At 37.0% G+C, this 72,089-nt stretch overlaps 1 protein-coding gene and 1 long non-coding RNA gene across 3 annotated transcripts; one reads left to right on the top strand and one right to left on the bottom strand.

Annotated features, from left to right (window-relative positions):
* Positions 1 to 14,674: 14,674 nt before the first annotated feature.
* On the bottom strand, positions 14,675 to 41,313 carry CXXC4 (CXXC finger protein 4). Its single transcript, XM_045998538.1, has 4 exons — positions 41,086 to 41,313; positions 40,890 to 40,965; positions 37,050 to 38,395; positions 14,675 to 18,769 (listed from the first exon to the last, which is right to left on the bottom strand). Exons 3-4 carry the CDS (start codon positions 38,136 to 38,138, stop codon positions 18,725 to 18,727), a joined length of 1,134 nt encoding a protein of 377 aa, XP_045854494.1. The 5' UTR covers positions 38,139 to 38,395; positions 40,890 to 40,965; positions 41,086 to 41,313; the 3' UTR covers positions 14,675 to 18,724.
* Positions 37,315 to 68,481, top strand: LOC123937583. 2 transcript variants are annotated; one of them, XR_006817497.1, is made up of 4 exons: positions 37,315 to 37,366; positions 48,790 to 48,960; positions 66,965 to 67,190; positions 67,528 to 68,481. It is a non-coding gene; the product is annotated as an uncharacterized LOC123937583 (long non-coding RNA). The 2 variants fall into 2 exon arrangements; XR_006817496.1 differs by lacking the exon at positions 66,965 to 67,190 and adding an exon at positions 50,934 to 50,992.
* Positions 68,482 to 72,089: the final 3,608 nt, after the last annotated feature.

The following is a 72,089-nucleotide window of genomic DNA, read 5'->3' as shown; positions in this document are numbered from 1 at the left end:
GTGGGTGGGTGAGGTAATTATATTAAAATGCTTGGCTAAGAAGAAGACAATAATAGGAGATCAGTAGGTCCCTTTTTCATTTTGCCTTGGAGCGATCCTAGAAACCCAAAGCCTGGGTTAAAAGGCTCTGTCATAACCATAAATGACTCTTAATCTCACAAAACAAACTGGGGGTTGCTGGGGGGAGGTGGGATTGGGAGAGGGGGAGCGGCCTATGGACATTGGGGAGGGGAGGCGAACCATAAGAGACTATGGACTCTGAAAAACAACCTGAGGGTTTTGAAGGGTCAGGGGTGGGAGGTTGGGGGAACAGGTGGTGGGTGATGGGGAGGGCACGTTTTGCATGGAGCACTGGGTGTCGTGCAAAAAGAATGAATACTGTTACGCTGAAAAAAAAAATAAATAAATAAAGCAAATTTAAAAAAAAAAAAAAAAAAAAAAAAAAAAAAAAAAAGGCTCTGTCATTCACCCTTAGCAGATCTCTGGTAAAATAAGAGATGGGACAGGTCCATTTAAGAAAGTGTTACCTGATTAAATATGAAAGGTTACTATATTTACAAATGAATGCCTTTTATTTAGAAATGAATCATCACACACGTGTTGACATCTGATTAAAAAAAATCAATACATTATCATTAAAAAGAATTCTGTCACCAGATGAAAGACTGTTTCCAGGACTTAGGTGGGAGAGGAGGGAGACCTCCACAGAGTAGCCTTCTGCAAAAGTTGCTCAAAATTGTTTAGTTTTATTTTGTTCTCAGTATTTTCCACTTTTTGAAATATTTTCTTGCTTAGAAAATAATTTATAAAGATATCAACCATTCCTTCAAAAAAAGCAAAGAGAACTAAAATAAATGTCATGCTGAGACAGCATCTAATATAGGTGAGCCTTATTAAAATGTATGTTTGTTTGGAGCCTACTTTATTTTTTAATTTTTTTAAAGATTATTTATTTATTTATTTGACAGAGAGAGAGAGAGATTACAAGTAGGCAGAGAGAGAGGGAGAAACAGACTCCCCGCTGAGGAGAGAGGCCAATGTGGGGCTCCATCCCAGGACCCTGGGATCATGACCTGAGCTGAAGGCAGAGGCTTAACCCACTGAGCCACCCAAGCGCCCCTGTTTGGAGCCTACTTTAATTGTATACTTTTTTTCAGTTGAAAGCTTTTAATAAATGTAATATTTTATGTAATTACATACATTTGTGAGTGATCGATGGCGTTAACTCTAAGGAGTTACCTTTTTACAAATAAATCGAGCAGAGGATCCACTTAGAGAAGTTGACTTTCTCACCTTGAAGAAGAGACATGAAAATAAGTGACTGAACATAAACATATGGTAAATATTACAGAACAATAAAAATAGTAGCAGTTATATTTGAACTATCCCCTGTCAAATGACATAAGAATCCTTCCGACTAATCAGTTAGATTTTGAAATATATGAACTTACCAATGCTATCCATGTTGTAAACATAAATGTCTTGTTTTAAGGATGAATACCGCCACTTAAAAAAAAATCAGTGTTTATATCTGAGTATGTATTCTACTAATGACTCAAGAATAATAAATAATTTGAAAATTCATAAATATGGATATAGACTCATTATTAAGCCTAACCATTTATTTTAAATAATATGTTCCAATTGGATTGAAAGCATTCATTGTCATAAATAAAAGAAAGCATAATTAAATTTCCTACAAGCATATTTAAATATCACACTTCTTAGATTTTACAGCAGCATTCCTGGATCAAACTTTTCAATAAAGATTTTTTTTCAAAATAAATATCAGGTTTTTGGTCTAAAAAAAGAAAACCCTAATTCAGAATTTTATAAATTATTCATTATATTCTTTAACATTTTATAAATTATTCTTTCATTATATTCTTTCACATTACCTATTTTAGGTTTTTGATATTTATACATCTATATTTTAATTCCTACATGTTTATAGCAACATAGAAGGCCAAATTATCTAAAATTTCACAATTCTTTTCTTCTATTTCAGATTGGAGAGCAAGAAGAAAAACATATATGTATAAGAAATATAGGCTATATAAAGCAAACATATATTTAATTACTTGAAGTTTTTTTTCCATGTTGAATGTTTCATGTTTCCCTGTTAATGAATAATGATTATATGATTACATAATAATATAATATAATATTATATAATCATATTATATAATGATTATAACTAAAAACCCAGTAATGGGCATAGTTGAATTTGTGTGTTTAGGAGATCTTGTTAGATGTCTTTTTCTCTGTCTCTAATATAGGCTTGAATCTGTTTAGCTTCACTTTCAGGAAGATTCCCACTCTTGGGAACGAGCAACATGGTCACCAGCAGTTCCCATCATACCATATCCCATTTTGGCAACCTTAGCAGAAAAAAAAAAAAAAAAAGTTTCACTTTCTGCAGTGGTTTCTGAAAGAGAGAAAGAGAGGCTGAGAGAGAATCCTGGCTTAACTAGACATGTATCATGTACCTATCCCTGAATCACTGGTCCATATGTTTATTAATCAGACAGGCTCATGTACCTCCTCCCTCACCCGCAAAGCTACCAGTGTGAAGCCAGTCCACCTGAACTGCAGGGACAGAGAAGAGAGGAGGATTTCTCACATGTTGGCAACAAAGAAAGTATGGATTCGAATACTTAGGAATACTGCCTGTTTCTCTCATAAGATAATAGGCCCCACTTACTGTGTACTTTTTCCTTCTCTAGCTAAGAGATTTAAGAGCAGGTAATGCAAGTTTCCATTTCTCCATGTAGTGGACAGCTATTCTGTTTACCTGCCCTGCATTTACTCCCCCATCTTGTGGGTTTGACTCCACTTTTCCTCTGACACGGATCCTCCTCTCCTCTCAGTAACATTTAGAGTGATACGTTTCCTAGTTCTCTGTATTCCTAAGTGAAAATCGAAGTCCTATATGCAGGATTTACACTTTCCTTTTCAACAAAGACAAACACATTAACCTGTCACTACCACCCATGGTACAGTTTCTTTGGATGTGCCGTCTTCATTTTCATACCAGGGTTGTTACAATCATGTAAGTGTTTTATGACATATGGTTTTATTATTTGTTAAAATAATAGCACAAAATGGGAAATGTGACTCTGCTGTTCCTAGGAACAGCAAATATGGCTTTTCTTATGAGCATAAAGTAATTGAGTCCAAGATGAAAAACATCTAGTGTGCTGAAACTAGTACACCTTTGGTTTCAATCATACTCATTGGGTCAAATCTAGTGAGATGTAGCTTTAGTGATGAGGCAGCAAATATCATTAAGGAATCTGTGAAATGCATGTTAAAGTTGGTGGCTAAAATCTGATCTGTATTTTGAGATTTGTGATCTTGTCTGGCTTCTCTGAAACAAATAATCTCATACATAAGCCTATAGCTAATCAATATTTGTACACATTTCTGTAAAGTAATGGGGTGACTCACGTAGACCCACAGACATAATGGTGTCGTGTGTGCCTATGTGTTGTATATGTGTGTTTATGCATATACATGACTAATTAATAAAAACAGATCTTTCAAGTTAACCAAATAGAGTTATCACACAATTATACAGAAATTAATTATCCTATTAGGATTCCAGTGAACATCTCGGTTTCTCTGCCTCTTCCCTCCTGCTGCTTCCTTGTCCATTAACCCTTCGATAAAACATGATTTAGCAGACACTAGTCATCATTTCCTTTTCTTTTCCCTCTCCTTTCTTCTCTTTCTCTTACCTTCTCTTCCTTCTCTTTCCCCTTCTTCAGTCCTTCCTTGCTACTCTTCTTTCATTCGTTTTTTTTTTCCTTGTCAAACGTCAATTTACCTTTTTGTTTATGACAGTCTTACTCTGATCTTCCCTGGAGAACTAGTATTCTCCTATTCTGAGTAAATATACTTGGAAAAGGCTTATCTCCATTCAATTCAGATTTATAGCCTATGGTTAAGCAAACCTTGCATATTGCATTTGCATAAGATTAACCAAAACTTCTCTGTTTAATAGTGACTTGTTCAGTGTGGGACACATAATCTAACTTAGGCCAACTGGATCTGCCAAGAATTAATTTTGGTATTTTTCCTGGACTTGTCTGAAAAGTTTTCCCTATGAAAGAATTCCTAGCAATGAAAAATAAACATTTAGAGGTAGAAGAGGCCACAAAAACAGATGAGGCCTCAGAAGAAAGCTGACCAGGAGTAATAAAGAGGCAGAGAGGATAAGATAAAATAGTGTGATCTTGCTGTAGTCTTTTCAGGACCCTAAGATCATGTATTCCTTCTTTATTATTTAAGCCATTGTGAGTGGTTACATTTTCTACTTTCTTTAAGGAGTAGATTATTATGAAATAAAAGATTATGAATAGTGCTGTTATCAGAAACTGGAACTTCATTTACCCTTCTAGAAAACAGAAAGGCTAATTACATTGAATTTAATCACCTGATTTGGTGGTTTTAACTTAGCAACTCAAGAAAAGATTAAGAAATTTAGGGGGGTGCCTGGGTGGCTCAGTGGGTTAAAGCCTCTGCCTTCGGCTCAGGTCATGATCCCAGGGTCCTGGGATCGAGCCCCGCATCGGGCTCTCTGCTCAGTGGGGAGCCTGCTTCCTCCCTTCTTTCTCCCTGCCTACCTCTCTGCCTACTTGTGATCTGTCTGTCAAATAAATAAATAAAATCTTAAAAAAAAAAGAAGAAAAGAAATTTAGGAATAAGGTTACGAAGACATGCATACATTACTTTTGTTATATTATCTGCTACTTATTCGTCTCTCCTTTTCCTATACAGATCTGCTCGAACTATAATCTGACTGTGAGCATAAAGCAAGAAGTGACACAGTTCACTTCCTCTTAATGCCTTCAGACTACTGGCGAAATGTCCTTTTAAACTATAAGCCATTATTTAAAAGCCTATCTACTCACTAGTCTCTGAATATACCAGTAAGTAGTATAGAAGTCATTTTTTACTTACTTTTCTTTTTATAAGTAAGTAGATAAGACAATCACCTACTATACGAGAATCAGAATGATCAAAAAGGGCTATTCAGGGACACTGCAATGGTGCCAAAGAGCTTCCCTGCCTTAAAGTTCACCAAGTAAGACATAGTAACTTCGTGCCATGATATAAAATGCAAATTTATCTTCCAATTACAATTGATATTCTAGAGTTTACTATTGGTGGCAGCTGCAGGGACAATTAAGGAATTCTAATTAAAGTTAGTTGAAGTAGATGAAGCCTATACCAGATTCCTCCATTTGATGCAGTTTCTAACTCTTAAAGACAGAAAAGGATCAACAGTCATTTTAAATCTAAATCAGGAGCAGGTTTATTTACTTATTACATGCCACTTCCACTAATAACATAAGGAATGCATACATAGATTATGTAATAGAGGATATAAGCGTACAACATTGGCAGCATGTGTGATGATTACCAACAAGAATTAATCAGCATTCCTCATGCCATACACAATGCAGTTAGAATAGAAACAGCAAATCTGTTCAAGTAATGCAAACAAGCTGCATAAAAGGCTAAACAAGTAAAAGTATATCATCAGCCATGACTCAAATTACATCTTTAAATTGTGTGCCAGCTTCCTTCAAATTGGCCACTTAAGAACTCGGTCTCTGACAGACTTTATAAACTGGGAAGCATTACATCTTCTCAGGTCCACAGTTTTGTTATGGTGTGGGAATACATTTAATAACTCAGCCTGTAAATTAACCTATACTTGATACAACAGATAGAGTGCTGTGGATCCTTATGTGATGTTTTTCTTAGTGATGGAATCGGTTGGTCAATCTCAGAAATCCTACATCCTCGGTGACAATGTTCTCCAAGCTCCTCAAGAAAGTTTAAATTGTGGTCGTATTGCTGGATTATTTTCAACTCAATTTTTTTTTAATTCATGACATTGCATAAGAGCCAAACTGTGAAATCAAGCACTTCAATTTTTGTTGTAGTCATTGCTCATTTCTTTTCTGGTCCTGGATGTATTGAGGTTCCTCAGGACTCTAATGGACTGAAATAATTACCATTCAGTTCTTTCAGATTTGGAGCTACTCATTGTTTAGTCCTCAGAACTCTGATGGAAAGGATTCAATGGAAAATTTTTGATATGTTGAAATTTCTGTCAAATGGCAGGTTTGAAACTAAAACTCTAGTCTAAGGATATTCTGGTACAAAATGCTTTCTCTTGCATAAAAAAATATAAAGATGCACTTCTCTCTTAACCACTCTCCCTACAATTCATTTAGGCTGTTAAAGAAAATATGCATGACTAACTCTGTGAAGAATCAATGGTAAATAACAAAAACAGTAGGTATTTGAAATATCAATTCTAATATTTTTTTAATTAATGAGTCAACTTCTTCCCTTGGAAAGAAAGTTTGGGCAAATTTGAAAATCTTATTTCTGTCTCATGACTATGAGTCAACCAAACAATTTCAATTCTTGGTTTGTGGTTTTAACATCTATCAACTTCCTGCTCAAACGTTTTGGTCCCTGAGATGTTAAGTAAGAGATACTAATTTCATCTCCTTTAATGGAATTGTTAACAAAAATTTAAGAACAGAAAGATTAATTATGTTAGGCGAAGTACAATAAAATTGTTGGGATAAATTGAGGGGGATGAAGGCTAAAGATTGGGCTAACTAAAGGTTAAAAAAATATGGGTCACTGGGAAGAGGGGGAAATGGAAGGACGCACCTGCAGAATTTTTCCTCAGGATTCCATTTCTTCCCTACCTTCGTCATTGCGGGACATTGACGCCAATCCAATAATGATTATAGTAAATGAGGAAGTACAGCTGTGATAGATGAGACCAAGATCTCAGTCCTTATCCTTCCTGTCCCTTATCTATCTGTAGTCACTCCTTTGATAATCTCATTCAGTCTCATTATTTTCTTATAAAAATTTATTTATTTATTTATTTATTTATTTATTTGAGAGAGTGTGCACACATGGGAAGGGGTAGAGGGAGAGGGAGAGAATCAGCAAGCTTCTTGCTGAGTGTGGAGTCTGAAGGAGGTCTCAATCCCAGGACATTGAGATCATGACCTGAGCCTAAATCAAGGGTCAGATGCTTAAGCAATGGAGCCACCTAGTTGTCCCTAGAGTCATTATTTTTAAATACCAGTCTATAAGCCCATCCTATAACTCTACCTTGAACTCCAAACCCATACCAGTCATATGTTTGACATCTTTATTTGAATGTCTGAGAAACAGCTTAAACTTAATATGTCCAAAACCAAAATTCAGTCTTCTCCATCTCAGTAAATTGCAACTTCATTTTTCCAGTTATTCACATAAAAAACCCTGGCATTATTATTAATTTTTCTCTTACTTACATATCATCTGTGTCTATAAATCCCATTTCCTATATTTCAAGCTACATGCTGAATTCAACCACTTTTGACAACCTCCACTGCTAACACTCCAGTGCTACCATCTTCTTGCACTTGGGTTATGGCAATGCCTGCCCCCCAAACTGGTTTTCCTTCCTCCATTCTTGATCTATGGTCTACTGTCAACACCGTAGTCAAAGCAGTCCTTTTATAAGTTGGATCATGTGTCCTTCCAATCCAGTGCTCCCAAGATTTCCTTTCTCTTTTTGAGTAATAGTTAAAGTCCTTAACCTGACTCCATATAATCTTGTCACTCTTACTTCTCTAACCGTAGTTCCTACTATTCTCTCTCTTACCCACTGCATTCAAGACACAATGGATTTCTTGCTGGCCCTTGAAAGCTCTAGTCCCATTCCTGTCACAAGATCTTTGTACTTCCCATTCTCTTTGTTGGGTAGACTGTTTCTAGGAGGTCCCTATGGTGTACTTACTTACTTGCCTCCTTCAGGTTTTACCTCAAATGTTGCCTTCTCAGTTCAGCTTTCTCTGATCATCCATTTAAAATTCCAACTCTGCTTCATCCTCTCACACTACTGCATTCCTAATCTCATTCCCACTCCTTAATTCTACCCATAGTGCATTTTACCATGTGAAATTGATATTTGTTCACTTCTTTGTTTTGACCTCTTTCTTTGCACTAGAATGTAAATAAATTCTAAGAGAACAGGGATTTTGTCTAATTTGTGTATGCACATATTCTAGTCTGAATGAGTGAGGAGCACATGGTAAATATGTAATACATATTTATTGAATTAACTCATTAATTCCTAGGAAGAGGTAAGGGTACTTTAAGGACCTATAATAGGTGAATTTGACATAGTCACAAAAATTAGAAAGAATTTCCTTTATAAAAGTAAAGCTTTAGCTGAGTTCTGAATAATGAAGTATAAAGAAGAAAAAAATCTAAGTATTAAAAACAATGTGAACAAAATGTCCTGAGGTGGGAAGAAAAACCCATCTTGCAAGTATAAAGTTAAAAAAAAAAAAGTCAAAGCAGCTGGAGTGTAAAGAGATAAAAGGATGACAAGAGATTGCAGAGCCGTATCACAAGATCCTCACAGATGACATCTAGGTTTTTATTCTAAGAGCAATGAGAAATCAGTGACAATAATATGGAATCACATGAACTCTGTGTGTGATTTGCTCACTCCATGTTTCTATGTCATATTCTGGTAATTCCCAGAATATTTCAGACTTTTCTATTATTATATTTGCTCTGGTGGTCAGTGATCTTTGTTGTTACTAGTGCAATTGCTTTGGGCGCCACGAGCCACACCCATATATGACATTGAACTTAATAGATGAATGTTGAGTGTGTTCTGACCACTCCATTTACCACCCATTCCCCCATCTCTCTCCCTCTCCTTGGGTCCCCCTATTCCTTGAGACACAACAGTATCTAAATTAGGCCAATCAACAACCCTACAATGGCCTCTAAGTGTTCAACTGAAAGGAAGAGTCACATGTCTCTCACTTTAAATCAAAAACTAGACATGAGGAAGGTCTGTCAAAAACGGATACAGGCTATTGCTGGGTCATAGGGTAGTTCTATTTTCAACATTTTGAGGAACCTCCATGCTGTTTTCCAGAGTGGTTGCACCAGCTTGCATTCCCACCAACAGTGGAGGAGGGTTCCCCTTTCTCCACATCCTCGCCAGCATCTGTCATTTCCTGACTTGTTAATTTTAGCCATTCTGACTGGTGTGAGGTGATATCTCATTGTGGTTTTGATTTGTATTTCCCTGATGCCGAGTGACGTGGAGCACGAAAGTTAGGTCTCTTGCACCAAACAACCAAATGAGTTAGTAAAGCCAAAGGAAGTATTCTTGAAGAAAATTAAAAGTGCTACTCTACTGAACACATGAATGCCAAGAAGGTGGACCAGCCTTATTGTTGTGGAGAAAGTCTGGGTGGTCTGCATAGAAGATCAAACTAGCTACAATGTTCCTTTAAGCAGAAGCCTAATCCAGAGCAAGGCTCTCACTCTCTTCAATTCTGTGAAGACTGAGATACATGAGGAAGCTGCAGAACAAAAGCTGGAAGCTAGCAGAGGTTGGTTCATGGGATTTAAAGGAAGAAGCCATCTCTTTAGCATCAAAGTGCTAAGTAAAGCAACAAGGGCTGATGTAGAAGCTGCAGCAAGTTATCCAGAAGATCTAACTAAGATCATTAATGAAGGTGATTACACTAAACAACAGATTTTCAATGTAGATGAAACAGTCTTCTGATGGAAGAAGATGCCATCTAGAACTTTCATAGCTAGAGAGGAGAAGTCAATGCCTGACTTCAAAGGACAGATTAACTTCCCTATTAGGGTCTAACGTGACTGGTTACTACAGGTTGAAGCCAATGCTCATTTACCATCCCCCAAATCCTTGGGCCCTTAAAAATTATGCTAAATCTACTCCATCTGTGTTCTATAAATGGAACAATAAAGCCTGGAGAAAGCACATCTGTTTACAACATTATTATAAGCCTACACTTACTGAGGAAAAAAAGTTTCCTTTAAAAATATTGCTACTCAGTGACAATATACCTTGTTACCCAAAAGTTCTGATGGAGTTGTATGATGAAATTCATGTTGTTTGCATGCCTTTTAACACAATATGCATCCTAAAGCCCAGGGACCAAGGAGTAATTTCAACTTTCCAGTCTTTTTAACTGAAGAAATAGTTTGTAAGGGCATTGATAGGTAGTGATTTCTCTGATGGAATGGGGCAAAGCAAAGTGAAAATCTTCTGGAAAGGATCCAGCATTCTAGATGCCGTTAAGAACAGTTGTGATTTATGGGAAGAGGTTAAATATTAACATAAACAGGAGCTTGGAAGAAGTTGATTCTAACCTCAGTTAGATGACTTTAAGGGGTTCAAGACTTCAGCAGAGGAAGTAACTGCAGATGTGGCAACAGCGAGAGAACTAGAGTTAGAAGGAGAGCCTGAAGATGGAACTAAATTTCTGCAATCTCACAATAAAAATGGATGGGTTGCTTAAGTATGAACAAAAACTGTGGTCTCTTGAGATGGATTCTATTCCTGAGAATAGAAGATTCTGAAGATTATTAAAATGACAACAAAGGTTTCAGAATAGTATGCAAATCTTGCTGATAAAGCAGCAGCAGGATTTCAGAGAACTGTCTCCAATTTTGAAAGAAGTCTGCTATAGGTAAAATACTTTAAACACTGTTGTTTGCTACAGAGAACCCATTCATGAAAAGAAGAATCAATCAATTCAGCAAACGTCATCATTGTCTTATTTTAAGAAATTGCCACAGCCACCCATCCTTTGGCAACCACCACCCTGATCAATCAGCAGCCATCAGTATCAAGGCAAGACCCTCCATTATAACTCATTGAAAGCTCAGATGATGGTTAGCATATTTCAGCAATAGAGTATTTTTAATTAAGGAATGAACATTGTTTTGTTTTGTTTTTGATGTAATGCTATCCCACACTTAATAGACCACGGCACAGTCTAAACATCTTTTAAATGCACTGAGAAACCAAATTCATTTGGCTTGCTTTATTGCAATATTTACTTTATGATGGTCTGGAACTAAACCCACAATATCTTCAAAGCATTCCTGCCATCCCCATGAGAAATGACAGCAACTTGGACTAGGATGGTAGTATCTCTCAGGTCTTTTGAACTTCGTCCTATTTTTCCTGCAATTCCAGTCTCTTTGGCTCACTATTGTACCCTCAGGTTTTACATCCCAGGAGTGCTCAAGACTTGCCCTTTTTTTTCAACAGGGAAGAATGTGAAATTCAAAAACCTCACTCTATCTCTTCTTGCCACTCCTCCACATGATGCTTGCTCCATTCACATTTTCCACTGTTTTTATTTATTTGTGTATTTATTTCAACCATTTGATCGATTCCATGGTGATGGTAAATGTGTCAGGAATCATGTTTTATTCATCTTGATATTCCCAGTAGCTGGCACATTGATGATACACAATAATACTTGTTGAATAAATGAGGAATTAAATCAATTGCTGGTTTGCCAACACAAAAAAATATTCACAATGTTCTTCTTACTGCTGCTCTGTAGACATCATGAATTTGGGGGTGGATAAAGGCATTTCCATATGGTCAAAATATATAAGCTATGGGTTAAGTCATCTATTAGTGGGTTGGATGTGCACTTGACACTCAAATATACATTCATATAAGTAACTGAATAGTATATAAATATAACTATAATATTAAAATTCTATAAAGATAAATAATGCATTTGGGGAGCAAATTGTATACATAATTTTCAATATAGTCCCTTAAATGGGCACCTGGGTGGCTCAGTGGGTTAAGCTGCTGCCTTTGGCTCAGGTCATGATCTCAGGGTCCTGGGATGGATCCCCGCATCGGGCTCTCTGCTCAGCGGGGAGCCTGCTTCCCTCTCTCTCTCTCTCTGCCTGCCTCTCTACTTGTGATCTCTCTCTGTCAAATAAATAAATAAAATATTAAAAAAAAATTTTAAAAAAATATATAGTCCCTTAAATGGCTGAAAGTAGGACGTAGTGAACTGAAGGAAGAACACCTAAAAAGTCCAAAAGATTCCATGTAGGTTCCCCAAATTTTCTGATTCCCTGACAACAGGTTAAGTATTATAAGATGCTCAGTCATCAAATTCAATTGCAATGGCACAACAGTGACCAAGTATTAGCCATAAAAAATGTTTAATAACCTACACTGATTCTTACTTATTATGGGACATGTAAACTCTGCTGACTAAATACACACACACACACACACACACACACATACACAGAGATTGGTCTAGTTCCACTCATACACACGTTAATTCAATATTAACAAATAAAATTATAAATTATAAATGTTTATCAATAAAGGTTTTAAATAAAATCTTAAGGCAATTCATGTAAACATGAGAAAAGTTCTTGAAGGATACAATGGGTATTTTGAATTTTCAGCTACATGTGTTTTATGATGGTATCAAAAGTAAAACTGTATCATTTAAGTGTATGCTTTTCTACCCTCCCTTCCACTTGTGCAGTTTTTCTGAAGCCATAGAATTTTAGATAGAAGATCACTTTTTAGAAAAGTCATAAGCAGGAGATTATAATTCAAACCAGACAATCAGATTCGCCTACCATCTAACTCCTGAAGAGGTCATGTAATTCTGTCCTGTATAAAAATGCTTTACATACAGGATTTATACAGGATTAAGAATAGTTTTTAAAAAGTACTCTTCTTGTTTCATTTATTCTTCTCCTATCCCCCTAACCCCCCATGTTGCTTCTCCATGTCCTCATACCAGGGAGATCATATGATAGTTGTCTTTCTCCGATTGACTTATTTCACTAAGCATGATACGCTCTAGTTCCATCCACGTCGTCGCAAATGGCAAGATTTCATTTCTTTTGATGGCTGCATAGTATTCCATTGTGTATATATACCACATCTTCTTTATTCATTGGGGAGGGGAGGTGAACCATAAGAGACTATGGACTCTGAAAAACAACCTGAGGGTTTTGAAGGGTCAGGGGTGGGAGGTTGGGGGAACAGGTGGTGGGTAATAGGGAGGGCACGTTTTGCATGGAGCACTGGGTGTTGTGCAAAAACAATGAATACTGTTATGCTGAAAAAAATAAATAAAATGGGGAAAAAAAAATACTCTTCTTGGAAAGAGGTCTGAACACTGCTTCTAATTTATGAAACTATAACACCTGTTAACTGGAATGATTTTTGTCATAAGTAACGCATCATCAAGAAAGCATTGACTTAGACTAAAAAGATAGTTTGGTTGACATTTAAATATACATATACCTTAAAAATAAGAAATATTGCCTCAAAAATTGGCCCAAAAACTGAATTGCAAAGGAAACAAGACAGATCTTAAGCCAAGATATTAGAAGATTAGAAATAAAATTTCCAAATAAGAATAAATTTCTTAGGTAACCATTCTACTTATGTAGCATACACAAATTTAAATTTGTGTTCATCGTGTTTACTTCAAACAACATTTTTTCACAACTAAAAAGAGACAAAAGAAAGACAAGAGTAGAAATAAAATGGAGAAGAGCTTCTGTATAAAACATGCAAATCAAAACTTTTACCAATAAACAAGTTGAAAAAATACAATATTTTTGCAGAAACCATATGAAATTATCAGGCTCAAAGTCTAAATAAGGTATAGAATTTCTCCCCTCTCCCTCCTTGGTTCAAAGTACTTCGAATTATTCTCTTATCATCACAGGTGAAACTCCAAGTATTGGTATCCTTAAAGATTTCAAGTAGAAATAGGAAGCTATTTTCTATGAAAATCCAATTCTATATTTTTACCCTATTGTTGTTTATACCACAATATAATAAAGAAACATAGCAACTCACCTGAAAAAATTGCTGAGGATCCAGGAACTCCCATAATTCAAGTTACCTAATTCTTCTTTCTCAGACTATATAATCTAATTCTGTTGTCATGGCCAAGACATTTTATATTTGTGACATTATACTCAGAGAACACATCCTGAAATTTCTAAAATGTATAAAAATCTTCTAATGTGGTATGTTTTTCTGTGGGCATGGACTCTCTCAATTGTTTGAAGTTCCAGGTTTGCAATCATGTTAAAGATTTCCAATATACAAAATTGTGTTCTACATTTTTTGTAGGTTATGAAGCATCAAAAAAAAAAAAAAAATGAGAGCCTTGCTCTGAGAAGCAGTGAAGTAAGTAAGGGTTAAGCACATTCACCACCAAATAAGAAGCAACATGGTTGGAACACAGTATTCCATAATAAAAAGAGTAACACGATAAAAATTAAATATCATAGTATTGCTGGGGGGAGGGGGAGACTGAAGACAGAATTCCAGTGTTGCTCATTTCTTCAGGCACTTGAAGTCTTTCAAGCATTACCACCGGATGTTTCATTCATGGCACTGTGGGATGCTTTCTCATGGCACACTTAGGATGGAGAAGAAAGGAGAAAAGTTTGGATACATTCATTTCTTCCTCTATTTAGATGACTTTTTAAAGCTTTCAACAAAGAATATATCCTTTAGAAATGTGAAAATAACCATGTTCTTCTTTTTTCTTTTTTCTTTAAAGATATGAGAAAGACAAAATCTATGAGGAAAAACAAAATGAACAAAACTGGCATATTTTATGAAAGATTTATATACAGTATTCATTCTGCTGACATAAGGGCAAGTGTAGAATTATAAACTTTTTTATCATAAACAAAATTAGATTTTCAGGATCATATGTTCATCACTTCAATTCCCACAAATAAAAATTTCTTCATGGAAAAATAGAGATATTTTGAATACTAAAGTCCTTTATTCAACAACACAGAAATTTCACAAAAACAACTTTACTGGGCAAATTGAATGTGGTTTTTTTTAAGTTTTTTTTTTTTACAGTTTTGTACATGCCCCATAAGTAATTTTCTTTAATAAATACACTGTTTTCCAAAACTGCTTTTTTTAATAATTGCACAAGCATACATACACCTTACACAAATATCTATTAGAAAATTTAATAGATGACTGCACAGTTCAGAATAGGAGAACGCTGTGAAAGGAGTACATTTTGTGGCCCATGTTCCTGAAATATCTGACTTCCTTGCCATTGTGAAAATGGAATCCCTCCTCACATGGTAGCTGTCTTTTATTCACTAGGAATACAGATCTCAGTGTGAAACTGCCAAATTTAATAAAAACAAAATCTGAAACATTTAGCTGTTACATGAGAACCAACTGTTTGATATCACTGTGAATCTAACCATGATCAAAGACCCACTACAGCTTTTTGCTGAACACGTTTGACCCTGAATAGTGTGCTCATTTAACTGATTTCCTTTTTTTCATTATTTGATTACAGATACTATCAGCTTAAAGACTTTCTATGCTTTAGCATTAATTGTACAACTTACATGCCAGGCGTTCTAAATGAAAGGAAGGGAATATTCTTTTCTGTTAGTGATTGCTTCACACTAATTCATGGGAACCCACCATCTCTTGCTCCCTATAAATGTGTTTAGAAGTCAGAAGTTGGGTGTTGGGGATTAAGCAACCAGAGATGTTTTTATATACTCTTACACTGGAGAAAGACTTTCACTATTTTCTCTCCTAAGGGTGGGTATGTTTCTCATTTGCAAAAATGTCTCTGCTTGTACACAGGTGGGCAAAATCTATCAGAAAGCCACTTTGGTCTGAAGGCCTCAAGAGAGGGAGGTTTGCATTATGAGGTTCTTATAACATTTGGGTGCTGAGTGACAGCTGACAAGAAAAATGGTTCTTGGCTCTTCATACCAACACCCTGCATACTTTCCAGCTCTCCCCAACTGCTGGAAGAATGTGGCATCTCCTTGTCTACACCTAGAGAAGGTTAAGAGTCCTGTGCATGTTTGAACCTCTCTTACAAAGTTTTTAATTTGACTTCTCTGATATGTAATTTTTAAATTGTACAGTCCGCCACAATCTATATTCTGATTGCTATCTTCTGAATTTTCTTGGTCCGAATATGAAATGTACACTGAACAATTTCCAAAAGTTACATTCATTGGTATTTTAGAACCGTGGAAATTGTAAACCTTTAAATCACTCCCTTGGGGTTATAATGATATGCTTTACAAGTTCTCAGTATATGGACTTACGGAGAAGAGAACCAAAAGGAGGACAGAAGAGTAACATCTTTTTTCAACATCACCAACGAGAACTTTTTATGTACCCTACATTATATAAACAGAGTTTTACCAAAAATATAAAAACTGGGTGGTGTAAAAGAACAATGTCAAGAATAAAGACATTTAAGAGAATTAAAGAAAAGCTGCACTTTTCCATTTCAATCATCAACAGATTTTCTTTCATTAAAAAACTGAATTGACATGTAAAACAACACATTTTACAATATACAGATTCATTAGTTTTTTAAGAAAACAAATAAAAACACATCAAGACATGCAATACTAGCATGTATTTTAGACTCTCAGTACATTGTCATGAGATCTTTACATGTTACTGTATGCCTAATGCAGCCTGCATAGACGTTTGCTTCAATTCTGTTGTAACAATCACCATTTTCCAAAAAGCAAGGCAAACTTACCATTCAAGTGTAAGAGTAAGTTTTCACTTACTTGTAATTAATTAGCACACTGGCTTAAAAAACGGAAGTAAAATCAAATAAAAGTGGATGAGAAAGAACTCAAATAGTTCTCATTGGTCCCACAGCAGAAACAGAAATTCTAACTAGAAACCCTCAAAGGAATATACATCAAGCAGAAAGCTATGTCAGAATTAACATACAGCACATTTTAGCTTACGAAGATTTAATGATCTTCTTGAAACAGGGACAGGTGTAAAACATGAAGTAAGTTTTCCTTAAAAAGCGCATTGGACCGAAACTGGAGGCCTTGCGATCCCCCTCTAGCCAGGTTCAGTCACTTGCTCTTCGCACTGGCGTTTGCAGGTAACTTCTCCACCCTCCCTCCCAGACTCTGATGATGAAGTGCTTTCTTCTGGTTTTCTTAAAATCTCCTGTCATATTATTTCCCATTCACAACTACAACTAGCCTTTCAAAATTATTAATCTGCTAGTTTTTCTAAAACTTTACAGCCCTTTTCATCACCCTTTCTCTTCTTAAGTTATTTTTCTTTGCATGATCCATCTTGCTAACATTTTTCAGCAGACTAGTGGCTGTCACAGGCTAAAATAGCTGGCTGGTGGATAAAGAACAAAAGTTACAGTAACATGGCAACTTCGATGCTCCATGTATTTTTACTAAATTCTATTTTATTCCTCAAGATGAAAACTGTCTTTATAATCTGGCAAGAAAAAGAAAATGAAATAAACTTCCTAGATATCATGGCATCACAACTAATATCTGTCCTATCGGGACAGCCTTAGGAACCTTGATGGCCATAAGAACACCAAATCCTACGTGAAAGGACAGCACAGATCCTATGAAGCATTAGCTCCTTTGTGTTTGGGGCTGTTTGTACTATGGAATTCCACAGAATGTGGACCCGGCTGCTCAGGAATGAAAGCATCAAGGGACAAAAATGGAAATGGGAGCAATGGAACATTCCACTGAGGGCCTAGGGGAAGGCCACGGGTCCACCTGGGAGGCTATGGGAAAGGAAGATAAAAAGAAATTTAAAAGCCTCACTTTTACGAATGTGTTCAATTTTTTTAACTTAAAGAATATATCTAGTCGTGCCTCAATGCAAGAATCTTTATGTATTCAAATTTTAAAACAAACTACCCATTTCATATCATACATGGAATTAAAACATCTGGGTACATTTTATTAAGTGTTTCTTTTTCCTACCAAAAAAAAAAAAAAAAAAGAAAGAACAAAATATGAACAAAAAAAAAAAAATACATACAACCCATGTTGGGCTGAGAAAAAAAAGTCCATCATGGATTTCTCCCCCTAAGATATGATACTTTTCTCTGTATCCTAGAAAACACTGTTTTTTTTTCTTTTTAAATTTATACAACTGATTCTGCATGTTCCAACTACTCTGAGTACTCCGCCTTACAGTGCAACCCAAGACAAGTCAACTACACTAAGTATTTGGGAGGTATACCCTTCTGTACAGCTCGTTTGTAAGCAATGCAAGTGCATAACCACTACTCTAATATAGTGCTCAAAAGATTAATTGAAACTTTCATAACATCTTCCCCTCTTATAACAACACAACTGAAGGTAATTGCTGGATGCATCATAATCTTTTCGTCTTGTAAAACTTGGCATCAAGTCTCTACGGAAAGATGCATGGCAAAACATGCCACTGCTGTTGCTGCTTCTAGAAACAACTGGCAAAAAATATTTAAAGCTAAAATTTATTGCTCCAGATTTAACTCGCAGAACCATACTGTTGTGTACAAACTGTTAATCTCCATAGATGCTCAGACATGATTGTCTCCTTGTGTCTAAACACACAAAATACAAGCTGCTATCTGTACAGTTTACAGTACTGAAACACATATATTTGAAAATGAAGTATAGATATGTACTTTGCAAAGATACATGATTTTACAGCAGGGGTTTACCCAAACTTATTTTTTACAGCCACTTTCAAAATAGACAACAACTTCACTAGTATAGCTAAATTACATCAAAGAAAGAATCAGTGTATTGAAAGTAAATAGACTGGCCAATTCCCCAAGCTCCCAGATTATTTTTATATGTCTTTTTTTCTTTTCTTTTCCTTTTTTTTTTTTTTGGAAGAAACCCCTATACATGAAATGAAAATAATATCTGGATATTTTCTTCAGTGGTGAACTAAGCAGTTTCTTAAAACAAGACATTAGTTTGCCCTTCACTTCCAAATGCCTTGAAAATAAGATATACTACTGCTTTAAAAGAACCATCGGAATGCTTCAGCGCTGGGAACAGGTGTTCTCTATAAAAAAAGAGCAAGAAAACAAGTTAAGCTTCCTTTCTATGCCAATATAAAATTAGATTTTTCTCCTTTACACTTCAGCAATATTTTTAGTCAGCAATACACAACATAATGACTTGTATATTTCAACATTTAATAAAAAAAAAGAAATGTTCAGTCTTGGAACATTACAAAAATTAGGATGTTGACTTTAACGCTAATTTACTGAATATAATATTTAAAACACATTAGTCTAAAAAATACAGGGAATACAGCCTAGAACATGGACAACCATCGGAATAAAGGGGGAGGTTCAAACTATTAGCCAATAGTAGGACGTCCAGCCAGAAAGTCTGTATCTGCTGCATACATACGCATCCTACGTAAGGTTGATATTTAGAGAATTCAGGGAAGTAATTTTTTTATTCTGGGGAATTTTGTTTACCACAGACAACAACAAATATTACAATGATATTAATTCTATCATTTAACAACTGCTAATGCTAAACATTCCTACAAATAATCTAATGAGAACTATACTGACAACATATGCCACTATTTTAAAGTCTGCATTTTCAACAAATTAATGTTATATGTATGAAACAAACTTATACTAGCCAATGACACTCAGTGGAGCATAACTATCCTTTTTCACCATAAAAAGAGTATAGTTTCCAAAGGAGTATTAAGTTAGCAACAAAAGTATGAACAATCATTTTAACAAAATGCTTAAAGTTATGCTGTTGTGTTGTGGGTTTTTTTTTTTGTCAGAAGAACAGTAAAGTATTGAATTTTCTATATTACTTTTTGAACTTTCTATATTACTATTACAGTAATTCATTATACTATACTCGTATTCTTTAAAAACACAGAATCACATGAGAACATACTGAAGGTACATAAGAAACAATAAGTTAAATTTTCCTATAGGGGCAAATGAAAGAGGGCTGATTTTATTCCTTAGACCTGTCCAACAGTCCTGTGCAGAATACAAGATGGCTGCCAAGAATAAGTAGGTATATAAGTTGGTTTGCTGAATGCTACCAAATTATTGGGTAAGACAGAACACGCACACACACACACACACACGAATGCACGCACACGCGCACCTCTTAAAAACACATCTTAAGACTGTGTTAATAGCACTTGAATTTCATATTTCAGAAAATACACAAAAAATTCAACTCTAAGTACTCTTTAATAATTGAGGCTAGCTTTTATTTACTTTCTCACATTTGACTTATTTGGTTGACACAGTGCTGCTGTAACAATGTCATCTAAAAATAAAAGTATATTAGTTGGTTAAGATGTCCACTGAAATTCAAATGAAAAAAAAAAACTGTTTTGAAAGCAAAGCCACTTTTCACTATCTGCACTAGAAAGAATTTTTAAAAACTTGTCCTCACAGTCAACACAATAGATTTCCAAAGAAAGTATAAGAACTAATGATTTTTTTAAAAGTAAACTCTACTCCCGATGTGAATCTCGAAATCATGACCCCAATATCAGAATCTCCTGCTCTCCCAAATGAGGCAGCCAGGCACCCAAAAGTAATGATTGTAATGCAAGTTTGTATAATGTACATGCAAATATATTTAATTTGTGAAGTATTCTCTAAAAATGCAAGCAAGAAAGTCCATTTTTCCCATATAAGTAGTACTCATTAATATTTTACTCTTTACTCCTCATGGTATAATGTTTTTTTCTCTTCAGCTCGCTATGAGTATCTGAATCCCCGTCATTTGATTTGGTTGATGAGAAAAACCCCTTTACCACTTTTGAAAACAAACTTTTGAATGATAAATGTAATTGTATGTGTTCATTACATTTATTTAGTCATTATTAAAGGAAGTATATGAAGCAATAAGGAACATACTCATTCTAATATTCATACTTTACACACACACACACACACACACACACACAAGCAGTAAATGAAAACTTAGACGTTCATACCAGATGCTAAGCTTGCTGCCTGATGCCAACTAAGAATAAATTTTATATAAGTATGCATACTTATATAAATGTAGTCATTTTTAACAAGATAAGTCAGATCCAAACATATCCATGCAATTAAAGATTCACATATGAAAAATAAACATGTGCATATATATTCATATATATTCACATTTACATGTATAGAATATGACATAGAGATGCCAATTTACTTTCAGATGCCAACTGGAAACAAGACTGTAAGTATATATACTTAGATAATCTTGTATCTTGATAAACATATATGTTCATGAAGACAAACAGAAAAATGTATGGAGTACATTTTTTTAAATGAGGTGAACTCCTTATGTCTTGGATACATTTTGAAAATTCTTTTCCAACCCTTTGCTCTTCCTGTGCCCCTTTTCATTACTAAATTTTATTTGCATTATTTAGAGAAAGCAAGCTTCATAAAATGCCACCTGAGATCAAAGGTCATGGTTGTGAGGAGAAAGATAATCAGTCTTCAGTGCTTGTTAGCACCAAAAATTAATTAGATAATGCAAATATGAGAAAAGCAGAGAGCTGGTTTCCTTTACTAATACAACCTGTCACAAAATAAAGAACTGTGTTGTTTGCATATTAGTATGCGTACATTGAGGCCAGTATGTATCTCCATATATAAAGATATAGTCCACTGCTTCAGGGGAAGGATGAAGATAAGCAGAGAAGCATCTTTTAAAAAATATTTCTCCCTTATATTAAGATTTTTGAGATCATGAAGCCTAAATATGATTTGCTGGGAAATCACTTAAAATGTGTGAGAAAGCAGGAAATCTACTAGTGCAGTAATTAGAACAAATTATCAAGGCATTCACCACAAGCTTGAAGTGAGGTTTCTCTAAATTTTATTTCAGGGTTAAAAAAGTAACACAACTCCTTAGTGTCCCATAGGCCACACAGAGCAGAAGATGTATGCCCAAACCTCCTGCCCAATTTTCACTGGGCTCATGAAAATTCACTGGAAATTTACTTTGCACCTGGACTGAGTTCTTTTTGGTCACGATGGGGAAAGCAACATTGTTTGATTTCATACATAAAATATTGGTTAAATTATAGGTTTTTGATGAAGTCTGCACTAATCTGGGGACCTACCTTCTCTAATTCTGTCAACTAACGAGGTCATCTTTGTTACAGGAATTTTATTTCAAATGGAATTTTATTTCAAATGGGGCTCAACACACCAGCCGGGAGGATTAAGAACCCTGACCAGCTATCTTCGGGTTATATAAATTCAACAGTCCCAGCTGGGAAATCACACTCTTGATGAGATTACAGTGACTTTCTGGATCTTGGTGATGCTTGCAGGAAATCGTTATCCTGAGTGACAGGAAAGCCAGATTCCCTAGGAAGAGAAGGGGGCGGGGAGGTAAAGAATAGAATGGAGTGGATCAGCATTGTTTAAGGCAGCCTTCACTGCTCATGCAGGTGCGAATGCTGACACACAGCAGCCTCTGCTCCCAGGAGGCCTGTGCAGAAACCCGCAGCCCTCCTTTCTCCTGCCCGTAGTGCTGTAAAGCCTCGTGTTGCAGAGCATTCCTACCACGAAAGAAAGCCAGAGCCACATACGGAAGACCTTAAACTAATGAGCTTAAAGGCAAGACTTCCGTTTCCTTCCTAAATGACTTAGCCCAAGTACAGTTAACACATACTTAAAAAAATGAAAACGGAAGTTATCAATATATCTTCAGCAGAGGTATATTTAAATTTAATTTTTGTTAAATCAGCAATGAAGAAATATTTAAACACCCTAAAATAAATTTTAAAATCTCCCAAGCTGCCACCTAAAGAATTTGAGAATTTTTCTTCTTTGGTGTCTGCAGAGTAGGGGTATCTTCAGGCTGGGCAAGCATCTACACACCCTTGTGTAAACTTGGCGAGTCGAATAAAAATTCACCTCCCGGAAGCTGTAAAAGGGATATCTACACTTCTTTCCATATGAAAGTAGGTGGGATTGGCTATTCATATTTAGCTACAATATGTAAAGCATGGCACTAAACAAAACTCATTTTAATAAAACCCAACATGAACTTTCGAAGGGCAAATTAAAGACAACTCTACGCCAAAATCTTCTTCAGAATGCATAAAGCTATGTAAATTGAGGTAATTATTATGACATTAGAAAATTCTGTAACTAAAGTTCAATATATCTTTCCAATGTTTCTTCATATACTTTTTTTTTAAAAGATTTTATTTATTTTAATTGATAGAGATCACAAGTAGGCAGAGAGGCAGACAGAGAGAGAGGAAGGGAAGCAGGCTCCCTGCTGAGCAGAGAGCCCGATGCGGGACTCGATCCCAGGACCCTGAGATCATGACCTGAGCCGAAGGCAGCGGCTTAACCCACTGAGCCACCCAGGCACCCCTCTTCATATACTTTCTAATCCAAAAATCGTGGTGATTCCCCTAGGCCTTCAGAATTCTACTGTGAAATAGGATGCTTCTAATACAATGATTTCCAAGCTGCAGTCAGTATTTTGGGTCACCACTGCTCTTAAGCTAATCAAAAATAATTTCTTGTTTTCTCATTTGTTATTAAAGAAATAGGAGTCATCCAATCATTTTCTGATTCTCCTGTAATGATGTGAAGTATGCTTTTTCCAGTCAAAACCAAAGCAATATCAAACTGCAGTTTGCCACTCTTCTGAAATAGTGTATTCCTGTGAGGAGTCGCCTGTAAGTTTCTTAGGCTCCAACCATCTAAGACCTTGAAATTGGAGCACCTCACAGCATTTGATTGACCTCTTCACGCTAGAACTTGAAAACCTCAACAAAGCACTGAAATTTCACAATAGAGAGTACATATTACAAAAGGTAAGAGTAGGTACCATTGTTTGCCTTTAGATATTTGATTATATTTTGTTTTAGCTTCATATGAAACATTAAAACTTTGTAGTATTTTGCATAAACAACAACAACAAAAGATTCCTGATGATGAAAAAAAACTACTTTTTTTCCTGATTTGATTCACAAAGAATGCTAAAACATCAAGTTATATGAAGTCTCAAATTTTTCTACTAACAACATTTCAAAACCTACTTGGAGAAGTGGAAAATTGTATTATGTATACAATATTGTGAATGTGAATACACACACATGCACATTAATACAAGTCTTTGGAAAATTAATAATTATAATTATAATATTGTTATAATTATGATAGTAAAAATTATGATCTAAAATGATACTTAGGAAATGTTAGAGATACTCCAAAATGTCTTTAGCAGAAATATTTTCTATATCGTATTTATAATTAATATTTTAAAAATCATAGACCAGTAATCCACTAACTTTACTAGAATTAATAGCAAACACAAGTATAGAATAGGTCAGTAAATCGAGAGAACAATTAATTTATGATATACGATAATCTCACAGTCCAATAACTTATTGTTATTATAATAAAAAACAACTTTATATTTTAATAATACCTCAATTAAAATAAACACTTTCTACTTTTTAGATTACACCTTTCTTTTTCTGTCCTTTTATAATATATATGTCATTTATATTATGTAATATATATCATATGTATGATAGAGGTCACATATGTGATATATATTGCACATACGTCACATATGAGATATGTATCGGATTAATTCTTCTCCTAATTCAAGTTAATTTATCATATGACTGTATAAGTAGTAGTATACCTACATTTTATTTTGGCCATTATCCAGATGTAAACTAAAAATGTCTACCAAAATTATCACTAACTGGAATATTAGATCCCTCTCTAAAAGAGAGAAAGCACCAAATAGGTTAACTACATTACTTTTGTGACCCAATTTTTTTGGAGGCATTAAATATGATTATAAGGAGAACTCTACTTTTTTGGTTTTCAACTTGACATGTATGGGGCCAGGATTTCTCTAATTAATGGTGGAAAACTGGCAATGACTTTTTCATTAGGATCCATTCTCTGCAGGCCATTGCTCCTGCTACTCTTCCCACTTTGCAAATATTGACAGCTCCTCCTCTTCCCTACTCCCCCACCATGAACACCTCCACACTCACCATCACCATTGTGATGGCATGATTTTAGGCGATGATAGCATGACTTGAGAAGATAAACCTAGCCAACTTTTGCGGATGGAAAGATGAATTTTTATATTACATTGTACAGATGTTAAGTCAGATCAGTGTGCTGGTAGAGCAGGTAGGGAAACAACTGTCTGAATGTGTGTGTCTAAAGGGTGGGGATGGGTTGGTAGGAAGGAAAGTAATAGCTTTCCACCGTGATTTACATGCATCCAAAAGTGACCAAAAAGGTGCCCACCTTTGGCCCCAGTATCTAATGCAACTACTTTATTTAGGCAAGTCTCATGATTAATGCTAAGCAGGATTATATTTTAACTGACTTTGGTAAAAACACTTCAAATCACAGCATTCTAACAAATAAATAAATTTATTGTCTGATAAATGAGTTGTTTAGTGATTAAAATGTTCTTGGAAATATAAAAGTAAACTATAATAGAATGATATCAGGGTAAGCAAAAAGAGGAAAGTTGGTCAATGATTCACCAACTAAAAGGGTGATTTTGAAAAAATTATTTTATGCAGTATTTGTAACTCTATGCTAAAGGTTCTTACAGGGAGTGTGAAAGGAAATTAAAAGTAAAGTTGAGATTAAAAAGCAAAAATTAGAATAATAACATCAATACTGTCAAGAAGGATTAATACAGTTTTTATATGCTCCATATGTTTATATTTAATTTATGAATATATACACAAATATATGTGGTTATGTGATAAATGAATCTTAATCTATCTACCTACCTACCTATCACCTATCTACCTGGCAGAGACAAAAGTAGGATAATTCTACCTCCCCTCAAAGTCACTCTACTAATTCTGTTTAATGCAACAATGCCTTTAGGTGAGATCACTGCTAATCAGCTACTGAAAAACCACCAGCATTCTTTTTGTGATAAAGTTGTTGGACAATTTTGAAAATTTTGGTTAATTTTAAAGCAGACAGTGAACTGTCTTTTTTTTTTACTGAAGAGAAGAAGAAATATTCTTGTAAAATATGAGAAAATGGGAGGTCACAAAAAAATTAAGAGGTGAAATTTTAAAATGATCAAAGCTATGATTTGGACAGTCTCTAACATGTATTCAAATTAAATACAATAGTTACACCAAACTTCTATAAGAAATTCAAATTATAGTGCTTCTCTTTGAATTATTATAGATAGAAGAATTTGAGAACTATTCATTTTTTATATTATATAAAAAGTGAAAATAACTTTAATAATTTTTCCCCCCTTAGGCTAAGCCCTTAGCATCTTGGATGTAGTCACTGGATTTCGTTTGGTTTAGAATCCTCTATGACAAAATTGCAACCACTTCAATAGACCTAGCCCAGAAACCAAAGTATGTTTTATGTCCATGAATTACTTAGAGGAATTTAGAGTAAATTCCAAATATTTCAGTCATTAAGATGTTATCATCAAAATAATGCACTTGGTTAAAACTGTACTTCTGAGAATAACATGTAGCTTTTACAGTATTTCTTTTAAAAAAAGTGCCTTTTAAATAATTGTCATTCAATTATAACTGCCATCCACCAAATACTCAAATTGACAATCACTCTGAGTTTTTGGTCTTTCTCATTTTTTTTCCTTTTAAATAATGAAATTAAAAGGTATACAATCAACAATTATTATAATTTAACTTTATCAAGTTATTCCGTGTTACCTACTCTTTAGAAATACATTTTGGCTAATTTTGCTCATTAAGAGGATATATACTCTAAGCATTCTACACTACCATGATATCAGCATATCTTGTGCTAAAGCAAGTTCTCAAATCTTTAGATTCGAATTTCACCTCAGAGAATTTCCATATACTACTTCTTTTTTATGAGTATCTTGTGCCCCGTCTTTGTGCAAACATAGCTACCTTCCCAAAGTTAACTAGCAGAGTCAACTGATAAGCCCAACTTTTTTCAAGCATAGAATTTATAAGATGTAGTGATTAATCATCTTTCTTCCATTTTTTCTGGAGTCTTTTCCATATGTGCATTCTGTATTTTCCAGGAAATTCTCTACATAACACTTAAAAATTACAGATATTTTGGAAGAATTAGTTGTTTATAGGATGACCTCTATCTCCCTAAACACCATGGCTAATTTGGAGCATGTTTTCTCACTTTGGCTTTTCTATGTTTCTAACAGAAGACCTGAGTGAATTACTCTTTAAGAGAAATGAGAAGGGGTTGGGGTGGAAACTAGTTTCAGTGAAACTACTTTTTCCACTGTGGTAAATGAAAAGAAAAAATGTTGAAGGGTTCTAGTGGGCCTAAGCCCAGACAGACTCATGGTGTCTTGCCAAAATTTTTGAGACTTTGTTTCTATTAATTTCTTATTTAAACCAGACTCAAGAAGATGACCTTGGGCATGACAATACATTCTACCAGTATGCACCTTTCTCTTTCTCTTGGGTCTGTAACACTACATCTGCCTGCCCTTCCTCCTTCCCTCCCTCCCTCCTTTCTTATTCAGGGCAAACAAGGATTTCCACCAGTCTGCAAGATATACTTGAATTAAAAGTCATACTCTATATTCTCAGTATGTTCAAATGTTCAAGGCAAGTATTTTTTTTTTTCTTCCTTATACCTTGAAAAATTCTACTAATAGCAAATGTAATACAATACCACATAATCACATGGGGTAACCAGGTAGAGATCATCAAATGGCAACCTGTATTTCTTATTTAGGTCTGGGGAAGAACTAAGCCAAGGACGCATCAAGGAATCCCAAGGCTTTTAAGTAGGTATGAGACGTTTCCTGAGAAATTATATCATTTTAATTCAATTATGTCATTTTTCATTTGTCCATTTCTTGGGACTGAAAGAATGTAAGTAGGGAACTAAGCATCTTGGAGGAAACTAAGATGTAGAGTTAGGCATTTAGATGGGTATTGCAAAAGGCAGAAATAAAGGAAGTGTAAGTTCCTTAAATGTGTGTGTGTGTGTGTGTGTGTGTGTGTAAACATAATTGTATGTATATAACCATAGCACTTATCACAAATCTTAAAAAATAGCAGTTCCTACCTAAAGATTTGTCCAATTGAATGGAATCTATCAAGGGCTGACTATATGCTTAGTAACACACCATGTATTCATGAATATACAGCATAGGTACAGGCCTGCCTAGGAGAAGTAAAGACACACTATTTATAGAAATACGTTTAAATTTTACTCTTTTTCTTGTTAACATTGTTCCATTTACAAATGTAATTTATTTCCTCACTACAGTCTCATTCAATAGTGTTGTTGCTGTCACTAAACTAGTGTTTTTCAAACTTTTTTACTGCAACCAACACTCAGAAATACATTTTACATAGCAGCCTAGTACATGCATACGCATACATTTATGTGTACATACAAACTGAAACAGAAGTTTCACAATATGTACTCTTACTATATGTGCTGCACTCATATATTTTATGTTCCACTCTCTTCTATTCTAGTTTCTGAAAATCCTCGTGGTGAACCAACACATGGACCACTAATGTTCTGTCACCAGCAGTTTGAAAAACACAGCTCCACGCCACACAAATAACATACTCGTGTGAAGAGAATCACATGAGGAAAATCCAAAACCACTCCACTTCACAATGAACTTAACTCTATAGAGCAGCCTTATATTGCAAGATCCAATCTGTATTTCCTTTGGGACAGAAAAGGCCGGTGTTCTCTATTTTGTTTTTCATGGATGAAAATTAGAGCACACAAAGTATTTAATGTTTACTAGAGGATTCCACACCTTCTCACTTCTCATCTATCTACATACAACTGAGAATTTTAGCTCTTTCCTTATTCTTGACTCCATTAAAACCATCACTGGTCTCATTTAACCTACACACAAGAACACTTTCCATAGACAAGTCTTTCCCCAGCACAGTTACATTCCTGTCACTGATTCACCAGTACCTGTAATCGTAATCATCATTTCCACACAGTGAAATTGAAATAGTCTGTTTTTCCTTTAAAATGTATTTTATCTCTTTCCACTCTGAAAGGTTTTGGAAAAAATATATCTTCTCTGGAATTTACCAGATTTGCTGAAATACACAGAAATGGCCATGAGTCTTCGTGATCTATAAACATATGCCCCCTTCCCCTCTGGTCCTCCTAGATCTCTATCCTTTTGATTCTATCAATCATCCAGGACTTCTCTCCCCGCCCCCCACCAAGTCTTTGGGCAAGAAACAACACTTTCAGTAGAGTTTTCCCCAGTTTGACACTTGTTCACATTTTCAAGAATGTCCTCTAAACTATGAATTTAGATGCAGAGGAGATCCAAATGGGATCCCATTTTCCACCCATTTTGGAAGCATTCTCTTTTAGTTACACTTTGGAATTACTCTACCAAATGTTTCAAAGACATAAGTAAAAAATAATAACATCAGCTATAACACAATCTGTTTTCCCTGTCTCTGATTCAGCTGCCACTCCACTGAACTTGAGCTTTAGCTCTGACTCCCAAACCAAATATACTGAATGAAGTCATAAAAATATTATCTTTCCTCTTTTTATAGTTTCCACTCTCTGCAAAACTTCTATAACTGCTAAAGGAAATCAGGCATCCATATCCTGTCTTGACAAAGTTCCTTCTAGATACTGCATTACTTGAATGTTCCTTTCTCCTGGATTTTTAGTGCTTTCTGGATTAGTATTCCACATTTTTTAGGGCTTATCACTGTTTTCTCCAAAAAAACCATTAGCCTTTTCTATTATTGCTCACCAACTTTCTTTATTTCATAAATACCTTCTCCTTATTAATAAAAGAAAGCACTGCATAGTTACTTTGCTTTTTATCCCAAAATGTGTATCTACCTGTTTTATCTCCTATACTCTTATCTTTCAAAATAAAAGTAACTGTAAAACTTTCCAATATTTATTAAATGTTTTCCAACTAGAATTTATATGCATTTAACCATTTCTTTCTTACAATGATTTTCTTAAACTAATTCCCTTTTAGACTAACTCCTCTTGTCTATCCAAATAAAGAAAATAGTAGCCAAAGGAAGGTGCTGTGTTAAAGTCAATCAATCTCTCTCTCTCTCTCTCTGTCTCAGGTGTTACAGAAATTAATGGCAATGGTGTGCCTTTGGTGAGGAAGGAGGAAGAGCACTAATTTGTTTAAGGCTCACCACACTGACTGACTTGACCAGGCAATTCGTGCACTTTTCCTGGTATTTGACAGTGCAAGTACAAGAACAAGGAAAACTGGTTTATCAGGTTTATCTCTTTCCAAGTGAACTCAAGCCAGATATTTGGTGAACTTGATGATTAAAGCAAAAATTCAGAAAACACAAACCATAATGTAGTCTGCCTGTGCTTTAATTTCTGAAAACTATAAGAAACCTGTGGTGGATGGGTTTTTCCGTAAACATAATTGTCTTATTCTCTACTTTTCATTGAGGACTTATAGGAATGAGAAATTGCATAGCATCTTTCATTATACAAAGTACACTAACTGACATACAGTATCAGAAAGTTGTAAGCTAATCGACACTATTATCCCCATTCTATAGATGGGGAAACAAAGTTCAGAGAAGTTATGCTGATGTGCCTAATTTCAGCTGTAAGTTACTTAATACTGCTAGCACTTCTCATAACCCATCATCAAAATGTGGTCATATGGCCCAAATATAATTTTTAATTAAAAAAGAAATAAAAAACCAAGAAACTAGTAGTATGCTTTCCTAATACAATTTCTATCTGGTTTTATATCAGCCAAAGAACTACATCTTCAGTCTACTTTTTTGAAAAAGTGATTTTTGCTTTGCCATTTTCTTTTGAATAAGAAATGTAATGTGAAATCAATGTCTTAAATATTAAGAAAAAGTAAAACAGGACAAATTTAACAGGCTCACTCTCATACCTGGTTTTGGATTCTTATGCTGTTAAAATAAAGAGAAAGACCCGAAGTTTCACAGAGGGGAAAAAAAAAATATTTCTCATAATGTTTTAGAGTAGAAGTTAACAAGCCTGCTGGGATCCTTTTAGCCCCTGCAGAGCTAAGTCTTCAACATTATTAAATGGCTGTCGCATCTGAAGTATGGTGCAACATAACTCAATAAACAACAGGAAACATACGATGCTGAATGGAGGCAGGCTTTCCTATTACCGTGCAGAATAATTCACCATCAGGACAGGTGTTTGTATGTGATGGAACAAGATATGACTGAAGGATAAGCCACCCCTGTGCCCCTCCCCCAAGTATTCTGAAACTCTTAAGGATAATAGCATAATGCCAGATGAAAAACTATGTTAAGAATGAGCAGAAACACTGCAGCACAAGGAACAAAATTAATGTCTATGCACGATCTTCAAATTTTACACTGATTACTATAATAAAAAATCCTTGAAAACAAATTTTTGTAAAAAATGATATTTTCTAGAGTGTTCTACAGACCCTAGACTACATTTTAATTGGTGACTGAAATCATACATAAAAACAAAAAAAATTTTACCATTATTTTGGGTTCTTTTTTGTTTTTTAAAGATTAACTTTAAAATAAAGGAAAACTAAGAGAGATGTAGTCCTTTATCCAACTTATATATTTACATGGGCAAATGTTGAATTTAACCTATTAATTTGATTACATATTTTTCTGCAATGAATAAATTAGATTAACATTTTGTATAATGTGAGGAAAAATACATGTAAAAAAATTGGAAGCATATCCACTCTTGTGAAACTTATTGGAAAGTGGGGGACATTTTGTTACACTTTTTCAAAGCAAAATTAAAGGTGAGTTGTTTTCTGGTAAAAATGAACTATATATTCAGATAATCTAACCAGCTGAGTTCAAACAGTTCTAAGCACCAACTACTTCAAAAGCGTTTTTAAAAACACATTTCTACAGACTCAAATAATTTCATGTCTTAGTCTTAGTTAGTCTTAGAATATTCCACAAGGTTGTCAGGATCACCCTCCCCATAGATCTTCAGTCTCCAACCTGGCAAACTAGAGCCAATGTGGATGAAATGCCCACTCTTCTTCCACTACTCCTTTCCAGTTTTAGTCGTATAGACTAGTTTATTAATTTGTTTTGTATCTGCCAATCTATAAGTCAAAACTCCTAACTGTTCACCCAGGGAAATGAGGGATTAACCAAAATAGGTAGCTTCAGTCATCATCAGCAAAAAGTCTAAAAATCAAGTAACCCTTGTGTTCCTAATCACTAGATACTCTTTTCATTCTTATTTAATAGGTACAATATTTTTATCTTATTAGTCTAAAGTTGTTATTGTTGATTTGTTCTGATTGGCTTTCTGATTGCTTATTTATTTGTATTTTGTTTGATGACAGTTGAACACACATTCTTAGAAGATAACTTACATATGGATTTTAATTACTTTTATTTTACTATTCCTAATTGCCATGCAAAAGATTGCTTAGAATTTATATGCTATTTGAATGGGTGGGGTATTATTTTCATTTAGGAATTATTAAAAAGGCATGGTTCTTTAAAAAAAAAAAAACTTTGACTACCTTGTATTAAATGTAGCGATAGAAGGAAAATCTCACTGAACTTGTATTACAGTTTGATGACTTGACTACAAATCTACTTGTCTTTAGTTAAAGCTAAACTTTTCTGAACTTTTTTCTTACCATTTATGAAACTCAGGATCTTTTTTCCTACATGAGTTCTGTATTACACTCTAGTTTGAATTAATTGTTTGAATTAATTGACAACGTTCCTCTTTCCCTTTGATAGTTACATACTTGCATTTTGATAATAAAACAAAAATTTACATTTTTATACTAGTACGTTTTTGGTTTTTGAAACTAAAAATTGAGAACTCGTTTTTAAATTGTGATACAAAAATGACAAACTGATGAATGTTTCAATTTAAGATATGAAACGCCGGTGTTTACCTATATATTTTTTTTAATGTCACCAAACTTCAAAAACTTATAACATGTTCAATTATTGGCTGTTTTCATTATTTAACTATACATGTTATGGGTTTGAAGGACACACAAATTTTACATATGGTCTATAAATAAATTTCTTTAGGAAACAGGTACCATCTTCCTTGTAGACAATGTTGTGTCCAGAATTTTATGACTGCCTTTTGTGTGGTGGAACTTAATGGCATATATAAAGAAATGTGTCCTCTTACCCTAAAATACTCCTTAAAAAAATCAAGTTATCAGGGTGCCTGGATGGCTCAGTCGGTAAGCATCTGTCTTCAGTTCAGGTCATGATCCCAGGGTACTCAGATGGAGCCCTGCATTAGGCTCCCTGCTCAGGGGGAAGCCTGCTTCTCCCTCTCCCATTCCCTCTGCTTGTGTTCCCTCTCTCGCTGTGTCTCTCTCTGTCAAATAATAAATAACATCTTAATAAAATAAAATAAAATAAAATAAAATAAAAAATCAAGTTACCAAGTTTGGGACAATATTTGGGTGTTTTCCACCAAACCCCTTAGTAGCTCAACCTAACTTGTTGGCCTGTATATTCAGTAGATATATGTTTTAATGAGAGAAAGATTTTAAGAAAAGAGATTGAAATTGTCCCTTTTTCTTGAAGTTCCGTTTTCTCTTCACTATAGTCTCTTTACTATAATGATTTCTTCTAACTTATGGTGGCAGCGTGTAACTTACAGCTAAGAGCCAAGGGTGGGGGCAGGGAAATCTCCTGAGGTGTTGCTTACTAATGTAATTCCATAAATCAGCTAATGGGAGAGAAACCAGATCTGTGTGGTCTCTAATGCTGTCCCACAGAGATCAATCATGTCACCTGAACAATGTTCAGGCACTAAGAGGCTGGCGTTGCCCATGGGACAATCCTATCCCTTGAGCCATATCGAGTTGGGATATTTTAAAAAGTTAGATCTTCATATCAGAAATGTAACTGCAGCAAATATGAAAACTGAAGGATTTGTTACTTTTGCATGAGACAAAGTGCTATTATGTAACTTATTATCATAATGCATAATCACATGTTTATTAAAATCTCTCAACTTGATATTGATCATTTAGGATGCAAGTTTTTAAGATAAGTTTTGTTGCAGAAGGGGCATACGGTATTTGTAATAACTGCTTTGAATAATTAATGATAGTTTTTTAATGTAATAATTGACTAAATGAACAGTGTTCTATGCAAATATACAGTGCACAGTATCACAGAAAAACTGAATTTGTTATATGTGTATTATTATCTTATGGAATATTATCAAGGATGTTATTTTATAAACATATTTCCAAGGCAGTAAGATGTTCTTAACATGAGACTAAGCAGGAAAATGTGAAAATAAGTAAGGCTGTTTTAAAAGGAATGCCAGAGGGCAGGCTTCAAAAAAATGTGGGCAAGACTCCCAACACTTCCATGTGTCTGTCTTAATTTCAATTTACTCACCCTGAAAATCTGATTAAGCCTCCAGCCTTTGGGATGAGAATAAGTCAAAGGAAAGAAGGACGCATGAGGTTTGAAATGATAAATCAGAATATAACTAATGATTATGATGCAACTATTAATTGGTGTCCATAATTTAAAGCCAACAAATACAAACTACTGAACTTAAGCCTGAGGTCCACAGGTGATATCCATAATGAATCCCCAAATCACTGTCCTCATCTAGGGAGTCTAACCAATCTCTAAAACATCTCCACAGATGATGATAACTTACAGGAACCAAATTAGAGAGGGAAGCAGGTCAGCAGGGGACTTTTCACCAACCAGCAAACACTGCTCCAGCTTTGGTTCAGTCATGTAAACCCTGTCACTCTGACATGCATCCAGCTGCTTCCCTACAGCCATAACTGTGTGGTTACACATATGCTTATGTCTGCCATTGCCTTTTTAAAATAACTTAGAGAGAATCTTAGCCAATTAAAAAAATGAAACAAAACAACCCCTCCCCCACCAAACTTTTTCTTTCTACCAAATATCACTCTGCTAACAAACTTAGCCTTGAACCATGACCCCATTCTCTGGTAGGAAGGGGTATGTAGTTAGGAAAACATCTTCAGAGAGCTCTACAAAGCCAGGGATGTGTTTCCTTTCTCACCCACACCCCATTTTCTGAAGATCAACAGAACTGTTGTGAACTTGGATTAAAAAAGAAGGAGAAGAAGGAGAAGAGGAGGAGGAGGAAGGAGGAGGAGGAGGAGGAGGAAGAAGAAGAAGAAGAAAATGTACTACTATGGGATCAAAATGTCTAAGGAATTTAAGCATCACAACCAGTTTGTGGGAAAACTACACAAAGGAGAAAAAAAGGGGGGGGGGATTTATGAAGTTTGTCTAGAATGATACATCAGCATAGAAACTTGTGCAGAAAACCTATTGGTACCTACACTAAGCTCCTGCAGAGCAGTTATTTACTAAATAAATCAGAGTTATTCAGTGGTCTTACCCACTGCATACTCTAAATCAAGACAAGGCAGTGCCATGGGTGTAGCTGAAGATGTGGCCTACTAGCAACATGAAATCTGTAATTCTAGATACTATACAATTCAAGTGGAAAAATAAAAACCATCTAGTCCTTATCAAGTGGGCATTAACAGGAAATTTAGTATGAATTGAATTTTAACTTCCATGGGCCTTAGAGACCTAGAGGTAAGTTACAACAAACTAACCCAGAAAACGGAATTCAAAAATTAAAAAGGAATTTTTGCCACCAGCAAAATACAGGGACCTGCATTTTTATAATTGTTATTATCTTTGTTTAAGCAGTGTTGCCAAAGGAAATGTAATAAACCACCCTGGAGTAAAGTCAAACTTTCGACAAAGAGATGGGTTTTCTTATAAAGAGTACATGTAACATTTGGATGGAACTGATCACAATCAATAACGATATCAATATAATACTGGTTTTTTTTTAATCTCAAAATGTTATTTGCCTTGCATATTCATAAAACTTGAAAAAAACTATACCTTATTTGTGTTCTAGCCTCCAAAAAAATTCTTTAACTTTCCTTTTTAAAAAATCCTTTTAAAGACCAGTCCTTCATGGAGAAAACTCCTTTAAGCAGTGCTCATAATTTTTAAAAAGAATGTGCAAGTGCCCCTCTGATGATAATTTGTGAGAGCCAATCTCACTCTATAATCCAGACCATAGAATATTCCCAAATGCTAAATCTACCACCTATATTCTCAAGTATATATGAACATCCTGCCACCTACTCTGTAAATGATATCAAGGGGCTAAATACGATTACTTGTTCATACATCTTGCTAAACCTGCCACTAAAATCATTTCGTTTACCTATGATTGTATATTTTTTCCCTTTTTGTTTTGATCATGTTACCATATGAAATTCCCACCAAACACATCACTCTTTGTATTTAACATAATTAAAAGCCTAATTTAACAATTACTTTAGTGACAATCGGTACATATAGGAAAAAAACCCAAAAACTATTGTTGACTACCTAGGGTATCAATCAAAACTGTGCTTCATTTATAGAACAGTTTTGTGACCACAAAATGGTTACTTTGTCAAATGCAGAGCCCAAAGGAAATATTCTTTGGTAACCAACTTTTAGTAATCATTTGTTTGTGAGACTATGTAAAACAATTCTTAAATAAAATTACCATCACCTGTCTGAAATGAACTCATTCTGTCCCTTGATTTTTAAGACACACCCCCTTAAAAATTGCAGGTGATGTCCAGCTTTCTATATTATTTCTGCTTTCTCAAAAAATACCAGATATGCAGAAAATGGGAAACAGAAACATTTTTATCATGGTGAAGAGAAAAATTATTCTGGAAGGGGTTAGAACACCCTTTTGAATCCATGTTATTTCAGCTTCCAAGATTCCTCTGTGTGTGTGTCTTAATGCAAACATAGGCTTGTGTGCCACAAATGGTGTCCTTACTGTAATAACTGGGCCACTAATAAGTCTCTCTTAGCCAATAAAAGTATATGAAATGTGGTATGTCCAATCCTTTGGGCAGAGATGTTTTTAAAACTAATACTAAGAGGGAGGGGGCATATTAAACCGCCAAGAGGCATTTTTGAGCATACTGAATGTGAAACTTCTGATTTTTTAAACCAATTACATTACTTTACCACCGCAGATTAAAAAAAAAAAAAAAAAGGAGGGGCGCACCCCCCCCCCCCATCTGGAGGCCAGTTCCACGCGAAGTGCATCTGGGGAGGGTGGTGAAGAGGCCGTGCCCTCACAACCACCTGCAACTGTATCTTACAGCCTGAATGAAGATTCAGGAAAGGGGTACTGCATCTTCAAGCCAGACAAGAAGCCCTGAAGGGGAGAAGAGAGGGGAGTGAGGAGGGAAGGGGGGAGACTGGGAAACAAGAAATCATCTCCTCTGACCTCTAGCGAAGTGCCAGGTTTTTTCTTTAGCTCTTCACATTTTCTAAATTTGCAGATCTGGTGTCCCGTTTTGCGGTTCCTGCAACTGCTGCAGACGCCACAGTTGATGAGCCTCTTGCAGGGCACGCAGACCCCACACCTTTTCCTCTTCTTCTTGGCCGGGTTGGCTCCGCTAGCTCCCCCTGAGGAGGACGAGGAGGAGGAGGAATGATTCTGCGGGCAGTCTGCCAGATTGGCAATTTGAAACGCACTGTCTGTGACGGCTGCTGAGGCTGCTGCGGGGGAGTGAAGGGCTGTCATGACGATGACCCCTGGAGGTAATGAGATGCCCCCTAAAGCCGGGATAGCGGAAAAAGTCCCCACGCGCTCGGGGAGATTCATTATCTCTGCTTCAGCAGCGCCGCATTTGAGCTTGTTCATGCATTCCCCCGCCAAAGGTCTGCAGTGTTCAGGGGATAAGGTGGAGAGGAAATTAGTATTTGCCATTTGCAACGACGGCTCTGGCGGGCAGCCAGCTTTCCCCAGCCTCTGGGAGTCGTTTCGGTGGTGCATGCTGGTCCTGCTGCCGCCGCCGCCGCCGCCGCCACCGCCGCCGCCACCGCCGCCGCCGCCGCCGCCGCCGCCACCGCCGGCGGGGAGGATTGCCGAAGAGGAGGCGGAGGAGGAGGCGGCGGCGGAGGAGGATTTCCTGCCGCCCCCGCCGCCCCCGCCACCGCCCCCGCCGCCCCCGCCGCCGCTGCCGCCCCCGCCGCCGCCCCCGCCCCCGCCGCTGCCCCAGAGCATGGCGGTGGCGGCGGCGGCGGTGGCCGCGTTGTCGCAGTTCCAGGGGGACATGCCGATGCGCGCGGCGGCCGCGGCGGCGGCGGCGCTGCTGGGGAAGATGGGGGTGGTGATGCGCGCGATCTTGGCCGCCTGCGGGAAGGCGCCCCCGTTGGTCTTGTAGAAGGAGGTGGCAAAGGAGCGGTAGCGCTCCATCTCCGAGTTGTAATCCACAAGGCTGTTCAGGGCCCCCTCGGGCAGGTGGCTTTCCTTGGGCAAGCCCGGGGCCTCCGGGCTCGGCCCGGGCTCCACGCAGACATTGGTGTTCATGGTGCAGGGGGGGAAGAAGGGGTGCAGGGTGGAAGTGGGGACCGCCTGGTCCGGCACCTGGGTGGGAAAGGGGGGGAGGTGGGGGGGAGGGAAGGGGGTGATGGTGGTGTTGGGGTGGGGGCCGAGGCGGGAGGGGAAAGTAGGTCCGGATGGGGAAAGCAAGGTGAGGACTGCTTTATTCCTCTCTGGGGCGCATTTCCACAGACGGTGAATTCCCAGGCAGCGTCTTCCTTAGCATTATCCTCCAACTGTTACAACTAAAATAAAGAAAGTCATTCCAACGAGCTGCACGAGGAAAAAGATTAAAAATAAATAAACAGCTTCCCTCGCTACCCCACCGCAGACACTGAGAACTCCCACATTCTTCGTCAGGTCGTTTGCATGACAATCATCAAGACGCGACCCCCCCCACCCCGCCATTCCCCCCACCCCCCTCACACCCTCCCAACCCACTCCCTCCCTCCCCACAGCACACCACAGCTCCTCCTCCCTATTCTCATAACCCTCCAGAGAAAATGTATTAATAGCCAGGATACCCAGGGAAAGAGGAAAGACGGGGGTGACAAATGCCGAGGGAAAAGGGCAATTGGAGTGCTAAAGACATGCAAATCAGGGGTGGGAGGGCGATACTACCTATAAGCAGAGGGCATTTAAACATTATGAAATGTGTGAACAAGTGCTGCCTGGGCATGCAAATGCTGTAAAGTAGAAAACAGCAATGGCCCTATGAGGAAAATGAACAGGAAATTAGCAAATGAAGTACTGAGAAAGTCTACAATACATCCGAGTATAAACTGTAAGCAAACACAATACAACTGAGAGCTAAGAGACTGCCCACATACAATCTGAACTAAAGAGGCAGGGAAAAAAGAACTACCAGCTGCCACAGTGTCCTTCTGTGTCTGCGGTCATTAGTTTGAATCCCAGCACAGCTGGCTCTGTTAGGGTCTTAATTCAATGGACCAAGGACAGGTCTCAATTGTACAAGCCATTTGGTGGTGGGGCTTGGTGGGGGTAAGAGGGTGGTGTTCTACTTGTTTAAAAGAAATAAAGAAAAGAAAGATGGACCAGATACAATTTTTTTTTTAATAATACAAACAATGTCACCCGTTTTAAACCAAGTGCCTGCAGCCTCTTTAAGAATATTCCCAATAATTCCTAATGGAGACTCCTGTCTCTTCCCAAGACAAGAGGAAAGCATGGGACTTTTTTTTTTCCTTTTTTTTCTTTTTAAGGATCTCTAATAGTCACTGGTTTTTACATTGAGTAAAAAGGTGGTGGGATGGGGAGGGAGATCCTTTAAGGTGTTGTTTACTTGAAGAAATAACCATAAAAAAGATTTTCTTTCTTTTGCTCTTTTTAAGAGGAAAGTTTAATGTTAACTGGATATTTGCATTCATACCTTTGCTTACAGGCCATTATTATGCTTTAGGAAGAGGTATTTTAGTTGTTTATCACAGAGGAAGAGGCACATCTCAGCCTTTTAAGAAGTAACGCAAAGACATAAAGTGTATATTAACCTAAAAAACCCAGTTTCTTTGTTTCCAGATTTTTTGGGGGGGGGGAGCAGAATATCTTTCTGTGACATCTTTTGAAGCCCACATGTTGGTCTGGAATGTGGAGTTCAGGGAATTCTAAATGGGGGCCCAGTAGTCTCAGTCTCAAATATTCAGTTCGAAATGGATATCAATTATAGTAATTATGCTTATAATTAGATTAATGAACCATTTATGCCCAAACTCCAAGTGCAAAAACTTCAAGACCTGCTGATGAGGTGCCCTAAAAAGAGAGCTTTATGTAAACAAATCCCTATTAGGCAAAGTAAATCAAGATAAGGAACCTCACCCCAGGCTGGATTAGAAGCTAGCAGGCATCTTTCAATCACAGCAAGTCCCTAATCACTCAGGAACCACCTCTGAGGTTTCGCATTAGGGAAAACTGCTCCCTTCAGAGGTCTGATGGCAATACAAAGGGTGCCCCCAAAATGCTCCTGGCTAAATATTCTTGATGCTTGGAAGGGGGTAGGGGAAGACACAGCAAGAATATGCATATAGCTTCAGTTTCTGCGAATCACATTGTAACTGCAAGACCATAACTGCTACTCAGTAAAAACTAGTTATGCCAACCATGCATTAGCTATCACATTGAGTGCAGAGAAAAAAATTCAGTATTTTAGTCTTCTGACCTTGTTCCAAATAAAGAAATAATTTAATGTCCCCTTTCCAGAGTATTAGAGTGCTGTTTGCAAACAGAAGCTTTCCTTGCTTTTCTTATTGCCATCACCTCCCCCTTCCTCCCTCAAGGTTTAATGCCACCAGAAACTGTACAAAATGATTGTGCCCAGTATCCAGGTCATTATTGTTTAATCAATGCATCTCTGGAGCATGAAAAAGGTACCTAAGTCACAGCTATTGTTTGGATTTTCTTTAAAAAACAAAATAAAACACACACAAATAACTATAGTCCTATTCCAAAGCTAAATTAGACAACCATACTTCATGATCCTGTTTTGCCTTTAAACAATGTGACTGTACATGCCTAATATTGTATGTCTGGTCTACCAGAGACATAAAGATCAAAGGTCATATTTAACATTCAGGAGGAGGGGCGGGTGCAGATTAATTAATAAATTAATACAGCAACACCTTTTATTGCTGGAGTCCAGCATTAATAATCTACTTTTACAATCCCAACGGACAGCAAACATTTAAGAGAAAAAAAGCCAGAGAAAGAGAAAGAACAATCACTTACCAGTCTCTTTTTATTTGGGGAGCCTTAGAATTTGCAGACGCTGCTAGTCTGCCTTTAATTAGTTGCACATCACCCCCTAACACAAAGAAACACAAATCCAGATGTGTCTTGGCAGCTCCCAATTACAACTTTAATACTTGTAAACAAACTGTTGGGGGGGGGATAAATAAATATGCGGATCAAAAAAAAAAAATACCTGTAAATGGCTTTTTTTTTCTTGTTGCAGAGAGAAGGAGGAGGAGATGGTGTAAGTGGTGGGGGTGGAAGGAGGAGGAGGTGGGGGGAGAGGAAAGAGCCGAGTGTGAGTGTATGTGTGAGAGCGCGGGGCTGTTCTCGGTGGTCTCTCCTCTCCCAGCGCGTTGCTCTCCGTCCGTCTCCAGTCGCTGTGTGCAAGGGAGGGAGGGAGCCGGGGAGTCTCTCTCTCTCTCTCTCCCCTCTCTCTCTCTCTCACCCTCCCCCCCCTTCCCTCTCTGTTTGTGTGTGTGTGCGTGTGTGTGGTTGCTGGGGGAGGGGAGCGCGAGAGAAAGGCGAGGGAGGAGGTGGGGAGGCTGGGGGCGGGGGCGGGGGGGTGATTGGCGCCGAGGTGAGGAGGACGCAGGGACGTGGACACCTACTGATGATTGGCTGCAAATTACACGGGGAACAAGAGGCGCACGCGGGCCAGCGCTCCCCTTCACAAATCCTCTCCTCGGCGGAGGAGCCACGTTTCCCTGCTTGCCTGCGGTTCGCCCTCCCTCCCGGCGCCCGGCTCTCCTGCTCAGCCGCCCAGCACAGAGGGCCGTTGATTATTTTCTTTTGCTCTCAGAGATAATTGTTTGGAAGGGATGGAAAGAGGGCGTTTCCGCTACTCTCTCTCTGCGTGTGTGTGTGGGTGTGTGTGTGTGTGCGTGTGCGGGTGTGTGTGTAAATAAACTTGTCTGGGATTTCTGGCTGGGTTGAGAAAAGGAGTACAAGAAACAGAAAAGGTCGCGTTTGTTTGAAGAATGCTCTTAGTTCGCACCCTACCGCATGGCTTTTGAATAATTTTCCTGGTGTACCCAGTGAGACTTAAAAAAAAAAAATCTTTTCACTTATGTCTTTAAAGTAAGGAAAAACGGATCAGGGTTCTGGTTGTCCGGATCTTTTAAATATTTTTATGCCAGAATGTAAAAAAAAAAAAAAAAAAAAGGATGTGATGCTTGACCGATCTCAAAATCAATCTCAATCCCTCTCTCCCTCACTTCTCCCCTCCCTCTCTCCTCTTCTCTTCATTTCTCCCCCCTCTCTCTCTCTCTCTCTTCCAATCCCCTTCTTTTCTGTTCCATCTGGGAGTTTCAAGTATTCACTCAGATTTTTAACATACTGCCCTATTTTTAATTGCAAACTTTACTTAAACAAAAACTTCTATATCTGCATTAATTGATTTTATACTAGTATGCATTCTTGACACTTGAGAAAAAATAGTTTACTAATTGACAGATAAATCTTTTACCACAGGTTACGTATAAATAAAACTCATAAATGCGACTGGGAATTAACTTTTTCACTGCTGCCTTCAAGAGAATGAGATATTCCTGGATTCATGCTATCCTACTCTTGACATATGCTCTAAAGGAAATGGTTATGAAATAATATATAAAAATGTAAATCTTTTTTGATAATTTCCTGAGAGTGGCTAACAAGCTACAGAAGTAGAAAAGGAATTAGACTGTTTAAATTGGTGCTATAACGTTTTGTATTAAAATTAAAACTATATTCTCGAATAATGCAGTAGTTTTAGAGAAGGAGGAAAAGAATAATGAGTTGTTTCTTTAAAATAATAAAATGATGAAAAGACATTTCAAATAATTTTGTATTTGAATTTTCCAATAGATTGACCTTGACCATATCAAGATTCTGTTAACTATGGAAATTGGCTATTGATAAGATGTTAAGAACTGTGGGGTGCATAAATGAAGGTGCTATTCCAAGAGTGGGTGACTACTGAAATAAGGGGCAGATTGTTTCATGACTCATTGATTAATACGCATATTTTGTTGTTTTTTAAACATAGAATAAGTTTGGTTATAAAATTGATCAAACTGGTTTTTGGGCATTCACAGACAAAATGGGTGTAAATAGTTAAGTTCATTGATAAGGTATTTTCATAATTTCAGTAATTCATTTTAAAAGTGAAGGGAGTTTTCCTTTTTTTTTCTTTTTTGAGCTGAGATCATAGGGAATTGATTAGCAAAATGTAGGTGCTTTTTAATGGGTGAAAACATATTGTAAAGCTGATAGAGTCTTAAACATCTTTTCAAGGTATTTATAATACCAGCCCAAAGATAGAAGATTTAAAGTTTGTAAATGAACAATTTTAAAAATCAAAACACTATGCTTTCTCATGCCAAATTTGCTTTGCTTTTCAGACTACACCAAGCTTACCTTCAAAATGAAAACCTAAGCAAATGAGAGGAAACAAGCTCCAAATTCTAAAGAAATTGATTTTCTAATTTATAAAGGAAAAACACCAGAATATTTAGTCTTAATTAATAAGAGATACTATGAATGACTCATCTGTATCAGATCTGTACTGATGTGCAGATATTTTATTTTGTCCTTGCAGTGACTGTATGAGGTAATTACTTCCATTTTTACAAATAAGTAAATTGAGGCCCTAGAAATTAGACAACCTAGATTGAGTCATAAAGCTGATATGCAATAAGGCTAAAATTTGTACCCAGTCCTGTCTATCTCCAAAGCCTTATGCTTCTAACCTCCATCCTAGTTTCATGATCGGTAATTATTTAATCAATAAACCCTCTCTGCATACCTTAACTTTAATTATGAGCATAGGCCTCTTATTAATATGACATTAATTGACATATAAAACAAATGATAAAATGTACCTCATGGCCCTTATATCATTTTCCTTCCATTAGGGAAGTGATTACATCCTTAACCAAATGTGATAAATAGAAATATCTCTTTTCTGGTCTACCTCTTTTCTATTATTATTATTATTAATTATTATTATTAATACTAGTTTTACCACTTGTATAACTGCCATTTTCACACTACTCCCTGTCCTATCTTGTCTGCTCCAGGATGATGTGTTAGGGGTTTTGTAATAATTGCTGAGAACACTTGATTCTCTGTTAACTCTCCTTCAGAATCCACAGTTCTATAAGTACTAAAACTTAAGGTTTGTTCCCCCTGCAAAATGTCTGTTACAGCTTGCAATTACCTGGAAGTGGTTTGTGCCTTTACTCTGCTTTATGAGTTTTGTGATCTGAAGTAGTAGTAGAGAAACTTCATGGATATCTTCCTGGGAAAATGCAAAATTCCAACTGGAGTATCACCTGAAAAAGTATCCTCTACTCTGCAAGCATTTTGTAATGTGCTATGAAATGTCTTTAAAGCATTGCTGCTCTCCATCATGCTCATGATCAGTATCATTGTCATGATCCCAGAATCTCTAAAAAGATAGCTTATCTGTTGTAACAACTAGACTCCAAAATGTAGCAGCACAAAAACCAGAGGAGTCAATTTTTTGCTCATGAAACAGCCCAAGTTGGGAATTTCAGATCAGAAGACCACTCTTCTTTATGAGTGATTCATGGTTCCGATTTCCTTCCATCCTGGGACTTTTTGATCCCCAAAGGACCGCTACCTACATCAAGCAAGCAGAAGGGCATTGGAAAAGGCACAGATATCTGATCCCTTCTTAAAGCCCATGGTCTTGAAGTGACTCACAGAGCTCTGGTTCACAGGCAATTGTCAAGAATTGTCACATGCCATAGCTAGCTGCAAAAATTGCTGGGCAGTCACTTCCCAAGTGTAACTCTATTACGGTGAGTAAACAGTTTTGGTGGACAGCTGGCAGTTTCCCCCACAGAGTAACATTGGACAGAGAATAACCCGCTGGAGAGGTTAAATAGACCACACAGCCCTGAACTGACCTTAAGATTCCTCTTCCCCTAAGAGCATTTTTGCTGATTACCACCCTTAGAGATTATCATTAAGAGCAGTCTTAATGACTTCGGGGAAAGTTTGACAACTATGAACAAATTATGTTGCTTAAATACCTGTAGGACAGCCAAGCCATGGTTAGAATATTCAAACAAGAATTCACTAAAGAATAAAGAAAGCTTAAGTAACGCAAGCAGAAGAAATACCATAAATGTGAAATAAACTGACTTAGAGATAAATCTGAGGCATTAGCTGTTCACTTGCTGGTGTTTTCAAAATCTGGGGGGAATATTTAACCCCCCAACCAGTAAGGTGTTCCCCATGAACCACAAAAAATACCCACCATCCAGGTTAGGAAAGCTATGTGAAGCTCTCACCTAACATTCTAGAACCCACCTTCCCAATTTGTGTTAACAGTCCCTGACAACTGCCTCTTTCCATAGTAATTCATGCTGTAAATAATAATAATACAATAGCCACATCCTTCATAGAAGGAATATACCAATAACACAAATAGGGAATTTTTTTTTAACTCTTCTTTGGAGCTACCGAGGAATTTTATTTATCTGTCTTCTTTATCAAAATATGAGATTCTTGGTATCAGGAACTGTGTCTGGTTCAATTTTATGCCCCAGCTCATACAAGCTTGGCACATGGTAGGTACCTAACATTCTATGCCATGCACTTTGAAGGAAAGCAGCATATAGAAAACACGGAAGTAAGTTCCCCATTGTTCGTAGGACAAAAATGCAAGTTTCATACAACGTCATTCAGAGCCTTTCTCTGATTCACCCCATCTTTTGGATCTCATCTCTTATTATACCTTGCAAAAACTCTCTCCCGCAGCACCTCCACTTTTCCCAGACAATGTTGTTCACTTTACCATGATCTTATAAAAATCAAAACCCAAAGCAGAAACCTTTACTCATAAGCTAAGAAGAAGTACTTCTATTTATATAAAAAAAAAACTTTTCCTTGTAGTGAATTACTATATTGTAATGAAATAACATTTTTAAATCCCATAAGTGAAGATTTTCCAGAAAATTTTTAAAGATGTTCTTGGTAACTCAACAAGTGGAATTTGATAAAATTAGCTCTTAAAATCAATATTCTGCACACCTGTTATTTTCTTTCACATTTAATTAAATATCGATACATCATTATCACAATGCTGACCTTCATATTCGAAGCTGGTACTCTTAACCTGCCAACAGCAGGTCATGTGCTTTGAGCTGTTTTCCAGCAATAATAAATTTGTCTTAAGCTATCTACACTCTCTGGCCTTGTCTTTCTAATGACTAACAGGATGAATTTATGAAATGGCTGGCCACCGTTAAGGATAAAGTCTGTGACTGTTGAGGGTAATGAAAATAATGGGTTCACAGGGTTAAACCCATTACCTTGGCCTCATTAGCACCATATTCAAATCACCTATACTAATCAAGGACACCCATTCACCTATTTTTACATACAGTCTGGACACTAGACAGATATTCACCAAATACTATTCTGGACGTTCATTTTTAGAATTGTTATTCACAAGGCCTAATTTGGTCTAGGCCCATTCTTATTTCTTCATGGCACTCCTTCTCGTTATATAAATTCTCATTTCTATAAAATTACAACTTTGGTATACCCCTGCAGTATAATAGTTGTCCACACACACAGAATCCTGTAAAATTGAAATAATAATAGGCTATGAAGGGAAGGCTCCAGAAGAACACTTCTTCCGTAGTCTCCCTGACTGGCTTGGTTTTGCCAAGATATGGGCTTCCTTGTACTTTACCATGACTATTTGGTGTGTTTTGTTCATTGGAATATTAAAAAACACAAGCAATAATATCACAGACATTTCTTCAAAATATTCACTTATGAAGGAAATAATGGATCAATTTTGGTACAAAACACCAAGTCCTGGTGAGTAGCTTCTGGATGCTAACAGATCTAAATGTAGATTTACAATTTGAGCCCCAGGTTGCCCTGTAGGGTCTCTCTTTTTCTCTGCCTGGAGTCTCAAGGCCCCTTCCATTGGACTTTCTCCCAGGAAAATTTTCTTTAGACATGGAGCTCTGTGCATTCTTGAAAGCGTATTTCTCCAGATAGATAAATAATGATAAAGTCACATGAAGTTTGGAAATCTTGTGAAATTGGCAAGTGTGAGCTGACCAGAAAACACTTCTTGCACCTCTGTCAACAAGCACTCAGTGTCACAGCAGTCCCTGCATCCTGAAGGCCCTCAGCAATGTGGTAGCCTGGGCTCTCTCTGCTTTCAGTCATTCTCTTCTGTGCCCAAGGCTCACTTGCCAGGATTTACAGGACATTGGAAAGCAAGTAACAGAGTCCCCACTCTCATTCCCTCTCCTTACTCTCACTCAAAACCTCAAACCCAGTAACTCCCATAACCAATGTTCTCCATAGCTCACAGACAAGAGGTGGGCTTTTTTTTTTTTTTTTTTTTGAGATTTTATTTATTTGACAGACAGAGATCACAAGCAGGCAGAGAGGCAGGCAGAGAGAGGAGGAAGCAGGCTCCCCACAGAGCAGAGAGCCAGATGCAGGGCTCCATCCCAGGACCCTGAGATCATGACCGGAGCTGAAGGCAGAGGCTTTAACCCACTGAGCCACCCAGGAGCCCCAAGAGGTGGGCTTTTGTTTAAAATGAATTTATATGCAGAAACGGGACATGTCTTAAATTGGCTTGTGAATCTTCAAATTACCAGACAGGACTTGACCAATTATTTAAAACAAACAAAAAAATCTCCAAGAATTTTAATAATAAAGCTATGTCGAAAATTAACTTTTTAGAGACATACAATTAGGCTTAGGACAGTCATGCTTTTTAAGTTCTATCGCATCTTGAAATTAAATTTATTTTAAACCATTTTCTATTAAACAATGTTCCTTGAAATCACCATTTTTGAATGTGACATTTTAAAATAAAATAAAGACATTTTTCATAGCATGTTTGTGTTTTTTTTTTCTCCTGAGTTCAGAGATTTTGACTTCCAGTGTAACTTTGATATCCCTACTTGCAACAGCATAGGTATCTGATATTGCTGTCAATATTATACTTTAAATTAAAATCATTTTTTATGCTTGATTTTTAAAAATGTCTGTCTCCATTGTTTAGTTTATCTCCAATTAACCCTTTTCAAAATAAAAGGTTATTATCTTCCTTTGTCCAGAGGAAGAATTCAGGATAATGTCCCTGAGTTGTTAATGTTCAGTTCAGGAAGGGTTTTTTTGTTGTTGTTGTTTTGTATTTTGTTTTTTCCAGTGCTGACCTTTGTTATGCCGTAGTTATAGCAACAAGAAGAGTTCCTTCTGTCTGTCTGTGGTGTTCTCTTTCCAAACTAATGGCAGTCTTTCTATGCTATTGTATAGTATGGACAATGCTTTATGTGCATGGATTTCTTGATTTATCGATGTATTTAGGGAAATCAACAATTCAAATGGCAATATTTTAAATAAATGAAATTAATTGAAATGGAATTTGCATATTATATGTATTTGTGGGATTTGGCTCATTCATTTAGATATATTTCCGTCTTGTCTTTAAGCTTCCCTCATCAGCTTGCAGTTTAACTTCTCAAAGATCAAGTTATTGATCCTATCAGTATATCCTTAATCTAAACATGGAGAGAGAGAAAGAGAGATTGGAAGAGAGAGCTAGGGAAGCCCTCCTTAGGGGAGTAATGTATTGTGAGAACATGTGGTTTTTCTGCCAAACTGGGCCACACAATCTCACTATGACCTTGGGCATTCTAAGTCTCATTTTACTGATCTGAAATATCAGTTTAATTATAGTAATTACCTATCTCACAGGGTTTGTGAGGTTTAATTAATGTTAGCAGAGTGTTGGAGCTATTTAGTAGAACAGTACTATAAAAGGAAAACTACCTGAAAATCACAACTCCCTCCTCCCCACATGGTACTTAATTTTCTATACTCCTTTTTCTTTTTTCTTCAGGCTTAATATCACATTTTTCCACCTCCCTTCCTTATCTCTATTGATGGTCTTTCCTACTTGGGACTTGCCTTGGATGAAGCACATGGCCTCTGCTCCACTTCTCTCAGTTGTCCGTCTCCTCCAGGAGATGAGACATCCCTGAACCCAACAGGATCAGGAGAACTGCACCAGGTAGGTCAGCAGCTGCAACTGCCGGTCGACAATGTGGTTTTGGGCCTCAAACACCCTTTGCTTGGATTCATGGTGTTATCTGAGTTAAAACTCCAGTCTTTTTCCCAAAGATTGGGAGATCTGAACACCCCGTGTTTACATTTCCCTCTGTAGATAGTATCTGGAGCTGTGCTTGGAGATGGGGTCTCCAGTTTGCCTGCATTCTTAGCACTCTGTGTTATCTAATACTTGCCCACCTAAACACTGGAATGTGTGACTCAGGGCCTCCGAGTACATTTGCACTAGCTGTTCACTTCTCATCAACCCCTGGCCAAATGAACACGTGGGGGCTGGAATCCAGCCTGTTGCTCTGTCTTCCAGGCCAAGTTCTGGGCCTAATTTGTACAAAGGCATTCTAGGGACCAGAAATGGCCTTGTCAGTATCCTAACTATAAGTTAATTAAATGCAGCAGTGACAGGGGTGCCTGGGTGGCTCAGACAGTTGAGTGTCCGACTCTTGATTTTGGCTGAGGTTGTGATCTCAGGGTTGTGGGACGAGCCCCTCATCTGGCTCTGTGCTCAATGGGGAGTCTGCTTCCAATCTTCTCTCCTTCCCTCACTGCCCCTGCCCCTCCCAAAAAAAAAAAAAAAAAAAACCAGCAACTGCCAGACTGCCACAGTGACCTGAATTAGTATTAAAAAATTAACATCCCATCTTTGAAATATACCCCAAAAGACTATATCAAGCTTAAAATCATATTCAATTTTATCATTAACCCCTGCCCCACTTCGGACATGAACTACTTTTTATTTTTTTTTTTAATATTTTATTTATTTATTTGACAGACAAAGATCACAAGCAGGCAGAGAGGCAGGCAGAGAGAGAGGAGGAAGCAGGCTCCCCGCCGAGCAGAGGAGCCCGATGTGGGACTCGATCCCAGGACCCTGAGATCATGACCTGAGCCGAAGGCAGCGGCTTAACCCACTGAGCCACCCAGGCGCCCATGAACTACTTTTTAAATGGGATGTGAATAGCATGAAAATTTTAGTTGTGTTAACTCACTGTGGCTGAAATAGGAATTGTATTTAATTAAAAATTAAGAAAATGCTTAAAAGTGTAGTATATATTGGATAGTTGTAATAACATCATATTTCTTTCTTTGGGGACAACTGCTCTTTGAAAGCGGGGCCAGTGCTTACATCCTATTCTCTGTTAACTGCTAACTTTTTGTGATGGTAGCATTGCTTGAAAGAGCAGTTATTTTTGCCTCTTACTAACTTGGCTCTCTTAAAATGATGATGATTTGATGGCATTTTCTTTTGAATGCTTTTATTTTTAGAGCTATTCTATCCCTGAGATTTTTGTTACCCTATATTAGCGAAAAAAAAAAAAATGTTACCCAATGGTAACACTAATTGATTTACACTTCTTTCTTTACCAAATTTCAAGAGTCTAAAATTTGAACAAGGTCCAATGAAACCCCTAGATATTTTACTGACCACTAAGCTATTTGCAAAAGAACCACAGATATGTATATCCTTCCTTTATACACAACATAATATAACTTTATTCTCCCACCATAGTGAAAAGGAAGGTTGTCAGATTTCTACTCACTACATGTAAGAGAAAATTACTCAAACTGGCTTAAATGATGAAGTCCCATATAGGGTAGGCTTCAGGCATGGAACAATCAGTGTGTCATGGGTGGGATTCAGGTTCTTCCCATCTTTTTCCTCAATCATCTCCATCACCTTGGCTCTTCCTTGAGTCAGGTTTCCCTCAGTTACTGCTGCAGCAGTTCCAGTCATCATTTCCCGGCATGAAAAGATTTCAGGGAAAGAAAAGGACTTTTTTTTTGTCTGTATCTTCAGAGCAATAAAATCTAGAAGAACTAAGGCTGACTTCCGCTAAAATCTCATTAATCCAATTAGGTTACATGTCCACACCTACACCAACCACTCTCAAAAAGAATGAGATTGACTTACTCTTATAGGTACCTACATCCCTGGAGCTAGCGATGAGATCATCCTGAAGCACAAGACTACATGGAGGGTAAGAAATATCTGAGCATAATCATGGTTCAACTGAGAAAGAGGAAGAAGGAGGTGGGGACTGGATAGATGTTGGTGAGATGAGTATCAGTGTCTGCTGTTGCCTTATATAACTTCATCACTTCATTTCTGCTCTCTTGAAAAGCTAACCAGCCCGAAATCTCATGAATCATGCCAGATTATAGATGATAAGAAGTCAGTTTATGGATGACAGCATTTTATCATGAGTGAATTAGTGAATTATAATTCCAGTTTCCAGTTATGACTGTCTATAAGTAGAGCTTGTTTCTAGCAACATGCTTTCTGAGCAAAGTTTTGTCAACCTATTGCTGCTCTCACCTTTGTCTCAGAAATTTTGTGCTGCCTTATACAAATCAGAGAGTATCTAAGGTCAGATAGAATGGGTAGGGTTAAAAACTCTGGATATGAGGAGAAAGCAGAGAGAATAAGGAAGTTAAAATAAATTAAGAGAAGTGATAACATTTTTTATAGTACAGCACATCTATTTCCATAATTAAGTCCATCATAAATAATGTCCTCTTTTACCTTCTGCTGGACCTTAAAACCACTCCTTTAACATATTTGTAAGGTTATAAGAAGCAAAATAAATAGCCAGTCTTTAAAATTTCAAGTTGATCCCCAAACTGACTCAAATTTGCAAAAATCTGGCATAATTTAAAAGTAAATAAATAGAAGCAACACTTAGCAGAAGGTTCCTAACATAAACAAAGCTGTGCACGTTTTGTTTATTTATGGGATCCATGCAAAGTGTCATATTCATTTAAAAATATTCAGCACAAGAGTGATTGATTTAAAAAATTGAATAGAATTAAGGAGTCTAAGCATCCCTTAAACCTAAATGGAAGACTGACTTGTTTTTTGTAATATTACACTTGGGAAAACATTTTTCTCCTTTATGTCTGTTCAGAGATTTTAAAAGGTTGATTGTGAGAAAGATAGCCATCATTTCTCAAAAATGTATATAAACTGGGATGTGACAAACTCCACCCTTATGTAACACTCAAATTTCGCTCCAGGTAAAGTATTGAAATGTAAGTGTGAAATCTCCTGTATTAGTCTTTTTTTTTCATTCAATGAACGTCTACGATGTCCTCAAAAGACAAAACAGTTTAAAATCCTTATTCTTGTAGAACTCAGTTCTACTGTCTTCTCCGTATTTAGCTGGTGGTTACTCACTCTTCCTTTTCAGCCTGAATTATTCCCTATCGCATTTTAATTGAATAAACATTCTTTAACCACCAGTTATGTGCCCAGAATTGTGTGAAGTACTGAGGGAATGAAAAACTGGTCTGGAAAAACTAATAATCTAACAGAGAATACTGAAACGAGAAAACACACACACATACACACACACACATATACACACAAGGAGATCTAATGACAATTATCCCACTTCCTTTATAGCAAGAAGACTGTAAGTGAACAGGTAAAATGTAAAACAGAATCTGACAACTTCTGTACTAGAAGCGTAAATAGAGGGTAATGACAGCAGACAGGAATGATTGGACAATTTGAGGGTTGGGAAGCTCTTCAGAAAGACCTCACAAAAGAAGTCTTCTCTGAATTGGAATGACTAACAAATGGAGTCAAGGAAGAAGAACATGCGGTGTAAAGGAAATAGTATAAGCAAAAGCTGAGGGAACACAGTACATAATCAGCACCCACAAATGGCATGTTGTCGAATGTGGCTCACATAAAGGGTGTCCCCGGAAGAGAAAAAGTGATGGGTAATAAAACCCTGGAAGAAGAAAAGGGTCAAATTGCATAAAATCTTTAATGTTATCCTAAGGAAAAAAGACTTGTCTCATGGTGAAAAGATTCCATTAAATATTTTTTGTACAGGACATTTACTATTAGCAGTTTTGTTTGTTTTTAATGTCCCTCTGACTTCCATTGGAGAAGATGATTTGGAGCAAGGAGTGACATCACGTCCCTTGAAATCATTTTACTTAATTTATTTATTTTTAAGATTTATTTATTTATCTGAGAAAGAGAGGGAGAGAGTGGGCAGGGGAAGGGTCGGAGAGAGTGGGCAGGGGAAGGGTCAGAGAGAGGCAGAGAAGCCTCAAGCAGACTCCCCACTGAGCATGGAGCCCAACACACAGTTAAATCCCAGGAATGATGGGAGATCATGACCAGATCATGAACAGATCATGACCAGAGCTGAAATCAAGAGTGAGTCCATTAATCGACTGAGCCACCTAGGTAACCCTTTGACATCATTTTAGATTTATATTCCTGCTACAGAATAGAACAGGAAGGAAATGCCTAGATTTTATTTAAGGGACTGATCAGAAGGCAAGTAAGGTGACTCAGAAAGAGTCATCAGGAAAGGAGATAGTGACAGGAACTCCCAAAAGGAAGGGTATTCCTAGATTGCTAAGTGGTCCACAGAAATATTGATGCTGAAAAATCCAAAAAGCCTTGAAAGAAGCAGCCAGGGGGTAATCCTAGGGTTGTATTCATAGCAGTTTTATTTTCATCACTAATTGGTTTGGGAAGAGATGGCAGATTCTCTTTACTATTACTGCTCTGAGCGCAGCAACCCCACAATGGGTGTCTGCTCACTCATATGCCAAAATCATGGTTATTTTAAAATTTATTTTAGAGGAAACTATTATTTATTTTATATGGAAAAACAGAAACTAGAGGTACCTGCTAATATATTTGAGCTTGCCCCATATAGAAGCCAACAAATTTGGCAATAAGAAGGGATTTTTTTTTCAGGGTATAATCTTTTTTTTTTTTAAGATTTTATTTATTTGATATATATAGAGAGATCACAAGTAGATAGAGAGGCAAGTAGAGAGAGAGGGGGAAGCAGGCTCCCTGCTGAGCAGAGAGACCGATGTGGGACTCGATCCCAGGACCCTGAGATCATGACCTGAGCCGAAGGCAGAGGCTTAATTAACCCACTGAGCCACCCAGGCGCCCCAATAAGAAGGGATTTTTGCATTTGAGAGAAAAGTTTCAAAGTCTTTGTGTTACATGATAACCATGTAGTTAAGACCATCTTTGTTTCTAGCAGCATCTGGGTGGTTCAGTTGATTAAGCATCTGCCTTTGACTCAGGTCATAGTCTCGGAGTCCTGGAATGGAGCCCAGAGTCAGGCACTGCACTCAGAGGGGAGTCTACTTCTCCTTCTCCCTTTCCCTCCATGTTCACTCTTTTCAATAAATAAATAAAATCTTAAAAAGAGAGAGAGAGAGAGACCATCTTTTTTCTAGTCTTCACTTCTTCATCAATATAATGAAGAAAGGTTCATAGATTCCAACCTTTGTGTTCTCCCTAATACTCGCCTCCTTGTCAGAACTTATCCAGATCATTAGGACTCATCTCCAATGCACTTTATCACTACTTTTGTCAGTCACAATGAGAAACCCTGATTCCCAGGACAGAGTTCATTTTCCACATTCTCATTTCCATATAGTTCTGCACCTCCACCTTTCAGTAGCTGTCTCCCTATCTCCTAGGACTGATTGTCTGTTAGCAACCCTCGCCCCATGTCCTCAACAACCTCTCTGAAAGTTCCCTTCATCTTCTTGCTCCTGCTGAAATGTGGTTCCTTTAAAGGCACTACATGCTCTGTAGCCATCACACATGCTGACCCAGTAGAAGGCTCATCCTTGCTCTTCATTGCCACTTACAGACTACTAGGCTTTGCTCTCCTATGCCCCCCTTCCATTCTTTAACATTAATGCCATCACACCACACCATCTACTTCTGGTTCTTTTAAAAAATCATCTAAAGGACTTTGAGGTTCACCTCAATGTTTGACAACTCCTGCCTCACTCCACCACAAGTCTTTCCTTCATTCTGAGAGATTTCAGTATTGAGGTATGTAATTCTCCAAGAACTCCTTCTTTGCCATCCCCCTCTAATGATGGTTTCTTCCACCTTACCTCAGTGACTGACCTCTATGGTCACACAGACCCTAGATACACTGTCTACTTATCACTTTCTGACTTTCAGATCCTCAAATCCTCTGTTCCCAAATATCCTTCAGTCCTCCCTCTCATCAGACCACTGATCTATTGATCCTACAACCACCATTCCCCTTACCCATTACAGCCTTTGATTCCTTCCATACTCAGCTAAGTTGATCATTATAAGCACTCCCTTGCAAACGTTCTCAATTTTCCATGATCAATCATTTTGAGTACTTTTTCATATATCTTAATTCACTGGCTTTCTCTTTGCGAAACTTGCTAAACAAAACCTTGACCCTTGTTAAACGCAGCTCTGCAACTCCTTCATACATGTACCTGAATAGCTGAATGTGGCTGTTTGATATTATGATTAATAAGAAATGTATATTTCTCATGTGAATGACCAGAATATATTTCTCATATGTATTTGGTCTTTGTCTATAGTTTCTGGCTCACGGTTCCCCAAACCCTTGGAATTTCCTAAGTATAGAGAATGATAAATGTGTCTTTTGTTATATTAATGAAGTTGACTTTTGGACCCCACTCAAGGTTGGGAGCTGGTTGCCAGGAGGACCAAAGTTTGGAATTTTTAGTCCTCCACCCTCCCAACACAACTCTGACCTCTAGGGAGGCAAGGGGGGCTGGAGGTCGAATGAGCCAATAGCCAGTGATTTAGTCAATCATGTCTAATCAATGAAGCCTTCATAAAACCCCAAAAACTGGATTCAGAAAGCTTCTGGGTTGGTGAACATGTGGAGATTGGAACGAATTGTGTGCTGCAGAGGACACAAAGGCTCTGCACCCTTGCTTTATACCTTACCCTATGTATCTCTTCATTAGGCTGTTGATTTGTATTCTTTATTCTATTTTTTAATAAACTGGTAAATGTAAGTATTTCCCTGAATTCTGTGAGCCACTCAAGCAAATTAAAAGATCCTAAGGAAGAAGTCACTGGAACCTTCAATCAGAAGCTCAGATAACAGCCTGGGCCTTGCAGCAGGCATGTGAAGTGGTTTGTGTGTGTGTGTCGGGGTGGGGAGGGGGACAGATTTGTACAACTGGACGCTTAACCTATGGAATCTGATGCTATCTCTAGGCAGATATTCTGGAATTCAATTCTTAAAAACCCTGGTGATGTCCAAGAATTGCTTTGTGTGCTGTTGGCAGGGGATTCCCCCGCTTCCCCACTGCCAAAAAAAAAACCACTGGAACTGAAATTGGGAAGAATTGGTGTCAGTAGAGGCTGGAAAAAAATGTACAAATCTCTGTCTCATGTTAACTTCATGGCAGTTAGTCAAGTGGGCATTTTATGCTGCAAAACAATTATGTTACTTTTACTCTTCCTCTTTCCTCTGTTTCATATTCTTCTCAAACCCTGAACACCTATTCCTTATTCTTTATGCCAGTTCTCTGCTTTCATTGAGTTCACAAAAATTCTGTGAGCTAGAGATCTACTATAGCTACAGATTTACAGAGCTACATCTACTCATCTTCAAGAAAAAGTACACAGCTTTTTCCTTTTCTCTTAGTGGACTAAACTCTAAATGTTCCTATTTAAAGTCAAACCCTCTACATTTTCACTAGATCCATTTGCTCTGGCCCCACCTAAGAACCTTCTTCCTGTAGTTGTCCCCTGTCCTTCATCATCAAATATTTCTCTCAGCTGTACTATTATCATTAGTATACATATATAATATGTATATACATATATAATATATGTACATATAGGCATATGTACATATATATGTATATATATATATATATACACATATTCCCATTTTAACCTCATTCCTTGCTCTACCTAGAGCTCATTCATCCTTTGATGGAAAATTTCTTAAAAGAAATATATATATTTCTTAAAATATATAAATTTCTTAAAATATATATATTTCTTTTAAGAAATTAAATATATATTAATATAAATTAATTATATATAAATAAATTGATATATAAATAAATTAATTATGATATATGAATATAAATTTTATATACACATGTACAATGTTATAACTTCCCTCTTTCTTTTACCTATTAAATAGACTCCAATAAGTCTTTTGTGAAGATTTCCAATGACTTGTACCTTGTTAAATCCAAGATCAATTTCAGTCTTCCTCTTTTTTTTTAAATTAATTAATTATTTTTTTATAAGCATATAATGTATTTTTATCCCCAGGGGTATAGATCTGTGAATAGTCTTCCTCTTTTTTGACCCATCAACAGAATTTGGTATTTTCTTCACATGGCTTATACGAAACCACTCTTCTGGTTTGCCTTCTGCCTTGCTAACCTCTTAACCCTGAAGTGATCTGAGGTTTACTCTTTAGAATGCTTTCTCTTATCTATCTATACTCGCTCACTTGCTGATCCCATCCAATCTCATGATTTTAAATCTTGAGATTTATCCCAGAGACTCTAATACGTAAATTTCCAATATGGACTTTTATATCTAACTATTTGAAAAGATCATCTTAATTTTCTCAAATTGAACACCTCTCTCTAATGCCACCAAAACTGACCCTCAGTTTTGTGGAGTGACCATCACTCCAGTTGCTCAGATCAGAAATTCTGGTGTCATTCTTGACTCTTTTTTATCTGTCATGTTTCCCTTCTATAAAAATATATTAAACAACAACAACAAAAGCAACATACCACTTCTTACCACCTCAACTGCTAACACTCTGGTTCCTACTGCCGGCATCTCTCAGCCAGAGACCCTCATGACTGGTCTCCTCATTTCCTCCTTCTCTTCTACAGTGTATTATCAACACTGTAGCTACAGTGATCCTATTAAAACAAAAGTCTGATTTTTTCATACCACTGTGTGAAAATCTCAGTAGCTTCTTACTTCCTTCAGAGTAAAAGCCAAAGTCTCTATAGTGGCTAAAAAGGGCCTACATAATCTGGCTCCTTTTTACCTTTCCACCTCATTTCTTCCATGTTCAACTACTCTAGTCTTCTTGCTATTCCTGGATCAGCTCAGGTTTGCTCTGCCTTCAGACCAGGCAATGTTTCCTTTGTTTGGCTTGCTCTTCTCCAGCATCCATGTGGATTGTTTACATCAAATAACTCCTTCAGTGACGACTTACCTGGGTACTCTTTAAAATGTCATCCTACACCCCAGTACAACCTATTTCCTTCTCCTACTTGTGATGGTTAATTTTATGTGTCAACCTGGCAGGTCCTTAGGTATATGGTATATGCCTAGAGACATGGCTAAATATAATTTCTGGGTGTACCGATGGCAGTGTTTCTAGATAAAATTAGCATTTGAATCTTTATGCTGAATAAAATATATTGTCCTCCCTAGTATGAGTGGACCTCATTCAATCCACTGAGGTCCTATATAGAACAAAAAGGCAGAGGAATAGAAAGTTGATTCTCTGCCAGATTGTTTTCAAGTGGGGACATCCCCTTTAAGCTCAGACTGTGAACCTACCCCCCTCAGTTTTCCTGGTTCACAGGCCTTCAGACCTGGACTGGACCTGTATCACTTGCTGTCCTGGGTCTCTAGTTTACAGATGGCAGATTATGGGACTTCTCAGCTTCTATAAAGTGTGAGCTAATTCCTTATTTGATCTATATCTATTATCTATATCTGTCCATTTCTCTGGAGAATTCTGATTAATACACTACTTAATTTTACTTTTATTTTTAATAAAAATAAAATTTTTAATTTTAATTTTACTTAAATTTCCATGATAGTATTTATCACCCCTTAATAGTATATAAACAGCATATCCTCAAAAACTGTCTCTCCTCACAGAAGGTAAGCTATATGGGAACAGAGAAATTGTTAAATGCTGTGAATAATGTAGGGCATGCAAGAGTAGCTCAGGGTTTTTTTGTTTTTTAATTTTTTATTTTTTTTGAGAGACAGAGTTCATGTGACAGTCAGCAGGGTAGGGGAGGAGGCAGAGGGAGAAGGAGAGAATCTTAAGCATGCTCCATACTCAGCACAGAGTCCAACACGGGGCTCCATCTCATGACATTGAGGTTATGACCTGAGCTGAAATCAAGAGGTGGATGCTTGTATATATGTATGAACCACATCATACTACATCAAACAGTAATGATGTATTGTATGTTGGCTAATTAGACATAATACAAAAAAAAAAAAAAAGAAGTGTATGCTTAACCAACTGAGCTACCCAGGTGCCCCAATAGTAACTCAATTTTTAAAAGTATGAATAGAAGAGAGTCATATAAAATATACAAGAGAAGAAATAATTATAAAGTTAGCAATGCAAATTTAAGAATTGGATCAGAAACCCAAATGGTAGAACCAGGTTTGGGAAAAAGTAGAAACAAGATTCTTCTGAAAAAAAGGAGCAAAGAAGAGAGAAGTAAAGAGAAGAAATAAGGGATTATGAAGGCAGTGTAGTGGGCACTAAAGAGATTTCAATTTTAGGGGCGCCTGGGTGGCTCAGTGGGTTAAACCCTCTGCCTTCGGCTCAGGTCATGATCTCAGGGTCTTGGGATCAAGCCCCGCATCAGGCTCTCTGCTCAGTGGGGAGCCTGCTTCCTCCTCTCTCTCTGCCTGCCTCTCTGCCTACTTGTGATCTCTGTCTGTCAAATAAATAAATAAAATCTTTAAAAAAAAGAGATTTCAATTTTAACTACCTCTATTTTTCGCTAATACAGTAATCATCTTGTAAAAATGAGGGAGTGAAGGTAGAAGGAGTGCATAAAATTGGAGCGCATAAAAAGTATTTGAAACATTAATTCCAAGAAGCATAGAGTACAGGATTTAACAGAATATATTAAATGTTCAGTGAATATCTGTTGACTTCAAGTAAGTAAGCTGAAGAAGAATAAATTGGTTAATAGCAATGTTGACACTTGACCCTAAAAGGAATAAGTTTATACCTTTGCAGCAGATTTTTAGCTACTCAGAAGCAGCATAGAGGGAATGTGTGTTTGGATCACCACAGAATAAATGATTGGCTTAGTGAGTGTGGCCAAATTTAGTGAAGATGATAGACTTAAGAATCCTGTGAAGAATGTACTTGAGACCGTTTTGTATTTTAACAACTATTTAGAAACAAGCATAGAATTCTTCCTCATATTTCTCTATTATCCTTTAATGTCCATAGGATCTGTGGTAATGCTCCCTCCCCATTTCTGATTTGAGTCCCAATATTAGTGTCCTTTCTTTTTCTCTTGGCCTAACTGGAGGCTTATCAATTTTACTGATCTTTTCAAAGAAGCCAATATCGGTTTCACTGATTTTCTCTATTGATTTCCTGTTTTCGGTTTCATTGATTTTTGCACTAATTCTTACTACTGGCATACGTTGGAGGTATTGCAGGGTAGTTCCAGACCACAACAATAAAGCCAATATCACATACAGCAAGTGAAGTGGATTTTTGGCTTCCACTGACTATAAAAGTCATGTTTACACTATACTATAATCTATTAGGAGTGCAATAGCATTGTTTAAAAAAATGTACACACCTTCATTAAAAATAATTTCCTTGCTAAAAAATGCTAACCATCATCTGAGCTTTCAGCAACTCATAATCTTTTTGTTCATGAAGACTCTTCCTTCTATATTGCTGGCTGCTGACTGATGGGGTGGTAGTTGCCAAAGGTCGGAGTAGCTGTGGAAATTCCTTAAAATAAGACCACAATGAAGTTTACCATGTTAATTGACTCTTTTAATTGAACACTTAGAAACCGCTGTAGGTTCTTAACTGGCCTAATTTCAATATTATTGTGTCTCAGGGAATAGAGAGGCCTGAGGAGAGGGAATGAGATAAGGAAACAGCTGGTCTGTAGAACGATCAGAACACACTCAAAATTTATTGAGTTTGCTGTAATGAATGAGTGAAGTTTGTTATGCTTCCAAACAATGAGTAACAGCAAAAATCACTGATTAAAAATCACTGTAAAAATTTAGTAAGTGTGAAATATTGTGAGAACTATCAAAATGTGACAGACAAGAAGTGAGCAAATGCTATTGGAAAAATGACACCTATAAACCTACTTGATTCAGAATTGTCACAAACCTTCAATTTGTAAAATATGCAAACTCTGTGAAGCCCAATTAAGTGAAGCACAATAAAATGAGGTATGCTTGTATTCCTTTAATTTTCTTACTTTGGGTTTAACTTGGTTTTCTTTCCCCAGTTTTTTAAGGTGGAAACTTGGGTTATGGGTTTTAGATATTTCTTCTTTTCTCATATATGAATTCAATGCTATAAATTTCCCTCTAAGCACTGCTTTTGCTGCATCCCACAAATTTTGATAATTTGTGTTTTCCTTTCCTTTAGCTCAACATTTTTAATGTCCTCTTGAGATTTCTTTGACTGATGTGTTATTTAGATGGATGCCTTTTAATCTTGATGTACTCTGGTATTTTCCAATTACCTGTTATTGATTTTGCTACTTCTATTTTTTTTCTCATAATTACTTTGTTTTTCCCCTATAAAATATGTCAAATATTTTCTATTGAAATGTGCTACATTGCATACATTTTAACTTCATTCCTCTAGTGAAAGTCTCATTCTCTTAGTGCAGTGATGGCTATGATTCTAAGTTGAATTCCTCTCTCACAGTCACTCAGCTAAGAAAGCAGCTTCACTTAGGATTATGTCCCTGCTAGGGGGCAGTGCACTGAACTTAACCAGTCAGTTCAAGAGGCCTAATGATCTGTACCCCCTGCCTCAAATTGGGACAGCTGTAAAGGGTCAGCCAAGCTTTACAACTCCCTGTAGGGCCAACTAGATGAGTCCCCTGTAGCAACTGCCTCATGGTTCAGCTTCCCCTTCTGCTCAGTCCTTCTCTCATCCCTCACAGTGTTCATTCCTGGGACTTCTACCCAATATTTCTCTGCACACAACTATCAGAGTCTCATAAAATTTGGCCCATGACAATTGTACTGGGATTGATTGCAATAATGACCTCAAGAGGAGTAGATTAAATATTGTTAGGTGCAGGTGTCTGGTTGGGGTGAAATTATTAAAATGCTCAGTGGTACAAAAATGCTCAGTGGTATATAACTGGCAACAGATAGATAGTAAATGGAATTCACTGGCATGTATAATGTCTTAGGAGTTGGAGAATCTCAAAAATAATAATTTTAAGGATTTTGGAATTTGATGGTTATTTCTGGGTGTCATTGACAGATTGGAAGCATGGAAAATCTGAGGGTGATTATAAGTAACAGTATGAAATTCAGAGGGTCTCCTGTGGCCAGTGGGGAGTGAAAACTGAAGACTCAGTATCTAATTAAAGAGGCGTAGAGCTTCTTAGAAAGTATCTTCCTCTGCTCCAGGAGATGTGTTATGCTAAGGTCAAGTCCTGGATTCAGAAGTAGAACTCTGGAACCTGGGTTGTAGGTACATGGGTAGTAGAATTTTCCAATTTCCAGATACTCCTGAACATTTTGAGACTATTAAAATGATACACTGCTCCTTATGGATTGACGTTCTAGACTAATTCGCTTGAGCTGTCTTCCCTGCATGGCCAAGTGTTTCAGGAAATGCTCTTACTTCTCCCTCCACCCTCTCTCATCACTAAGCCGGTAATAATGGTTAAATCACAACGTAACATATTTGAGGAAGTGCTGAGTTGGCTAACACAGCAAAAGGATTGTGAGCTGAAGGAAAAGCTAGCCAATATATACTGGCTGGATCCCAGGGGGTACATGTGGGATTACATTCAGAGGATGCTGGATAAAAGAGAGTTTATTGATGTGAGAGCACTCTCCCAGGTTACAGGACTTAAAACACATGCAAAGTCCCTGGGAGAGGAGCTAACAGTAGTGGGAGGCTCCCAGAAGCTTAGAGCAAGTGATGGATTATACTGTGCAGGTAGAAGTGCCAGAATTGCTATAGCTTACAGTTGTAGAGGGATCAAAGGGTTTACAGAAGTAAGCACGCCCGAGTGCCTATGCTAAATAGGTTAGAAAACCTATTAGATCACAATGATTCATGGGAGAAAATTCCAGTTAGCCAAAGGAGTAAGGAATGTGCTAGTGAGAGAAGCATAGGCATTGCTGAGATAGAAGTTCATGGGTAGCTGTCCTCTAGAGGCCAGGGATGACAGTCAGAGATGCTGTTAATAACTGAGCTCACTGACAGCAATGGGACTCAAAGGATGTCTAGTTAATAGAGCAAGGTGGCAGTGCTGAACTGTCAGAAACTAATTGGAAAAATTATTATAATGAACGGCAACATCAGACTGGTGACCTGGAGAGGATCTGCAGAGAGCTATGAAGGTGGGTCTCTGGGTAAGATATACAGGCAACCAACAAAGTGTTGCCCAATGTGTACAGCCAAAATTAAAGGAAGGATGATCAGGAGGCTGAAGGCAGTTACCTTAATAAAAAAAAAAATGTATCAATCTTTTACCCAGATTCCAGATGAGAGCCAGTTTTCAGACCTAGAAATTATTGATTATAGGAGAGCTTATACCTCAGAGGGAAGAAGCTTCCAAACCATGGCAAGAGTATAGAGTAACAACTTTCCCAGTCCCTCCCTGAAGGACCATGCCACATACTTGGGTAATTTTACACTGGAGTGAGGGGTAAGAGTCTAAAACTTTCAAATTCTCTTGTCACAGGGTCCAAGTTGCTATAGCTACCTGGAAGACAAAAACATTGTGGCCCCCCTGTTCAGGGGAGGAGTCAAGTCCCTAGCGTGGCTCACAACACATTCACTGGGACTACTGGGTTTGTAGATTCACTTGGTCTCTGAATGCACAATTGAAATAGACATATTTAACTTTTGAAAATACCCCACACTGGCTGCTTGGCTGTAGGTTGAAAACCCATCATAGTAGGAAAAACAAAGGCAAAGTGTCTGAAACTTGCCCTTCACAATGGTCTTGGATGTATTTGTATTGAAACTGCAAGAGAATTAGCAGATTATTTCCATTACTAAAGATGTAGTGGGTTCAGGATTAGTGACCTACATTATATCTCCACCAGCTGGACTCCTACAAGACCCAGATAGATGCTGGGTTTGCAGTGGACTGCTTACTGAAAAGTCAGCCTAGAAAAAATTTCAAGTACAGTTTGTTTGCTAGATGTGACATCTCTGCCTAAGTTGGTTAATAACATGACAGACACATGGTATATAGTATGTGATCTAGCCAGAAAGTTCTTTTCCATATCTTCAGAAAAGAGGCCAAGAAACCATTTGTATTCACTGAAAATGGGCTAAATATACTTCCATAGTCTTCATTTAGCACTGTGTTAATTCTCCAGGCCTAAATCAAGATACAGTCTCAAGGTCTCTCAACTACAGATTCTACTAGCCTAATAGACATGTCCCAAGAGGGAGCATGCTCCAAAAAACCCAGTGAGTGTTCTTCATTTTTAAGCTAGGGTTGCCAGTAGGTCACTTTGGGTTACTAATGTCAATTTCCTTCTCCTCTCTTAGCTAACTGTTCTTTCCAAGAGTGCTCCCCAAAACACCCTGAATGCAAATCACAGAATCTGATAGTCTCTGTTTCCCTGGATGCTGGCCTTCAAAAACTTCAAAACTATCATAGAATTTACTCATTTATCGTTCTTATTATTTTCTCTCATCCTTAAATAATGTGATATCCATGAAGGCAGGGGTTTTTTGTTTGTTTGTTTTGTTTTGTTTTGTTTTAAGATGTACTTATTTATGTGAGAGAGAAGTGAGAGAGTGAGAGCACAAGCATGAGGGGCAGAGGGAAAAAGAAAAGAGAATCTCAAACAGACTCTGCATTCAGCGTGAGCCCGATGTAGAACTCGATCTCACAATTCTGAGATTACAACTTGAATTGAAACCAAGAATCTGTTTTGTTTTGTTTTGTTTTGTTTTAAAGATCCTAACTATTTATTTGACAGAAAGAGAGAGACAGTGAGACAGGGAACACAAGCCAGAAGAGAGAGGAAGAAGGCTTCCTGCCTAGCAGGACCCTGGGATCATGACCTGAGCCAAAGGCAGACACTTAATGACTGAGCCACCCAGGTACCCCAAGATTTAGATGCTTGACTGACTATTCCACCCAGACATCCTGAGGATAGGAATTATTGTGTGCTTTCCTTTTAGACATGACTCAACATCCTAGAACATCCTGGCTCATTGAAAGCATTCAAGAAATATTTGAACAATGCATGTTGTATATAAACACTTAATCCATTAACTTTAACTTGTGGAGACTGTGACTGGTTTTGCAACTCCAATGCTTCTAAAACTATCTTGTCTTTTAGAGTATCTTGCTATGTGAACTAAATTTTTTTGAAATCTATCTTCTGAAAACTTAAGGCCTTATTTTAAGTATTCTAATGATCATAATTTGTTATTCATTTTTAAATAGCAATTTTTTTACTATTTGTTTTTACTCAAAAAGCATAGAGAAGCACAATGGAAAGGTAATGTTATAACCCAGAGATAAATACTATTAGATGACCATCCTTTAATACTGCTAAGCATACATATATTTTAAATTTAACTAAGTAAGTTATTTTATCTTCTTCTTTGTTATTAATTTGTCTAGATTTGATTACTTGCACTATCCCTAGTTCAATCCCTTTCCTCGGCACCAAGATTTGTATTCTACTTTCCTTCTTGTGTATATAATCATTTACAAACATGCTTACACCTTTGAGTTTGGTGATGATTTGTTTCAGGTATTGTGATGGTGGAAGCAGCCCCAAGATCCCCCTTCAACCAAGAGCTAGAAGCTGGGAATGTTGCTAGTGGATGCCCTCAGCCTTCAGTTCCTACAGGGATTGTCCCAGGGGCAGAGAACTGCTTCACCCAAGATCATACCATTTTCTGAGCCCACCAAGTGACTGAATATGACTTATGGGCCATTCTGCTCCAGTGCAGGGACATTCTGATGGCCCATTATAGTTCCAAACATTCCTGCTGGGTCAGCTGTGATTCTCATTCAACCTGTCTTACAATTCAGTTTCATTTTCTGCCCAGTCTTCCTTTTCCCCTTCCCTTGCACAAGTGTTGACTCTAAGCCACTCCCTAATAAGTACCCTAAAGTCTAAACACTATTTGAGATTTTGCTTCCTGGAAAATCCAACCTGAGTAACAGATCCTATTATGTATTCATCTCTGCATCTTGCTTTTCTTCCTCATTCTAATCATGGATTTTATCCCAGACAATTGACATACATCAAATGCTCTCTTTTGAATGACTATGTAATTTTCCAGGGTTTTCATGTATCACAATTTGTTCAAGTCTCCATACAGGGGAACATTCTGGTAGTTTCCAATTTTTATTTTTAACCATACGTAAAGTACTGAAATAAATGTCCCTGTCACAGACCAATTTAAACTCAAAATTACATGATTACTTGGAAAGTTCCTATTACTTTCCTTCACTAATCAGTTCTCCTTTATTTCTTTAATGAAGTCCACAGTGGTCTACTTATTATCATCTAGTTTCTGAGAACTCCAATATTATCAACACAGTCAATAATTTAAGGAATTCTTGGCTTATATCTATAGAATTAAACTCTTCAAAACTCTTAGCCAGTCTTCTTTTTCCAATTTTGTGAAATATATGAAAACAATACTATCAGTATTCTTCTTTAGCTGGGATAAATCACTCCCATAAAAGTAATAATGCCAACTTTACTCCTGTCTTAATCTAATCTACATGCACTAAAGAAAATATTAAGACCTATAAATTAGAAATCATAGACTAGGTTGGAATACTGGCTATACAAAGCATCCCATCTGCTATCTAAGTACTTAAACTCTCTCAACTCTCCTCATTTGTAAAATGTACCTGCTCTACTGTGTTCTAGTGATCTGTAATCTTTAGAGAACTGAAGATTCCAGAGCTTCATCTCTTGCAAAGTGCTTGGCATGGAGATAGTCTATAAATCATTATAATAATTTTCCTCATATTCTTGGGTTTCCATTTAGATATGTGTACATAAGTGCTATACCCACATTTTTTGTATGAGCCATTTATTTTGAAAGAAATCCACCTCTGTTCTGCCTAATGAAACCAAAGAATGTTATTTCATGTGGACTTTGTGATATCTAATTGGATGACGTTACCTCCTTTTGAAATTCTAGGTTCTCTGTATTTCCCAAGTCATCATAGTTCATTGGCCACATGAGACAGCAGAAATGGATAGAGCAAGTTTTGGACTTTATAAATTGAGCCACACTTTCAGCTTCAAAACAGAAACAACAACAACAACAAAACAAAACAGAAACAACACAAAAACAACAGAACAAACAGAAACCAATAACCAAGGAACCAGGTCCTATCTGAAGGAGTGCTAATGCAGAAACCTCGGTACGGAGTCAACCAGTGTCAGTTTGCTTCTGTTCCTGCAGTAAGAGCTGGTTTTCTCATCTGGGGATGCCCATGAGCCCTCCTTAGTGCTGTATAAAGAACATGATGCTGCTTTTTCTTCCCAGATGATCCTTCTGTTATATATCTCCAGTAGTTCAAATTTTCCTTTACCTCCTATTTTATAACATATTCCCTAATTGGAAAAAATTTTACTCTTGATTCTTATTCCTTCCAACCTTCTAGCTTTCTTCTTGGATTATTTCTTCCATCCTGTCTAGCAACTCTACTAATCCAGGTATTTAGGAATTTTGCTCACGATCTTTCATCTCTTCTTCAGGTGAAAGGTGATTCAACTGAACCTGGAGTCTCTCACTTGTTGGAGATTAAGTGCTTAAACTATGAGTTGGAGAGCAGTGGATAGAGTGTAAGAAGCAGAGCATCTTCAAGTGAAAACAAAAGAGGAGCAAAGAATTCACTTTCAAAGAAATCTCTCTACATTTTTACCCAAAGTTTGTGGCAGCAAAGAGCAAATCCGTGGTGGAGCCACCACTGAGAAAAGGCCCAAGCCCCATTTTGACACAATGCTTTTTGAAATATTAGAGCATAAGCTGTTGCTGTCCTACTCTTTAGGTATTATAACAAAATAACATTTTAGGGTGCATTATTAGAAGTTCTAATAATGAAACAAGAATTTGCTTGGGAAAATTTTATTAAATGTTTCTACAATATCTTTATGAAATCTTCTATTTAACAACCTGGGATGTTACTTGTTTCACCCTTTGAAACACTGTAAAAATTTGTGGTGGCATTTTGGAGTATCACGATGACAGAGATTACTTGCATATTATTGGCAGTGATAGAGGATGTATACGTCCTATGGATATTCTTGTAAATCCAGCCCAATAATGAATTGGTTTTTGCAAAATGTCATCCATACCCCGACTTAGAAATACTGAATAGATACAGATATGCTGCTAGGCTAATCATAACTTCACTGTTTTACATGTTATCTAGTAGAACTCAATCTATATCACATAGTTACTCTTGCTTCTATCATCTCTACCTCTGGCTACATAAATACATTGTATAGAATTCAAGCTGCTCTATTTAGTGTCAGGGATAGAAAGTAAAAATAGACACTTGCTAGGAAAAATCAGAAAAAAATAAAAAGCCTAGCAGATAGGGTATTGCTCCTTTCTAGGATATATTTCTTATCAGCCAAAGACTCTTGTTTTCACAAAAGTATACTAAGAAAAAAAGCTGCTCAGATTCAGAGAACTGAGCTCATCTAGGCCAAAGGTTTTTAAGTACACATGGATCCACATGTGCATACAGAATACAGGTATCTACACACGAGTCATTGTGCTAATTAGCAAAGATCAAGACAGTTAGGCTATGTTTACAAAAAGGAAAATTCTCTGACAAGGAGAGTTTTAATAAAAATGGATGCTAATCTATGGGAATGTTATTGTCAGGATACAGGTACTGACAGCTAAGAAATGTATAATCATCATCACAGTGAAAATATTAGGACTAGTGAAGATTCCCTAACCTGGTAAGAACCTCTGTCTGCTGAAAATGATTTAGCTATTTGTAAAAGTGCTACAGTGCCCTTGTCTGTGTGACAGAGGTTTAGAGATCTATATCACATGGAGAAAGTCATACCTGCCTGGGTTCACAGCTGTAATTTTTCTGACTAGCATTGGGTAAATTTTTGAAATGTAACAACTGAGGACAATTAGGATGATCCCCTGTTTTTGAGGTACGTATTTGAGTAAGAGTATAGCAGATTTTCTTTATAACATCAGATTTGACAGTTCTCTTAAAGATCTTATGGGGAGGGCACGTTTTGCATGGAGCACTGGGTGTTGTGCAAAAAGAATGAATACTGTTACGCTGAAAAAATAAATAAAATGGGAAAAAAAAGGATCTTATTGCAAACTGACTAGTGAATTAGAAAGCTTACTTAATATCTTACTAATTTTCATCAAGAAAGATTTGAGGGGCAACTCTTATTTTGAAGCCTACATAAATAGACAAAAGTATCTCTTTCTCCTAGGACCATATTCTAATCTCCCTGTGTTTGTTTCTCCCTGCCAAAACTCTCAAAAATCATTTTCCCTTTCCCCCCCTCTTTACACTAATAACTGAAGGGAAATACTATTATACAGGTGAGCTTCCTTCCAAAAGCACAACCTCCACAGAATTTCATTAATATAGCCAACAATATTTCAATCAGGTTCACAACAGATAATCCCACTCTTACTGCTATGTTTTAAACTTTTAATGATATTTAAATTCAACCCTATGTTTAAATAAATGTCTAATGCCTTTGATCCAGTTTGAGTTTCAATTTAAAAAGAATCCATGAGAGACTTTTGAAGAGACGTATAAAGTAATAATAAGGGACAGGTGTCATAGATAGGAATTGCAGTCCAATAGCACCAGGAGAAAGGCACTCATCCCCAAAATCTAATCCTCTAGATCATCCATCGAGCAAAGGTATCTTTATATTCTCACAATCTATCTGCCAAGTGTGTGTGAAATTTGAGGCTACCTAGCTTTGGAATATTACGTATTATCAAAAGAGATGGGACTGGGATTCAGTTAATATCACAAGCTGTCCAGGAGCCAGTCAGAACTGCTCTTTCCCCTAGGCTGTACCACTTGGTGAGTTAGTCTCCTCACCTTTCTAAACCTCATCTTCCTCAATAAAATTCATCATGTGAAAATCATGGCTTCTACTTCTAAAATTCTCTAGTGCTAAAAAAAATATTTACTTTCCTGAACTTTTTACAGAATTCCCAAAGGAAGCATGGAAAATAAAATATAAGAGATAGATAGGTTTAACCATTAAAATCAAACATCTTCTGTGTTATATAAATAAGGTAAAATATTTTCTATGCCAAAGATAATGAACAAAATTATAAGGGAATATCCCAAATGGAAAAAAAATATTTATATAAGGAACATGTCAAAGCATAGTACCTTCACATATGAAAAAAATCTTACACAAATACAAAAGAAAATTATAAAATTCACATTTAAAAAAGTAATTAGCTTACATAAAAAATGAATCACAAAAGTCTAAATTCATATGGTTGATAAACTTATGAATAAATGTATTAGACTGTCTGAAAAGCCAGCTATTTTTCCATACCCTGCATCTTTATCTTTCAAGACTTATAATTTCACCATCTTCTCACCCTTCTTCCTGTACACAGTCCACTTATCAATTAATTATGTTTCTTTGCGCTCCATTGAGGAAATAGAAGTAATCAGGCAAAAACTTCCTCAACACCAGAGCATCAAATCTATAAATCTATCTGCATTTGTTCCTATGCTCTCTGTCTATCCTTCAATCACAAGGGTTGAACTGTAGCTAGTCTTTTTTTTAGCTATAGTTACAAAGATAATGAATAACAAATCACCCTAAAATTCAGCAGCTTAAAAAGTACTCATTTGTGGGGCACCTGGGTGGCTCAGTGGGTTAAAGCCTCTGCTTTCAGCTCAGGTCATGATCCCAGGGTCCTGGAATCAAGCCCAGCATCAGGCTTTCTGCTCAGAGGGGAGCCTACTTCCCCCCCTCTCTCTGCCTGCTTCTCTGCCTACTTGTGATCTCTAACATCAAATAAATAAATAAAATCTAAAAAAAAAAAAGTATTCACTTGTTATTTCATTCACCTGACTGTAGGTTGGCTGGAGCTGTTTTGCCTCACTCTGCACATCTGTAGGGTTACTGGGGTGACTCTGTTTCACCAGATTCGGACTCGGTCTGAGGGTGGAAGGACATTGGTTTCTCAGTGGAAACACTTAATGACAGAGTCTGAGAGCTTACAGAGGAGAGAGTAGGGACATATGACTCTCTTATGACTAGGTTTGAACTGATGTACTCTTACTTCTGCCCATATTGGTCAACACAAGTCACTTGACTAAATCTAATATAAATGTGTTAAAGAAAGTGTGATGTCTTTTTTATTTATTATTATTACTATTCACTTTAGAGAGAGGGAGAGAGAAAGAGAAACTTTAGCAGACTAAATCAATTTAAATAAATTTAATTTATTTAAATTTAAATTTTAAAAAATCAGACTAAATAAATTTAGACAGGAATTGAGAAGAGTGAATGAGAATGGCACTCTCTGGGCCATTTCAGAAAGTAGTTTACTGGGAGATGGAAATTACAAGTAGAGGTGTGGGCTACAGATATATATTGGATTTGAGAATCTTAAGTACTTAGTGGATACCTGAAATCACTTTGAGGATAAGTTTTACAAGAGAGAACCAGAGGAGAGATCCAAGGACAGAATCTCATATTCAAGAGATAACAGAGGATTAAGATCTCTTGAAAGAGATTGAAAAGGAACGTCCAGAGAGATAAAAATGAAACTGAAAGAAATAAGTGAAACCAAGAAGGAAGTGACCTTCTGGAAGGTGAGTAATAAAGCAAAATCCTTCAAAGAGTTCAAGAAGACTGTGGGCTGACAAGTGTCCACTTGATGTGGCCATTAAGTTGTTAGTGGTGTTGATGATGATGATGTCAGTGGGTGGTGAAGCTAGATGCTTGAGGAAGTAGAAATGGTGAATATGGTTTCCTAAGTTCCTAGACTTAGTTGTGAGGGGAATGGAAATTACAAGAAACTGAAAATGCTTGAAGATATCAATAGAGAGAAAGAGACAAAGGGTAAAAAGAACATAAGGCACTCTATAAACAAGCCATTACTTTCTTCTCAGTTCCCATATTCTGCTTTCCCTCCCCTTTTGAGCTCCTTAGTCACTTGAAATTTCTCAAATGGGTCATATTTTTTTTCACTTGGATAGACCATTTTGTGTGCTTAAAATGCTTTTCATTATAAGGCATTACTTGTATTCCTACTTATCTTTACAGAAGTAAGCAAA

This window comes from Meles meles, chromosome 2, assembly GCF_922984935.1.
Source record: "Meles meles chromosome 2, mMelMel3.1 paternal haplotype, whole genome shotgun sequence".
NCBI classification, from domain to species: Eukaryota; Metazoa; Chordata; class Mammalia; order Carnivora; family Mustelidae; genus Meles; species Meles meles.
This window is presented reverse-complemented; position numbering and strand designations above follow the sequence as displayed.

What these genes read in the sequence shown, in the direction of transcription:
- CXXC4 (XM_045998538.1), bottom strand. Translation starts at nt 38,138, where the DNA reads ATGAACACCAATGTCTGCGTGGAGCCCGGGCCGAGCCCGGAGGCCCCG. An exon ending in AACCTGGCACTTCGCTAGAG is followed by an intron (nt 18,770 to 37,049) that starts GTCAGAGGAGAT and finishes CTTTTTTTATAG; the next exon opens with AGAACACCTGTTCCCAGCGC.